Below are 72,089 nucleotides of genomic sequence, written 5' to 3'. Positions count from 1 at the left end.
TACCAGGTTGCACACCAAAAGAAGAGGTCTTTTCGAATTTCCGAATCATAGTCTCCGGACCCACGGCAGTCATCGGACCAACGCCTTTTTTCAAACCCTTCAGTGTCCGGCACTTCCACAGAGCGACGTGTGCACACTCGTCATTTTTGTAACACAGCTTTACAAGCAGAGCGAGATCCTGCATTGATACAGTCATGGCGAACGTCGCAGACGCGAAAGGAGGGAAAGCCGTGTACCCGGCGTTTTTATACCAACTTCAATGAGTCGTGCGCATGACAGGTGATTTGATTTACGTATTCTAACACATATAGCGCCATCTATTGATCAATTTTCACACTATTTTTTTCTGCTGCCATATGTTTTCCCCCTTCTCCGATAATATTCCGTTGCAATTTGTCGTCATTCTGACCAGTAGTATTATTTCTACAGCGTTTTGAAAGTTTAACTTTAATTATAATCATCTTGTCTATTGCGACCACTTCTCATCTACCTGAACTCTCGCGAAGTCTCAAAGTTTTAATCTTTCCAATTCTTCGTTTTCAGTTTTCTGGTTGCTGTCAGTCCTTTTGAATATATAAGAGCATCAGTTTTGGTTTATGTTTGAAATAATGTGGGAAAGACCGAAGGTTTTAGCAGTCCAACACCATATTGACCAAAATCATATACGAAGTTCGATCACTGTTATGACTTGTGCCCAATTGTTTTGAACGCTACCAGAAACGGAAGATGGAATAACATTTCATCTTCTTCCGTCACTGACAAATGAAAATAAATCGGCATCACAGATATATCTGGTCAGAGAGAGAGTAATCAATAGCAAAAAAAGCCTGATCAAAAAATAATAATAAATCAAACGCTACAACCATGAAATTAAACGGACTATATTATGTCGCAGCCAGGTGATGTGCGAGATATTCTGGTAGTTCAATTGGAAGCAAGCAAAACGTTCTATTATACGCATGTATGTCGTGTAAATATTTCGTCAACACTTAGGTATCAGACACCAAGGATAATTCTGTATTCGAATTTTAACTATAATTTTGAAATGTATTAGTCGTCACCTTTTCGTTTGTTTGTTTCATAAAATCAAAGACTTACAAGTCCAGCTAAGCTAGCTGAAAATATAAAAGGCCGACAACTTCTGCAATGTTGGTCGAGTGTTTTGTTTATTTGTATTCTGCTGGTGTTCATTTTCTGGACAAAATTAATCTAGTTCCGCTGAAATATATATTCCATATTATTAATTAATTAGCGCAGCATTGCATCGATTTGTATGTACATTGGGCGAAGAACACAAACGCAGTGTTGACACAGAATCTACAGAACATTAAACTGGATACATTGATGACATAAAATGTCCAAATAAAAAAGTGTGGGGTATTGACTTAGAATGGGACGACATGAAGGGAACAGCGAATGAAGAGCGACGCTATTCGCGTTGTTTTGTCCGCTATGACGGACGTTACCACTGTGAGTCCTGCAGATAATTCGATACTCTTTCCCCAAATAGATAAACGATGTTCCCACTAGAAATTTGCAACGTTGCTTAGCTCTGCAGCTTGAGTAAAGAATTTTATGACACACTCTACGACGATACCGCCTATCGCTTTGCAGGCCTTGAATCGTCACGTTTCATGGTACGGATCCTTATCATACGGGATTGACGGAGGACGTCGAAGGAGGGCAGTTCGTTGCGTATTATAGCGAAATATGGGAGATACTGTCTTACGGTCAACCTATATCGGCCACCCATGCGCCATTTCTATTCCCTCCTACTAAGTAATAAAGCTAGGGAGATATGAGAAAAATGTTGCTGAGAAACAGAGTTAAGCTAAAAGTGGGGGATAAATCATGAATTAATTTGTGTGGAAACTTTTTTAGCATCCGTGAAGTTACGCGCAGCCTCGCACTAGTTCTAGTCGCTGGGGAACATGGCATCTGGCCGTAGCAGTGTGCGCGGTAACGGCAGTGTGATAAACGATCTACGCGTAAAGAACATCCTGAAGCCAGCAGAATTTTATGAAGACTTGATTTAAACTACATACGGTTCAGTCATTGCATTACGTATGGACTGACGTGATGATACTGGCTGCGCCAGGCCAATCTGTTTCAGCGTACTTACTGTTAATATTGACTGAAATACCGGGTGGCTATATCTAAACTGCCCCCACACCACCCCCCACCCCACCACCACCACCCGTCGGAGCTTCGAGTCCTCCCTCGTGCATGGGTGTGTGTGTTGCCCCTAGCGTAAGTTAGTCTAAGTTAGATTAAGTAGTGGGTAAGCTTAGGGACCGATGACCTCAGCAGTTAGGTTCCATAAGGCCTTACCACAAATTTCCAGTATAACTAAAGTTTATAAAAGTTTATAAAGTATAAAAAAAAATTCCCTATTTAACACGTTATAACCCGGAAAATAATTACCGTACGAGGACCAGACTTACTAGCATTAATGTCAAGGACATGGGGACGAGAAATAATGCAGAATCAATTCAATTGAAACACTTTTAATGTTCTGCTACGATACGTCATACCATTACATACTGGTATCATTAATGCTAAAAAAATAAAAATAAAAAATGGAGCTCAATATGGCACCCATCAGCGTTCAGAACGGTCTGAAAACGAAGATATGCATTCTGCACAGCAGAACGAAGCATCTCCTTAGGTATGCTGGCTAGCTCTCTTAACATGCTGCGCTTCAGATCAGCATGTGTGTGAATATTCGCCGGCCGCGGTGGCTGAGCGGTTCTAGGCGCTTCAGTCCGGAACCGCGCGACTGCTGCGGTCGCAGGTTCGAATCCTACCTCGGGCATGGATGTGTGTGATGTCCTTAGGTTAGTTAGGTTTAAGTAGTTCTAAGTTCTAGGGGACTGATGACCTCAGATATTAAGTCCCATAGTGCTCAGAGCCATTTGAACCCATTTGTGAATATTCCCCTAGTAAACCCTGTCCTTCAGGTACTCCCACAGCGAGAAATCATAGGGAGTGACATCAGTGATCGTGCCGGCCAAGCATTTGGAAACGATTGGCTTATAATTCGATCTTGAAGCAGGTTAACTTCACGAGCGATGTGCGGTGGGGCCCGATCTTGCATAAAAACTATTGAATTCAATACGTCTCTCTCCTGCAGGGCGCGTATGACATGCTGGCGAAGCATATGGCAGTAACGCTGGCCAGTCACACTGCACGTCTTTGGTCCTTGAGCGCCAACCTGTTCAGAAAAGAATGGGCCAATGGTGAAAGTAGCCGAGAAGCCAAGCAATACGGTGACACGTTCACCATACAGACGAACTTCATGCACAGTGACTGGAGGTGAAGATCACCACACTCGGGAATTCTGTGTATTCAATTCAGCAGTCAGAGAAAAATGAGCTTCGGCCGTCTATAGGATGCTCCAGGGCCGGCCCTCGTGAACGTCAATCCTTGCGAGGAAGTGGAGAGCCAAGTCAACACGTCATTGTGCATCCTGTGGTGCAAGCTGCTGTACAATATGGATCTTGTATGGATACCATTTGAGAACATTCCGTACAGTGGACCAGGGGATGTTCAATTGTCGTGACATCACGCGCACTGCCTGACGATCGGGAATTGCGCGCAGCGTTGTCTGCCGTAGCAACAGCAATTTCATCAACTACATGTGGTGCAACCAGTCGTCGGCCTCTTCCCGGAGCGACGCTCAGTTCTCCGGTTAATTCGAACTACTTCATCGTGCTCCGCACGGCAGGTGGAGAGAGAGGACCCTTCCGTAATCCTCTCAGCTGGCGATATTCTGGAAGTGCAGTTGCAGCATTACTGCTGTTTTGATAATAGAGCTTCACCAATAATGCTCTGCTGCTTTTGTCCAAGCTGATGTTTACACGTCAACAAGAGCACTGCGAGTGGTCAGGTGTGTGAGAGTATGAATCACGAAGACTGTTTACGGAATCTGGTGGCCATAGTTGAAACTGGAAGGTGGCATTGTGACGCGTGGAAATCATGAACCCCATACTCTGGACGTTACTTATACCAAGTTTGGCACTCGTACGGTAATTAATTTCCGTGTTATAACGTGTTAAATAGGGAAATTTTAATTATAACCAACCGATATTTAGGAGTTAGCTTCTTTGATTTATTTTCAAGAACATACTTTGAAATTTGTTACACCAGTATTTCCATGAATTCGCCGGTATTTTAACAGAGTGTGAGGAACTGCGTGGATTTTCGGTTTATTAAACGTAGTGCAGAATTTTTATTGAAGTAAAGAAGAGTGGGTGAAACTATAGGACACTTATTCCTTGCAAAAGCTAAAGATTCTTTCGACTTTAAACTTTTCATAATGAAGAGCTTTATTAAGTACACATTCGGATGCGTATTTAGATCACAATTAGACAGTTTAGTGGTAGTCAGTTAGCTAATTTCGGGGATTTTGTGTACTTAAATCACTATTGATGAACGTTTCACCAGAGCCAGAACTAAGCTATTAGCCAGTCTAAGCGCTCAGGAACGGGAGGACCGTGCAGCCACTAGCCAGGCACTCTTTCCAGCCGTAGCCCTATTAATGAAGGGAAACGTCACACGTGTCACTGATATGATAAGTGAGTTGTGGTGGTAACCAGTACAGCTATTGCGTTTTCCCTTGCAGCTAGGTTTTTTCACGAAATTGTAGCCTACACCTACTTTCTCCGAACGCGAAAGTATTTCTTAATTTCTACTTGCATGGCGAGAAAAAACTGTCATAATAACAGAAATCATGGCTGGCACATAAAAATTTAGGTTTCGATTTTTCCCACGAGCCGTTCGAGAGTGAAACCGTCAAGTGATAGTCTGACAGAGGCTCTAGGATTCCTCTGCCACATACTTAAGTGCAAATTGCAGAGTATGCGCTAACAATGAAGCATCAGATATAGATGACAGTACACTGCATAGATGAATTGTATTTATATATTAATTGCAGTGTGTATGTGTCTTTAATAATGTCAGTAATTATGAGTAACCTATCAAACGACTTTGATAAACGAAAGGTCGGCCGCAGTGGCCGAGCGGTTCTACGCGCTTCAGTCTGGAACCGCGCAACCGCTACCGTCGCAGGTTCGAATCCTGCCTCGGCCATGGATGTGTCTGATGTCCTCAGGTTAGTTAGGTTTAAGTAGTTCTAAGTCCTAGTGACCTGATGACCTCAGATATTAAATCCCATAGTGCTCAGAAAGCCATTTGAACCATTTGATAAACGATATTTACGAGGGTAAATCAATTATTATACGCAAAGTAGTTATAAAATTATATTGTAATCAAACAGGAAACTTACTAGAACATCATTTTTCGACATAGTCACCTTGCGTTTCAACGCACTTGGTTCATCATTGTACAAGCTTCCTGATGCCCTCATAATAGAAAGTTCTCGGTTGAGCTGCGAGCCAAGAATGCACCGCTTCTTCCACTGCTTCGTCCGAGGCAAATCGACGACCCCTTAATGCCTGTTTGAGTGGACCAAACAAGTGATAGTCAGAAGGGGCAAAATCGAAATTATATGGAGGATGATCCAGAACTTCAAATTTGAGTTTCTGGAGCGTTTCAACAGTATGGGCAGCAGTATGTGGGCGGGCATTGTCGTGCAACAACGCAAAACCTTTTGGCAGCAATCCTCGGCATTTGCTTCGAATTGCAGGCTTTAGCCTGGCAGTAAGCATCTCACTGTAACATACACTGTTTATTGCTGTGCCCCTTTCCCCATAACGTTCCAGTACTGGACCTTCTGCGTCCCAAAAAACCGTAAGAATCAGTTTTCCTGCGAACGGTTGGGTCTTGAACTTCTTCTTGCACGGAAAATTTGGTTGTTTCCATTCCATACTCTGTCGTTTACTCTCCTGTTCGTGATAATGGATTCATGTTTCGTCACCAGTAATGATCCTCTCTAAGAAGTTGTTCCCTTCGTTACCATAGCGATCCAAATGTTCTTTGCAGATCTCCAAGCGCGTTTGTTTATGCAACTGTGTGAGTTGTTTTGGGACCCATCTTGCACAAACTTTATGAAACCCAGATCTGTTGTGGATGATTTCGTAGGCAGAACAGTGACTAATTTGCAGACGATGTGCCACTTCGTCAATAGTTAATAGTCTGTCTAAGAAAATCGTTTCACGTGAACGCTCAATGGTTTCTTCATTAGTGTTGGTCGTCCGGCTCCTTCATCGTGCGTAGCACTTATGCGACCATTTCGGAATTTTTCAGTCTATTCGCAGACACCCCGTTGTGGCAAAACATTGTTTCCGTACTGTACGGAGAGTCTTCGATGAATTTCGGCCCCTGATACGCCTTCCGACCACAGAAAACGGATCATTGAACGTTGCTCTTCTTTGGTGCAAATAGACAGTGGAGCAGCCATGATTAACAGCACAGCAGCGATAACGAAACTAACCTAGTAGCTTGAAAATTGCAAAGATATAACAACAAATAAACAAAGCATGCGTCATCAACGTAAAACACAGTACTACCAAAATAAACAAAAATATAACTAAATTGTGGATAATAATTGACTTACCCTCGTATGTATTTCACGGTAACTTTTTTTTTTTAAGAGTGAATGGGCATCACTAAACATGTTGTTAGGAAACAGAGTTATTTATTACTAAACTCACTTTAGTTAGTAATAACATATCAAGAAAGCAGTCAGTGGAGTGAGAGGGGCCAAGTGCAACTTCGGTCAGTTCTAGTGCGAGGGCGTGGTGAAAACTTATGACTCTCAATTTTTTATGTGAAAGTTATTAAAGCTTTTCAAACGAAATAAATGTTACTAACATTCTACATCTTTATTCTTCATGTCTACATATTTATTTCTCAACGAGAGACCAGTTTGTTGATACCGTCACTGTAGAATTTTTGACTTTCTAGACGGGACCACAAGCTCATCACTGCTTGTACCGCTTCATCATTATAAAAGTGAAGCTCTCGAACGTGTTCTTTAAAAGGAACAGATGAAAATCGTATGGGGCCAAGTCGGGACTACACGGAGGAAAAATGATAACACTGAACCTAAGGCTTTTGCTTGTTGCAGAAGTCGCAGCGCCCGTGTGGGGTCTGGAGCAGTCATTCTAAAGGAGAGGATGCTCCATGTGTGGACAAACTCTGCAAATTGGAAACTCGATCACAGCACTCTTGTTTCTCAAGCAGCGACATAGTTATGTTACGTAAAATGTATTCGCAATTGCGAATATGAACAACCATCAGCTGTATAATGGAATGACGACAATAAAACTTTTTGCTGGCCCTGGACTCCAACCCGGATTTATACATCTACATCTACATCTATACTCCGCGAGCCACCTTACGGTGTGTGGCGGAGGGTACTTATTGTACCACTATCTGATCCCCCCTTCCCTGTTCCATTCACGAATTGTGCGTGGGAAGAACGACTGCTTGTAAGTCTCCGTATTTGCTCTAATTTCTCGGATCTTTTCGTTGTGATCATTACGCGAGATATATGTGGGCGGTAGTAATATGTTGCCCATCTCTTCCCGGAATGTGCTCTCTCGTAATTTCGATAATAAACCTCTCCGTATTGCGTAACGCCTTTCTTGAAGAGTCCGCCACTGGAGCTTGTTCAGCATCTCCGTAACGCTCTCGCGCTGACTAAATGTCCCCATGATGAATCGCGCTGCTTTTCGCTGGATCATGTCTATCTCTTCTATTAATCCAACCTGGTAAGGGTCCCATACTGATGAGCAATACTCAAGAATCGGACGAACAAGCGTTTTGTAAGCTACTTCTTTCGTCAATGAGTCACATTTTCTTAGAATTCTTCCTATGAATCTCAACCTGGCGCCTGCTTTTCCCACTATTTGTTTTATGTGATCATTCCACTTCAGATCGCTCAGGATAGTAACTCCTAAGTATTTTACGGTCGTTACCGCTTCCAATGATTTACCACCTATGGCATAATCGTACTGGAATGGATTTCTGCCCCTATGTATGCGCTTTATATTACATTTATCTACGTTTAGGGAAAGCTGCCAGCTGTCGCACCATGCATTAATCCTCTGCAGGTCCTCCTGGAGTACGTACGAGTCTTCTGATGTTGCTACTTTCTTGTAGACAACCGTGTCATCTGCAAATAGCCTCACGGAGCTACCGATGTTGTCAACTAAGTCATTTATGTATATTGTAAACAATAAAGGTCCTATCACGCTTCCCTGCGGTACTCCCGAAATTACCTCTACATCTGCAGATTTTGAACCGTTAAGAATGACATGTTGTGTTCTTTCTTCTAGGAAATCCTGAATCCAATCACAAACCTGGTCCGATATTCCGTAAGCTCGTATTTTTTTCACTAAACGTAAGTGCGGAACCGTATCAAATGCCTTCCTGAAGTCCAGGAACACGGCATCTATCTGCTCGCCAGTGTCTACGGCACTGTGAATTTCTTGGGCAAATAGGGCGAGCTGAGTTTCACATGATCTCTGTTTGCGGAATCCATGTTGGTTATGATGAAGGAGATTTGTATTATCTAAGAACGTCATAATACGAGAACACAAAACATGTTCCATTATTCTACAACAGATTGACGTAAGCAAAATAGGCCTATAATTATTCGCATCTGATTTATGACCCTTCTTGAAAATGGGAACGACCTGCGCTTTCTTCCAGTCGCTAGGTACTTTACGTTCTTCCAGCGATCTACGATAAATTGCTGATAGAAAGGGGGCAAGTTCTTTAGCATAATCACTGTAGAATCTTAAGGGTATCTCGTCTGGTCCGGATGCTTTTCCGCTACTAAGTGATAGCAGTTGTTTTTCAATTCCGATATCGTTTATTTCAATATTTTCCATTTTGGCGTCCGTGCGACGGCTGAAGTCAGGGACCGTGTTACGATTTTCCGCAGTGAAACAGTTTCGGAACACTGAATTCAGTATTTCTGCCTTTCTTCGGTCGTCCTCTGTTTCGGTGCCATCGTGGTCAACGAGTGACTGAATAGGGGATTTAGATCCGCTTACCGATTTTACATATGACCAAAACTTTTTAGGGTTCTTGTTTAGATTGTTTGCCAATGTTTTATGTTCGAATTCGTTGAATGCTTCTCTCATTGCTCTCTTTACGCTCTTTTTCGCTTCGTTCAGCTTTTCCTTATCAGCTATGATTCGACTACTCTTAAACCTATGATGAAGCTTTCTTTGTTTCCGTAGTACCTTTCGTACATGATTGTTATACCACGGTGGATCTTTCCCCTCGCTTTGGACCTTAGTCGGTACGAACTTATCTAAGGCGTACTGGACGATGTTTCTGAATTTTTTCCATTTTTGTTCCACATCCTCTTCCTCAGAAATGAACGTTTGATGGTGGTCACTCAGATATTCTGCGATTTGTGCCCTATCACTCTTGTTAAGCAAATATATTTTCCTTCCTTTCTTGGCATTTCTTATTACATTTGTAGTCATTGATGCAACCACTGACTTATGATCACTGATACCCTCTTCTACATTCACGGAGTCGAAAAGTTCCGGTCTATTTGTTGCTATGAGGTCTAAAACGTTAGCTTCACGAGTTGGTTCTCTAACTATCTGCTCGAAGTAATTCTCGGACGAGGCAGTCAGGATAATGTCACAAGAGTCTCTGTCCCTGGCTCCAGTTCTGATTGTGTGACTATCCCATTCTATACCTGGTAGATTGAAGTCTCCCCCTATTACAATAGTATGATCACGAAACTTCTTCACGACGTTCTGCAGGTTCTCTCTGAGGCGCTCAACTACTACGGTTGCTGATGCAGGTGGTCTATAGAAGCATCCGACTATCATATCTGACCCACCTTTGATACTTAACTTAACCCAGATTATTTCACATTCGCATTCGCTAATAACTTCACTGGATATTATTGAATTCTTTACTGCTATAAATACTCCTCCACCATTGGCGTTTATCCTATCCTTGCGGTATATATTCCATTCTGTGTCTAGGATTTCGTTACTGTTCACTTCCGGTTTTAACCAACTTTCCGTTCCTAATACTATATGCGCACTATTTCCTTCAATAAGAGATACTAATTCAGGAACCTTGCCCTGGATACTCCTGCAGTTTACCAATATTACGTTGACTTTTCCTGTTTTTGGTCTCTGAGGACGGACGTTCTTTATCAACGATGATAATGTCCTCTCTGGTAAGCCGTCAGGTATTTTATCGTTTCGCCCAAGGGGGGGTCCCTCTAACCTAAAAAACCCCCGTGTGCACGCCACACGTACTCTGCTACCCTAGTAGCTGCTTCCGGTGTGTAGTGCACGCCTGACCTGTCTAGGGGGGCCCTACAGTTCTCCACCCAATAACGGAGGTCGATGAATTTGCAACCATTATAGTCGCAGAGTCGTCTGAGCCTCTGGTTTAGACCCTCCACACGGCTCCAAACCAGAGGACCGCGATCGACTCTGGGCACTATGCTGCAGATATTAAGCTCAGCTTGCACTCCGCGTGCGATGCTGGTTGTCTTCACCAAATCAGCCAGCCGCCGGAAGGAACCAAGGATGGCCTCAGAACCCAAGCGGCAGGCGTCATTCGTTCCGACATGTGCTACTATCTGCAGCCGGTCACACCCAGTGCGTTCAATAGCTGCCGGAAGGGCCTCCTCCACATTACGGACGAGACCCCCCGGCAAGCACACCGAGTGCACACTGGCATTCTTCCCCGACCTACCCGCTATTTTCCTAAGGGGCTCCATAACCCGCCTAACGTTGGAGCTCCCTATAACTAATAGGCCCGCCCTCTGTGACTGTCGGGACCTTGCCGGAGAATCGGCCACTGACCCAACAGGCGAGGCATCCTGTGGTGGCTCGGAAACGATGTCATCACCACTAGGAAGCACCCCGTACCTGTTGGAAAGGGGTAAGGCAGCTGCCACGCGGCCAGATCCCACCTTCGCCTTTCGGCCAGGCACGCGCGAGCCCACCACTGTCCGCCATTCACCCTGGAGTGATGGCTGACCGGTAAGATGCTCACTGCCGGAAGACGCAGCGACATCAGGGGTTCCATGCGATTCCAAGGCCACCGAAGTAGGCATAGGTCTCACCACAGTTGCCCCAACGCCACTACGAGCCGACGCCTGCGCCTCGAGCTCGATGAGCCTAACAGACAAAGCCTCCACCTGCCCCCGAAGAGTGGCCAATTCTCCTTGCGTCCGCTCACAACAACCACAGTCCCTACACATGACTATGTTTACCCTACAAGCGAACGGTGTACTCGCCTTATTAGCAGCAGGAAATCGAAGTGCTCTCTCACTGACGGTCTAACCGACACTGAGCTGTTCTAACCAAACAAACAAAAGCCTGTACGATACGAGGGTCGATAGCAACGGCGATACTGTACACTACACTGTTATTAAAATAAAAGGTTGTGTCTAGTAGGCACTCAAACACGCAAGAAATTACAAAAATAAAACAGTAACTACCCAGATAACTGAAAATAAGTTGTACCTGTTTGAAGCTCGTAAAAATGTGTAACAAGCGAACGGTGTACTCGCCTTATTAGCAGCAGGAAATCGAAGTGCTCTCTCACTGACGGTCTAACTCGCTTATCGCGAGCCATTGCTGTCTTTCTTTTTTTTATCTCATTTTGTTCTATATTGTTCGTTGAATTTGTTCGCGGCGGACATCCAATGACACCCGTTCAGGTTCTTCGTTGATCCGTTTACTCAGGTTTTTTTTTTTTTTTTTTTTTTTTTTTTTTTTTTTTTTTTTTTTTTTTTTTTTTTTTTTGTGGCGGCGTTCGTAGCGACAAACAATTCGCTGTAGAAACGGCTTACGAAGTCACCGCCACGCTTTTAATAGCGGGCCGACCGGTCCGCTGGAACAGTGAACAGAAAGATGAAAACCCAAACACTCTGAATAAATAAAAGTCGGTACTTATCTTTATTAACGAAGATACAGAAACACAGTAGTGAACTTCGTGTCTACAGAAATCTGTCTAGTTCGAGTCGGAGCGGCTAGGTCAACGTCGGCTGACGACAAACAACTCTGCTGCGATGAACACACAACTGACTAGCAAGTACACAATTCGGTGGCGAGTATACAACTGAGCGGCGAATACAGAACTGTCCTAGCGCTCGCGACTCCAGCGCTTAAGAAACCAGAAGCCAGCGGTGGCGCGCGCAGACTTGCGGCGATTTCCTGTCTCGCTGGCGCTGCTTATGCGGACGGCGTCCGGACTTTGATGCTGCCAACCTTTTGGCAGCGGGCTCGGGTGGCATTACTGGCTAGGATATAACAGTTTTTTTTTCGCAGATGGTAGCTAACACTCAGACCTAAAACGGTGAGCTACCGTGCCGGCTAGCCTTTAGGCTACCCTTGTACACGTCCATACCCTCACGGCCATATCCAAACTTCCATATGTCGTCAACCATTTGTCTACAACCTGTAGTCTTACATCCATTATGTGTATTTCCGTACAGGCAAGGCGTTTTATATGAAAGTAGGTTGCCCGGTGTCCGCAGATAAATAAGGTAAATGATTTGCATTAGCTGTGTTATTCCGATTTACAATGCAATGTTCCTTCCGACATGCATGTCCGAAGAAACTTTGCACCGTAATTTGGAATAACACAGGCACTGTATTATCGTCGTTACTTTAAACACCGCCATGTTAAACGCTATAATTCGGAGACCTCTAGCGGCCGAGGGCTTCAAATATGTTGATATGTAGAACAAAAATCTAGTTCCTACTTGTTAAGTTGAATTAATAGCCTTTAGATTTGTGTGATTTATCGAATAACCAAAATTAACGGATTCCTTTTGTTACTCAAGTTGAAAACCTCACACTAGCCGCTATTAGATTCAATTGCCACTTTTCGCACCACACACTTATCTTGCTTAAATCGTTTTGAAATGTGTTCTGATCTTCTGTTGACTTTACAAGGCAGTAAACGACAGCATCATCTATAAATAACCGAAGAGAGCTACTCAGACCGTCACATAAATCGTTTATGTAGGTGAAGAAGAGCAAAGAGCCTATAATATTTCATTGACTAGATGACTTCCCTCCCGTCACTACGAACTGTGATCTTTCTGAGACGAATTATCGAATCCAGTCGGACAACAGAGGTGGTACTACGGATACTACGTAGACACGAAATTTGATTAGATTCGCTTGTGAGGAACTGCATGAAAAGCCTTACGGACATCTAGAAATACGGAATAAGCTTGGGATCCTGTGCCTATAGCACTCTTTGCTTGATGCAGATAAAGAGCCAGTTGCGATACACAAGAGCGATATTTTCTGAATCCATGCTTCCTATGTGTCAATAGATAGTTTTCTTCGAGCTACTTCACAATGTTCAGACAGAGGCTATGTTCCAAAATCCTCTTACAAATCGATTTTAATGGTGTTGCTCCATTATTCAGCACTGTCTTGGTGTCACCTGTTTTAAAGTGTGGTATAATAGAATGTTTCGTCGACTGATGCTATCCCTTATCGTATACCGACCACTTTTTAATTCTGCTTGTATTTCGTTGCATACTAGGCCACTTAACTGCATTTTAACAAAGAACAACGTAAGTTTTAGCTGTATGCCAAATATGTTCGTTTACAGGTAGATGTAGAGGCTTATCTCACTAGGGGTAAGATAGATACTGCCTACAAGAAAATAAAACAGACCTTTGGAGAAGAGAGAGCCACTTGTATGAATATCAAGAGCTCACATGGAAACCTAGTTATAAGCAAAGAAGGGAAAGCAGAAAGGTGGAAGGAGTATATAGAGGGTCTATACAAGGGCGTTGTACTTGAGGACAATATTATGGAAATGGAAGAGGATGTAGATGTAGATGAAGATGAAATGGGAGATATGATAGTGCGTGAAGAGTTTGACAGAGCACTGAAAGACCTGAGTCGAAACAAGGCCCCGGGAGTAGATAACATTCCATTAGAACTGCTGACAGCCTTGGGACAGCCAGTCCTTACAAGACTCTACCATCTGGTGGGCAAGATGTATGAGGCAGGCGAAATACCCTCAGACTTCAAGAAGAATATAATAATTCCAATCCCAAAGAAAGCAGGTGTTGACAGATGTGAAAATTACCGAACTATCAGTTTAATAAGTCACAGCTGCAAAATACTAACGCGAATTCTTTACAGACGAATGGAAGACTACAACAACAACAACAACATCGGGGATAGGCTACAACCCTGTCTCACTCCCTTCCCAACCACTGCTTCCCTTTCATACCCCTCGACTCTTATAACTGCCATCTGCTTTCTGTGCAAATTGTAAATAGCCTTTCGCTCCCTGTATTTTACCCCTGCCACCTTCAGATTTTGAAAGAGAGTATTCCAATCAACAATGTCAAAAGCTTTCTCTAAGTCTACAAATGCTAGAAACGTAGTTTGCCTTTCCTTAATCTTTCTTCTAAGATAAGTCGTAGGGTCAGTATTGCCTCACGTGTTCCAATATTTCTACGGAATCCAAACTGATCTTCCCCGAGGTGGGCTTCTATCAGTTTTTCCATTCGTCTGTAAAGAATTCGCATTAGTATTTTGCAGCTGCTACTTATTAAACTGATAGTTCGGTAATTTTCACATCTGTCAACACCTGCTTTCTTTGGGATTGGAATTATTATATTCTTCTTGAAGTCTGAGGGTATTTCGCCTGTCTCATACATCTTGCTCACCAGATGGTAGAGTTTTGTCAGGACTGGCTCTCCCAAGGCTGTCAGTAGTTCTAATGGAATGTTGTCTACTCCGGGGGCCTTGTTTCGACTCAGATCTTTCAGAGCTCTGTCAAACACTTCACGCACTATCATATCTCCCATTTCATCTTCATCTACATCCTCTTTCACTTCCATAATATTGTCCCCAAGTACATCGCCCTTGTATAGACCCTCTATATACTCCCTCCACCTTTCTGCTTTCCCTTCTTTGCTTAGAACTGTGTTTCCATCTGAGCTCTTGATATTCATACAAGTCGTTCTCTTTTCTCCAAAGGTCTCTTTCATTTTCCTGTAGGCAGTATCTATCTTACCCCTAGTGAGATAAGCCTCTACATCCTTACATTTGTCCTCTAGCCATCCCTGCTCAGCCATTTTGCACTTCCTGTCGATCTCATTTTTGAGACGTTTGTATTCCTTTTTGCCTGCTTCATTTACTGCGTTTTTATATTTTCTCCTTTCATCAATTAAATTCAATATTTCTTCTGTTACCCAAGGGTTTCTAGTAGCCCTCGTTTTCTTACCTATTTGATCCTCCGCTGCCTTCACTATTTTGTCCCTCAAAGTTACCCATTCTTCTTCTACTGTATTTCTTTCCCCCATTCCTGTCAGTTGTTCCCTTATGCTCTCCCTGAAACTCTGTACGACCTCTGGTTCTTTCAGTTTATCCAGATCCCATCTCCTTAAATTCCAACCTTTTTGCAGTTTCTTCAGTTTTAATCTACAGTTCATAACCAACAGATTGTGGTCATAGTCCACATCTGCCCCTGGAAATGTCTTACAATTTAAAACCTGGTTCCTAAATCTCTGTCTTACCATTATATAATCTGTCTGATACCTTTTAGTATCTCCAGGGTTCTTCCATGTATACAACCTTCTTTCATCATTCTTAAACCAAGTGTCAGCTATGATTAAGTTATGCTCTGCGCAAAATTCTACCAGACGGCTTCCTCTTTCATTTCTTAGCCCCAATCCATATTCACCTACTAAGTTTCCTTCTCTCCCTTTTCCTACGCTTGAATTCCAGTCTCCCACGACTATTAAATTTTCATCTCCCTTCACTATTTGAATAATTTCTTTTATCTCCTCATACATTTCATCAATTTCTTCGTCATCTGCAGAGATAGTTGGCATATAAACTTGTACTACTGTAGTAGGCGTGGGCTTCGTGTCTATCTTTGCCACAAAAATGCGTTCACTATGCTGTTTGTAGTAGCTTACCCGTACTCCTATTTTTTTATTCATTATTAAACCTACTCCTGCATTATCCCTATTTTATTTTGTATTTATAACACTGTATTCACCTGACCAAGAGCCTTGTTCCTCCTGCCACCGAACTTCATTAATTCCCACTATATCTAACTTTAACCTATCCATTTCCCTTTTTAAATTTTCCAACCTACCTGCCCGATTAAGGGATCTGACATTCCACGCTCTGATCCGTAGAACGCCAGTTTTCTTTCTCCTGATAACAACGTCCTCCTGAGTAGCCCCGCCCGGAGATCCGAATGGGGGACTATTTCACCTCCGGAATATTTTACCCAAGTGGACGCCATCATCATTTAATCATACAGTAAAGCTGCATGCCCTCGGGAAAAATTACGGCTGTAGTTTCCCCTTGCTTTCAGCCGTTCGCAGTACCAGAACAGCAAGGCTATTTTGGTTAGTGTTACAAGGCCAGATCAGTCAATCATCCAGACTGTTGCCCCTGCAACTACTGAAAAGGCTGCTGCCCCTCTTCAGGAACCGCACGTTTGTCTGGCCTCTCAACAGATATCCCTCCGTTGTGGTTGCACCTACGGTACGGCTATCTGTATCGATGAGGCACGCAAGCCTCCCCACCAACGCCAAGGTCCGTGGTTCATGGGGGAACGTTATTCAATCTGTATTTCGAGCAAGCAGTGAAGGAAACGAAAGAAAAATTCGGAGTAGGTATCAAAATCCATGGAGAAGGAATAAAAACCTTGAGGTTCGCCGATGACATTGTAATTCTGTCAAAGACAGGAAAGGACTTGGAAGACCAGTTGAACGGAATGGATAGCGTCTTGAAAGGAGGATATAAGATGAACATCAACAAAAGCAAAACGAGGGTAATGGAATGTAGTCGAATTAAGTCGGGAGATGCAGAGGGTATTAGATTAGGAAATGAGACACTTAAAGTAGTAAAGGAGTTTTGCTATTTGGGGAGCAAAATAACAGATGATGGTCGAAGTAGAGAAGATATAAAATGTAGACTGGCAATGGCAAGGAAAGCGTTTCTGAAGAAGAAAAATTTGTTAACATCGAGTATAGATTTAAGTGTCAGTAAGTCATTTCTGAAACTATTTGCATGGAGTGTAGCCATATACGGAAGTGAAACATGGTCGATAAATAGCTTAGACAAGAAGAGAATAGAAGCTTTCGAAATGTGGTGCTACAGAAGAATGCTGAAGATTGGATGGGTAGATCACATAACTAATGAGGAGGTATTGAATAGAATTGGGGAGAAGAGAAGTTTGTGGCATAACTTGACTAGAAGAAGGGATCGATTGGTAGGACGTCTTCTGAGGCATCAAGGGATCACCAATTTAGTATTGGAGGGCAGCGTGGAGGGTAAAAATCGTAGAGGGAGACCAAGAGATGAATACACGAAGCAGTTCAGAAGGATGTAGTTTGCAGTAGGTACTGGGAGATGAAGAAGGTTGCACAGGATAGAGTAGCATGGAGAGCTGCATCAAACCAGTCTGAGGACTGAAGACCACAACAACAACAACAGGTAATATCATGTAAGGTCTCTTTCTTCAACCCATTTTAGTTTTTCATTTTTATTCCGTTATATAACAACCAAAACTTGTCTCATTATTGTCCTTTAACAGTGTTACATCTGGTCAGTATTTCATACACTTTAAAATGGCTGCACAGAGGAAACTGTGAGTAGTGAGAAATACAGAATGAAAGGATACTGTAGTCCAGCTACGATTATTGTGTTTCAGAAATTTCATTTGATATTCGTTTAAAAAACGACGTAGAATTTATCAGAAATCAATTTGCAAATTGTGTCATCTAGATTGGTTAATAATTCTACTGGCTCTACCAGCAACACTTGTCCCTCAGCCAGTGGAGCCTAACTTTAGGCTGAGACAGTTTATAAGGAATACATTCTCTCAATGCACATTCGGATTTCAAAGATTTTTTTGCGCTCTTATCAAGACATCTTAGGAATATTGAGAATGTGTCTTATCCCAGTTCGCTACAATTGTTTTATCTTCCAACTATGAGTGCGGCATTTTATCGCAACGTCTCCATGACCGATAACTGATCAGACTCTTGTCTGTCGAAGACACAACATCAGTTGAAGATAATGTTGGCATTTGTAGGCTTAGAGCTTCAAAGCGTAGTTCAGCATTTCCTTAAAGGTATTCCGCTTAGCCGGCCGGAGTAGCGGTGCGGTTCTGGGCGCTACAGTCTGGAACCGAGCGACCGCTACGGTCGCAGGTTCGAATCCTGCCTCGGGCATGGATATGTGTGATGTTCTTATGTTAGTTAGGTATAATTAGTTCAAAGTTCTAGGCGACTGATGACCTCAGAAGTTAAGTCGCATAGTGCTCAGAGCCATTTGAACCATTTTGTTCCACTTAAGCACAGTTACTTCTCGTTAACATTAGCTGTAATTAATGTAGCGCTAGCCCCTCCCGCCGGAGGTTCGAGTCCTACCTCGGGCATGGGTGTTTGTGTTGTTCTTAGCATAAGTTGGTTTAAGTAGTGTCTAAGTCTAGGGGCCGATGACATAAGCAACTTGGTCCCTTAGGAATTCACACACATATGAAAATTTTTTTGAATGTAGCGCTGAAATCTGTACTGAGATTGTTACGTACATTCTTTCATGTACCACTTCCACCTCAAATTGCTAATCTTTGTCACTTGCTTATAGAGATTTGCCGTTAGCAGCGTTTGGTAAAGCTGTAGGCTGTGTAATCACAGGAGTGACAGTGAACGCCTATTTACGCGGCCACCGTAGCGAAGGAAGTTCGTTTGACTGGCGCGGCCTGTGCCGGAAGGAAAGCGGCTGGGGTGACAGGCGAAACCGTGATCCGCCGGCCGCTGTGTTTGGTTGCTTGGCAGGCAACGATTCTCTGGCTCGGGCTACTGCTTTGAACATCTGCCGCGCCCTGTAGGGCAGGCGTAAATATTTGCCGCCGTTCACCTTCCAGTAAACATTAATCCAGACAAAGGCCCTCTGTGGCTTCCGTCTTCTTCGTACTGAGTCGACACATTCCGCGGGTTTCCTAGCGCTCGAGTGGCCCACTGCGAACAGAATCAGAAATACGGTAGCAGAGTCACCCATTAACAGTTTTCCTCTCCAACGACTTTAACAATATGTCGTAACATGGACTCAGAAATTACGGACTATGAAAGTTTACTGATATGTTACTTAAAAAATGATCAGAGAAATTTCTTGTCGAGTATGCAATTTTCAATTCTTTTAAGCGTTTCCCAGAAATAAAATCAGTAAATTTCACGACCAGTGGTTTGGTAAATTCAGCGTCAAAGCATACAGCTTACAGAATAGACACATATCTAAATAGACTGGAATGACTGACCCAACTAAATAGAAATTGTCTCCGAAAAATCATTTATGGGCATTACAGCGACTTTTTTGCAGTGGCTCACTGGTGACAAATACGGGCTCACCCCTTCAGTATTTTTCTATTCGCGGTGAGACAGCTCGTGGGCTGTAACGAACATTGAACTAAATTGTGTGACTACATAACCTTCACAGATTATGATTACTTGTAGTGAGAACCAAGATGGTTAAGTTTAGCATAGGAACTCATTCCCGGAAACGTGTCTTTTCCCTCTATACTCAAAAATAACACAATATAAGTTGTTCCCTGACTCCTGCCGTTTGTCATCTGGGTCCACTTACAAATAGGATTCGATCTGAAGACCGTCGACGTTACAAAGCTGCGACACTTCCGTACCATGTTCGAGAACACGCGATCTCTAAACACCCGGTCCTCCAACATCCGCCGCAGCTAAAACACGCTCCAGTAGCTCTTCCTCGAACGCCGCAGGTGTCTCATAAATCAAGTGTTCATGTCGAGGGAACGTGCAGGCCAAGCAGTCGGGCCACCAAAAATTACCCACTGTTGGCCAAATCGTTGGACTGCACGTGAAAAATGAGGTGGTACGCCAGCATGCTGGAACCAAGCGTTTTGACGCATATGCAGTGGCACATGTTCCAAGACGCCAAGCAGCACGCCGTCAAGGAGCCGGAAGCACTTGCAATAAGGTATGGCCCAGTCACACGTCCATTCACCATCCATGCCCAAATGTTCAGACAGCATCGTTCCTGAAATCCAGTGGGGCGCTTAGCATGGAGATTTCATCAGGCCACACGTGATTGTTGTGGGAACTGAGAATGCCATCCTTGGTGAACTTGGCTTCATCCGAAAAGGATCCGCTATAGGAAGTCAGGCTCGCCCACATAACGGTGTAAGAAGAAGTGGGCTCGTAACGCAAAATCATGTGGTTGCATCGACTGTTCCTTCTGGGATGGTATGGCTGTAGCTGCTGCTCATACTGAACACGCTAGACAGTTTGATGATCTACATTCGCCGGCCGGGGTGACCGAGCGGTTCTAGGCGCAACAGTCTGGAACCGCGCGACCGCTACGGTCGCAGGTTCGAATCCTGCCTCGGGTATGGATGTGTGTGATGTCCTTAGTTAGGTTTAAGTAGTTCTAAGCTCTATGGGACAGATGACCAGAGATGTTAAGTCCCATAGTGCTCAGATCCATTTGAACCATTTTTTTTCTTTTTTTTAATCTACATTCAGTCTACCTGCTATGTTTCTGCTACTCGTCGCCGCTTACTCTTCCACCGCAAGAAGTACACCCCTTCAGACTTGGGAGTGCGGCGCTGCCGTGGTGCACCACACTCTGCCCTGCTAGTGGTGAATGTACCTGTCTCCGATGACAGCTGCTACACCTTAGAAAAGAGCCACACAACAACGTCGCGCCGGAGTATTCCGCAAATGTGTGGTTCACCGTGGCCACCAGCAACACAATAAAAATAAAATATACGTACAGCTTGCGTTCTGTATTGCGGTCAACGTATTCTACTGTACAATAGTACAGTATGAAGAAATATCGAAAGCACAACAGCAAATACAGAACTATCTGGGAAGATCACAAACTGGCATTTAAACAAGTCTGTAGTGGGTACGGGACATCAAGTAATAAGTGAATGATGTGCCGAATATGCGGATATTTGAAAGTGTGTTGTGGTATTTGGTGTTCAGAGGAAAAACGGTACGTTTCTGGTCAAAAGTTTCTATGCTAAACTTAACTGTCTTGGCCCCCTTATAAGTCCTCAACGTCTATAAAGGGAATTTAGTTACACTCAATGTACAAGATGTAAGTAGGCTGTTTAGGTTTTTATGTTGGTAACGCCACGTACCGCTCTGTATGAAAATCACTGACTGTGCTGTGTGCAGTCTGTGGCTGGTTGGCATTGTTGGAATATTCGCTATTCTAGTGTTGGGCAGTGGGATGTGAACAGCACGTAGCGTTGTGCATTTGGAGGTGAGCCACTAGCAGTGGTGGATGTGGGGAGAGAGATAGCAGAGTTTTGAGAGCGGACGATCTGGACGTGTGTCCACCGAAAGAGTAAATTTGTTTTACTGGAACTGATATATATATTATGACTTTTGAACATTATTAAGGTAAGTACATTGTTTGTTCCCTATCAAAATCTTTCATTTTCTGACTAAGCCTATCAGTAGCTAGTGCCTTCAGTAGTTAGAATCTTTTATTTGGCTGGCAGCAGTGGCGCTCGCTATATTGCAGTAGTCCGAGTAACGAAGATTTTTGTGAGGTAAGTGATTCATGAAAGGTATAGGTTATTGTTAGTCAGGGCCATTCTTTTGTAGGGATTATTGAAAGTCAGATTGCGTTGCGCTAAAAATATTGTGTGCCAGTTTAGTGATGATCAGAATAAAAGAGAACACTGTTTGAGTACGTTGAGTTTTACTCAGCTGTTTGAAAAACAAATAATAAGAGATTTTCCAGCACTGTCATTCTTATTTTTTCTACGGGGACGTTTCAAAGTTAGTTGCAGTGGTACATGTGTTCCATGTGGTATCCACCACTATTAAAGCTCCGTAACGAGCGGCCGAGAAACGCATCGTTGGCCACACTTCTCCGTGTGCGACCCGCTGCTAACACCGCAGACCGCCTTCGTGTGCTCGCGCTTCAAACCACAGCGATTGGCCTTCCGTAACATACAGCGATTGCCCGCTCAGTACATACAGCGGACCCAGCCGGCGGCTCCGTTAACTGTGGATCCTTTTTAACACCGCTACTGACGTCTACAGGCCAGTTCCATTTGCTATGTTCTACTCCACAGCTCGAGAATGATTTGGCTGCGCTCTGGACTATCCGAATGCTATACTGGAACTTCAACTTCAACGTTCACTAGGCTTAGCACGTCAACAGACTTGTGATTTCCGCCGGAATTCTGCATTTCACTTGCACTTCCTGGACATTCGTATAACCACCATCAATTTATACACACATGAAAAAAAGTTTTGCATCACCTCGGTTCCGAGCGTTCCGGAACCTGTACGGAAAATTGGAATAGAGATCAACATAAACATCATTTCCGCCCTTTTTATTGCTCGTGAAAACCACACATTGCATATTGTACCACTATATAGCGAGACCTTCAGAGGTGATGGTCCAGATTGCTGTATACACCGGTACCTCTAACACCCAGTAGCACGTCCTCTTGCATTGATGCAAGCCTGTATTCGTCGTGGCATACTATCCAAAAATTCATCAAGGCACTGTTGGTCCAGATTGTCCCACTTCTCAACGGCGATTCGCCGCAGAGCCCTCAGAGTGGTTGGTAGGTCACGTCGGCCATAGAAAGCCCTTTTCAGTTTATCCCAGGCATGTGAATTTTCAACTTCTCGCGGCGTAATGAATAATCCATTTAATTTCGGGCATGCAGCCACGCAAATAAAATTTACTCCACTGATATTTCGGCCGCGTATCGTCCGGCCATCCTCAGAGTGAGTTACAAGACTGACGACAAGATGCCAAGCGCGGCCTCATATGCTCCACCGCGGCGGTACTGCGCATGCGGGTCACAGATGCTGGTCGGCGGCAGACACATACGCTTACACATGCGCCGCCTGTGGCGAAGGCGTATAGACATTCGATTCGCTTATCGATGTATGATCGGCGGCGATGACACGATGACGACTTCTCTGCAGTTTAATTACTCCAAGAGCCGGATTCCATGCTTTGCCCAAATTAAAACCATTATCTCTATTTATTAAATTGTTAGCTAATCTAATTTCTATAGCTTCCCTGAAGATAGATTCCCAAAAAGAAGAGGTGGATGTTAAAATCTTCACATCACTGTAATTCATGGGATGACCTGTATCAATACAATGTTCGGCCACAGCTAACTTGTCTGGCTGTAATAACCGTGTGTGTCTTCGATGCTCCACACACCTCTCATGAACGGTGCGTGTTGTTTGACCTATGTACAACTGCTCACAATTTCCACAAGGAATCTGATACATACCCGCTTTACAAAGCTGTAAATCGTCCTTCACAGAGACGGGTAAAGCTGCAATCTTCATGGGGGGCCGGAAGATCACCTTAACACAGTGTTTCGCAAGAATACGGCCTATCTTCGAGGAAAGAGCACCCACATACGGCAAAAACGCACTAGATCTGAAGGAATTACTATCTTCTTCCCCATCACATACCTGATTTTTAGGTTTTGCATCGAATGCTCTACGAATTTGTTGCGGGGAGAATCCATTCGATTTAAAAATGCTCTTGAGATATGTGAGCTCTTCTTGCAAATTGTCTTTATCGGATATACAGTGCGCCCGATGCAGTAAGGTCTTAAGGACACCTATGGTCTGTGAAGGGTGATGGCAGCTACTGGCATGAAGATATAGACTTGTGTGGGTTGGTTTCCGATATACGGCATGTCCTAATGTGCCATTACCAGCATCTGTGACCCGCATGCGTAGTACCGCCGCGGTGGAGCATATAAGGCCGCTCTTGGCTTCTTGTCGTCAGTCTTGTGACTCACTCAGAGGATGGCCGGACGATACGCGGCCGAAATATCAGTGGGGGAAATTTTATTTGCGCGGCTGCATGCCCAAAATTTAATGGATTATCCCAGACATGTTCGATAGGGTTGATGTCAGCAGAATACGCTGGCCACTCTAGTCGAGCGATGTCGTTATCCTGAAGGAAGTCATTCACAAGATGTGCACGATGGGGGCGCAAATTGTCGTCCATAAAGACGAATGCCTCGCCAATATGCTGCCGATAAGGTTGCACTATCGGTCGGAGGATGGCATTCACGTATCGAACACCACGCCTCGTGCCGGAACCCAAAACCTTTCCACCGTCTCCGGCCGCAGCACTCCAGTAATACCACGCACAATGCGCATGCGCACCAAGTAAGGGCCAACCTCCCGACCGTGTTCCATCCGCAACCGACAAATCACAAAGTGAGACCTGCTGCCTCGACTCTGCAGACTTCGATAGCCGAACCCGCGATGAACAACAGATTGGCGACAGGCCAAAGCGAAATCGATGGCAAAAATGATACGACAAGAAAGATGTACTGGCGCCAGCCTCGCGACGTATCAGAGCACAACGCTGGTGCACGCACGAGTGTTTCGGAGTACACCGTTCATTGCACATTGTTGACCATGGAGCTCCGCAGCAGACCATCCCTAAATGTTCACATGTTCACCCAACGACGCCGTCAATTACGATTGCTTTGGGCGCGGGACCATAGGGATTCGACCGTCGACCAATGGAAACGTGTCGGCTTTTTGGGCGAATCACATTTCTACTGCATCAGGAAGACATCCTTCTGCACTTGTTAAGACGTGTGGTGGTAAACGAAGACATGCCGACAGCTGGGAACCATGAGCATCCCTTCATGCGTGATGTCTCCGACATCTCTTAGGAATATAATTGTCCGTGTCTCTGAGCCAGAACCGTGGTGAAGCGGTTTGAGGAGCATTATAGTGACCTTACGTTGATATCTCGGCGACCAAATTCGCCTGATGTAAATGCTATGGAATCCATCTGGACCGCTATCAGGCACCATCATCGCATTTGCAAATCAGCGGCCCGTTATTTACGCGAATTACGTGACTTGCGCCTATACATTTAGTACCACATACCTCCACAAACCTATCAACAAACTGTCGGATCCCTGTGGTCCCGGGAGAGGTTCTAGTCCTCCCTCGGGCATGGGTGTGTGTGTGTGTGTCCTTAGGATAATTTAGGTTAAGTAGTGTGTAAGCTTAGGGACTGATGACCTTAGCACTAAAGTCCCATAACATTTCACACACATTTGAACATTTTTCGGATCCCTGATAAGCAGAATCAGTGACGTATTCCGTGTCAAAAACTGACAAACAACCTATTAAGCAGGTGAACTCATCAGTGTATGTAACTGGAGTTAATCAGTGTATGTAACTGGAGTAATTCGATTGAATTCAAGCAGAAAATTTGCACTCGTCAATTGCTACCTCGTAGCTTGTGGTTGTGGATTATTTATTGAACTCGCGAATTTCGGAGCTGAAACTGTAAGATTTGTGTCTGTCCAAGCCTCACAGGAAACAGAATCACTAAAATTTGCCTGCTGACAGAATGAAGTACATTATGTTGTTGACAGAAAATGGACATTACGTTGACTTCTCCAGTGTTCATGCTAGTGAACTGTCTCACGTGTGTTAACATATATTTTACTTCCTGTATTCCAACCAGCATATTCGTAATTCCTCTGTCATGAAAGTGAGATAATGTATGTAAATTTATTCGTTACCTCTTTTTCATTATATTAACTTTTATAACTGTTATTGCCTGCTTGTATTACCACGAACGTTGTCCTCACCTTCCATTTGTAAAAGCGAAACGAAACGGGAATGGGCTTTCTATTCGGTCTTCAAATATTCGATGAACTTCATGGATCCATAATCTCGCCTTTAACCCTTCCTATTTCATACTGCCATATCCTTGGAGTCTTTGTGCTATAAGATTCTTGGAAGAAGATGTCCTCTTCGTTGGTCTGTTTCTTCACCTAGGTGATTCAAATAAAATTGTTAGCTTTTATCGTGGCTGCGGTAAAGGTCGGTAATGCTTTGAGGTGAGAAAGATTTCTCCTAGAAAAAGGAAAAGTATGCACTGGAAGACTAGTGACCAGCTACTAACCAATTGGTGGCATATCTGTGGAGAGACCAGACAAACATGTATCTGAAAAGGAACAACAAGCTTTGCAGTTGTTGCAGGGGAAACAATCTGGATGATTCACTGATCTACCTAGTAACATTAACCAATATCACCTTGCAGTGCTGGTACTGCAAACGGCTGAAAGTACTGGCGAACTATAACCATTACTTTTCCCGATGACATGCAGCTGTATATTATATGGTTACATAACGATGGAATTTTCTTGGGTAAAATATTCTGAAGGCAAAATAGTCCTCCATTCGTATTTCCAGGTGGGGACTACTCAAGAGGATGTGGGGATAAGTGACTGATCTGGCCTTGTAACATTAAACAACACGATCGTACTAGCTTGGCGTTGCGAACGTCTGAAAACGAGGAGGAAGTACAGCCGTTATATTTTCCCAGGACATGCAGCTCTACTGTATGGCTTATTGATAATGAGATCCTGTTCAAATGTTCAAATGTCTGTGAATTTCTAAGGGACCAAACTGCTGAGGTCATCGGTCCATAGACTTACACACTACTTAAACTAACTTATGCTAAGAACAACACACAACACCCATGCCCGAGGGAGGACTCGAACCTCCGCCGGGAGGGGCTGCAAACTCCGTGACATGGCGCCTAAGACCGCGCGGCCACTCCGTGCGACTATGGCATTCTCTTGGGTAAAATATTTATGAGGTAAAATAGCCCTCCATTGAGATATCCGAGATATATCTACACAGAAGCCTGCTGTTATCATTAAAAACAATGAGAAGCAGAGAGGATATAAAATATAGACTAGCAACAGCAAGAAAACGTATTCTTGAAGGAGAAATTTGTAACATCGCATATAAATTTAAATGTTAGGAAGCTGTTTCAGAAGGTATTTTCATAATGTGTACTCCTGTACGGAAGTGAAAAGTGGACGATTAACAGTACACGCAAGAAGAGGAGACGAGCATTTGACATGTGGTGCTGCAAAATAATTCTGAAGCTTAGGTGGGTAGATCGAATAACTAATGAGAAAGTAATCGAAGCGGAGTGAAGATAAATTTATGGCACAGCTTGAATAGAAGGAGGGACCGGTTGAAAGGACACTTCCTGAGGTATCAAGGCCTAGTCACTTCGGTATGGGAAGGAAGTGTGAGGGTTGGGGAGGAGGAGGTAAAGATTGTAGTCTTGAGTATAGTAATAATGTTCCAATGGGTGCCGGTTGCGTTAGTTACGCAGAGATCTTCGAGGCTTCAATAGAACAGACTAGCGTGGAGAGTTGCATTAAACCATTCTTCAGACTGATGACCACACCATTAACATAAACTTGACATAAATAATTTAATATAGCAAAGAATGGTACATGAACTGTTATCTTTTATATTGGGATTTCCTTTGAAAGGATGTCAAGACATTTCCTGAGTTCAGAAAAATAAAAAATAAAATGAGAAATGGAAAGTTTCGGCCTATGAACCAAATTTAGTAATGCGACTTCGCTACAAAGAGTACATGACAATTTATTTACGCAGCGAACACCTATTCTATGAATGCAGTGGATTACGGTGGGCACAGTAAAAGTAAACTGCATTTGAGTGAACATGATGGATTAGACCAGTACTTGTTACATAGATCATGAATACGACACTTCATAATGTTATGGAACGTGTCAGTTTCATAAAAATTTTTTCATCTGTCATAATTCAACTTTTTTTAGAGCAATCGTATCAATTGTAAAAATTTGTACATAGATGGAACGGCAATGTATGATGAAATCGTCGTGAAGAAAACATAAGCAGCCATTCGGCTGCAAAATCGAAGGTTTGGTTCAAATGGCTCTGAGCACTATGGGACTTAACTGCTGAGGTCATCAGTCACCTAGAACTTAGAACTACTTAAACCTAACTAACCTAAGGACATCACACACATCCAAGCCCGAGGCAGGATTCGAACCTGCGACCCTTAGCGGTTGCGCGGTTCCAGACTGTAGCGCCTAGAAACGCTCGGCCACCCCGGCCGACAATCGAAGGTTTATTTAAACCTCTTAACCAAGGATTTATTCTTTATAAAAACGTCTTCATCAGAAGGATGTTAGTAACAACTGGGTTACAGGTCGCAGTGGAGTTACATTAGAAAATAGCCTTTCAGCTAGCTGTAATGTTAATTGCAGGAAAATACCTGTAGAATGTTACCAATTTATGGAGGCAAATGATGCGTTTGGCATTGTGTGATCGTATACTGACTGCAGAGTACGTGTCACCCTAATTCGTCTAAACAGAAAAACGAGTGGCCAGGGTAATTGAATTCAGACAGTATTTGAATGTAAACTCATTTAATTAACTTCAGAAAAGCAATTAAACCGCAATACGTCATGTACTACCGTTGTATAACTAACACTTGGCATACAAAAATCCAGTATATAAGAACATCAATCAAACAAAGATTCTTTGATAGGGAATATGACTAAACCGATTGTCCTACAATTCGGATAAATTGGTAACAAACAGATCCTGTACCGAGCCTGGCAATGAACTCGTCTCATAAAGACACAAAGAACCGATATCCCTATGTGGGACGCGTGTCCGTCACATGACAGCTACACCAACTTCGCGATGTGAATCACGAAAATAGTTAAATACGAACTACACGTCCGTCGTCAGTGACTAGCAAGATCATGTAGCAAGTGCGTATTTCCTGCAAGCCGCCTAGCCACATCTCACTAGCCCGCTGACCAGCGTCCAGCAATCAGCGGCTTCAACGATTAACCACTCAAAACTCAAGCCCATCGTTCCTAGTGTTGCAGGTATTGATCTGATTGGTCCGTTCAACTGTAACCCTAAGCATACTACCTATAAATTTTTTACCCTACAAATAATCAAGCAACTCGCAATTAATACTAGGTATAGAATAGCACCTCTTCAGTGAGTCTGTAAAGACTAATAAACGAAATAATTGAAACGTAGAAAATAGGAAACTGTATTATAATAAACGTAATGAACCGGCCAACTTTCACACTATAAATAGTGCAACACAGCATAAATAAATATACTACAACAAGGTTATTAAAGCAATTTCACTACTTTGATGAACTTCAAATTGATGCGGTAAAGGACTACTATAAATTTTATTATCGACATCATTAGATATAGACAGTCAATAAAAATACGCTATTCAAGAAAGTGAAACGTGAATTTTATCTAACTAGGGGCGATTACGCGTGTGTGAACTGTAGAATATTGTTTCAAGTGGAAATCCAGAAAGTACACAAAGATAAAACAGCTTATTCTTAACAATACTGGTACAATAATAGACGACTTCCCAGTCTCAAAACACTATTACTTCGATTTGCCCATTCTAGAAGGTTAAATATTTTAATTACACGTAAATAAAATTGGCTACAAGATTCGTTATGAACTTGTTCTTTGTAAATCCAAAGAATTGTTACAATTGCTGTCATATAATTCTTTTCAAATGCAGACCTGACGATCGGTAGGGATTCTGCAATGTTTAGAATTTATCGACAAATTCTACGTTCAGAGCTGAACTGTTGCATGCTCACTGTCCCCGAGACGCCGTTTCGTAGCCTGGATGTCGACACAATATTTTGTTTCTGGTGTCGCCCCATCAAGCGATCACTGAACTGTAAACATATAAACCACGCAACACAGTCGAAAACATGGGTGGAACGCAGACGTGTCAAACGATCAAAAATAACGTTTATCTACGTGACTCCAGCGTGTGCGCCAGTAGATCTCTCCTCCCCCCAACGTCGGCACGCGCACGAGGAATTTTCGCTCTCATACACGACACGGCTTGCTCTTCGAATTTTCTCGGTGTTTCGTAATTCGAACGTTAAGTAGGAGTCTCCAATTTTATGACGTGGGGGAATCGCAATACTTGCAATAAATTCAGTACAACTCATCCCATATAGAGGGGTATTGTTTTATTATGAGTGTTAAATAACACCTGTAGAGGATAAAAGGAAGAGACAAGTGACAGTAAGATAAGGTCCCTAGAAAAATACTTGCAAATGAAAGTACTTCAATGATATCATATTGGCGAGGTAATCATAGCGATTAGTTTTGCTTCACTTTATGTCATCAGTAACGTTACTTTCATAGTGATGGTACATGACGCAGCCATCCGTATCTTCTTGTATAGCGGCTACTTTCTCCATATAGCTACCTACTTGAGAGATACTGCGATCTCAGATATAATCGTCATCTTAAGTCATAGTTTTAATTTGAAAAATAGTATCTTATAACTCCACATTGCTAATTCTTTGTCTGTGTGAACTTCTGTCGAAAATGTCTGATGGACTTATAACTGCCGGCCGGAGTGGCCGAGCGGTTCTAGACGCTACAGTCCGGAACCGCGCGACCGCTACGGTCGCAGGTTCGAATCCTGCCTCGAGCATGGATGTGTGTGCTGTCCTTAGGTTAGTTAGGTTTAAGTAGTTCTAAGTTCTAGGGGACTGATGACCTCAGAAGTTAAGTCCCATAGTGCTCAGAGCCATTTGAAACATATTTTTTTTTTTTTACTTATAACTCGCGCAAACAACGTTGACACAAGGCGCGGTGGCTGATGAGAGCGACTGTAAATGGGAAATGCCTTTACGGTCGCTCCCGTCAGCTACCGCGTTAAGTGTCAACTTCCTAAATCTTAATGGATCCTAGAAATGGTTTTGAGTATATATCAGAACAATACTCTACACATTTACTGAAGACCACATTCACACATCATTCACACCACTAAAAGCGTATACAAAACTTGTAAGTAGGCTGTTTAGGTTTTTATGTTGGTAACGCCACGTAGCGATCTGTCTGAAAATCACTGACTGTGCTGAGCGCAGTCTGTGGCTGGTTGGCATTGTTGGAATATTCGCTTGTGTAGTGTTGGACAGTTGGATGTGAACAGCCAGCAGTGGTGGATGTGGAGAGAGAGATGCCAGAGTTTAGAGAGGCTGCTATAAGCGGATGATCTGGAGGTGTGTCCGCTAGAAAAAGGAAATTTGTAAAGATGGATGTCACATATATATATATATATATATATATATATATATATATATATATATATATATATGTGTGTGTGTGTGTGTGTGTGTGTGTGTGTGTGTGTGTGTGTGTGTGTATGACATCCATCTTTACAATATATATATATATATATATATATATATATATATGATGATTTTTGAACATTATTAAGGTAAATACATTGTTTTTTCTCTATAAAAATCTTTCATTTGCTAACTATGCCTTCAGTAGTTAGAATCTTTTATTTAGTTGACAGTATTGGGGCTCGCTGTATTGCAGTAGTTCGAGTAACGAAGATTTTTGTGAGGTAAGTGATTCATGAAAGGTATAGGTTATTGTTATTCAGGGCCATTCTTTTGTAGGGAGTTTTGAAAGTCAGATTGCGTTGCGCTAAAAAATATTGTATGTGAGTTTAATGACGATCAGAATAAGTAAAGAGAAAACTGTTTGAGTACGTTGAGTTTTGCTCAGTTGTTTGAAAAACAAATAACGTAAGAGGTTCCCCAGCACAGTCATTTTTAAATTTTTCCAAGGGGACGTTACAACTGTACAAACATAAATAAACAAAAAAGCCTTCAAGAAATAAACAGAACAATTCACAAAAACATTCTCTTGACCTGTTTCTTCAGTGTCTCTGTGCACTATTGGAATCTGGTGGTCCAATATCTTAACTACATTATAGTTCTTTCTGTTTAGTCCTGTCCGCTACTGTCCTCCAGCAGATGAAGATTAGAAGTATGTACTCTCCGCTGCAGACCATCTGTCACTGCGCACGCATGAGTCATTCTACAGATACACAGGCTCTAGACAGGAGCGAAATAAGGCCCCACGCCTCAAGGCGACCCCTGTGGTGACCGCGTGTCATTGACTGGCGTGACGTAGGCCAATTCCTGCAAGGGCCCCCATAACAAAGTCTAGGAGATTAGGTCTGCAGTCCCATACACATTCTTCCTTCTCTGATGGATGTCTACCAGCACTTGCACCTCAGCAGCCAAGAAAACAGCTCGTTGGACTTTTTTGATATGCATTTGGTAATAACGTAACCCTCATTCACGTTTACGCATTTACCACACCCACATAGGAAAGACACAGTTTGCCACACTAATCCCCTGCCTATATGTCAGTGTTTATAAACTCGCACCGGATTCGCGCTACGTTGCATATGCACTGCAACAACGTCCTCAAACAGAAACGTTTTGATAGCCCATTATACAATCCTTGGAACAGTATTCAAGAATTACACGCATTAGCATCTAGCATGCTATTTTCGGTACAGATGTACTGCACTTTTCCAGAACTTTTCCAACAAATCTGACCGAGCGAGGTGGCGCAGTGGTTAGACACTGGACTTGCATTCGGGAGGACGACGGTTCAATCCCGTGTCCGGCCATCCTGATTTAGGTTTTCCGTGATTTCCCTAAATCACTCCAGGTAAATGCCGGGATGGTTCCTCTGAAAGGGCACGGCCGACCTCCTTCCCCATCCTTCCCTAATCCGTAGAGACCGATGACCACGCTGTCTGGTCTCCTTCCCCAAACAACCAACTAACCAACAAATCTGTCTTCCATTCATATTTTCTGTTTCTGGTTTTACAAATGGGCCTCATTTAAGTTGGCTTCTTAAGGGTACCACTAAATATTTAAACGATGAAACAAACTCCGTAAATCTGCAGATCGTTCTGTAACAGGATACTGCGTACTTCTTTCTCTTTGTTGTGGAAATCACCAAGCACTTAGGCAGATTTTGTAAATTACAGTTGTCGTTTCGATACAGTGTGTGAAGCAGGGGAAAAAAATTAAAAATTTTGCAATGAATGAAGTATCGTGACAACATCGTACTTTGAACAATTTGACGTAACTGGAATAAGGTGCACTTAATAAAATTCTCGGCTATCCGACCGGCTCACGTAGTAATTCTTCCACGATATTTCGGCAGACAGACATGTTATCCTCTTCAGGTTGTTCCTGGTGACATTGTGGAGGGTAGGACGTGACCCTGCTGGACACCCGAGAATTCTATAAATTAGAAATAAGCGGGAAAAACATCAGATCGCATAACTTGCACTTTGTCATGAAATGTGATATTAGTGAAGCAACGCTAGATGTTTTTAGTGCACAGAGAACAGTTATTGTTCGCGATCTTCAAGCACTTAACCTTCTGCTGTCTGTACAAGAGACGGTTTTCCAAGAAACAAAACACGAAAATTCACAGAGCTGGCAGCCCGCCAGAGCTGTTGCCAAAAACTACCACAGGACTCGCGCGCAGATGTCGACCACTTCACAGGCTGAGCGCAGCTACACTGCGGGAATTTCAGCTCCACCAATGCTTGCGTTTCTCTTTGCAGAAACTGATCACTGTATGATGCCATTACATAAAAGTCAGTTCCTTAGCCCCGAGAGAGTATCGTTTCTTAATTGTAACTTTCTGTTATGGAATATTGAAATGAGCTCTTGTACAATTGGGAAAATCGTTTCTTAAGTGTAAGTTTTCGTTATGGAGGACTGAAATGTGCGCTTTTACAGCTGGGAAACTATCCCCGTGGAATAGGACCAAGAGTTCCACCTAATCCACACTGTCATCCGACACGTGGATCATGCTCAACAATGTCATATTAGTGAAAAGGTTTAGAATATAACACGATATTGACACTTCTACCGTCAACTTTCGAGAGACTGCTCAGAAAAATGGTTCAAATGGCTCTGAGCACTATGGGACGTAACATCTGAGGTCATCAGTCCCCTAGAACTTAGGACTACTTAAACCTAACTAACCTAAGGACATCACACACATCCATACCCGAGGCAGGATTCGAACCTGCGACTGTAATGGTGGCGCGGTGCCAGACTGAAGCGGCTAGCACCGCTCGGCCACAGCGGCCGGCACTGCTCAGAAAAATGCTGCTGCTAAGATTTTAGGGATAGTCAATGAAGTTGTTTGGAAGGTACTTGAAAACAGACAACTAAGTGTTGTCTGTGGGAATGAAGTGGTGTCCTTTCTCTCTCAGGAGTGCCACAGAGTCGGTACTGTGTCCTCTGTTGTTTTCCTTGTATATTAATGATGTCCTCCTACAAATATGATTCCTGTGACGACACGAAGACGTCAATATCGCGGTCATTCACATAAATGATGATCTATTTTAATTGAATCAACTGTGGATTCTTGGTGAAACATTCTAAATTAACTAAGGAAACACTATTTTTTGCCTTATTTCACAAATTTTAGTATGGTTACTGCGTCAAAGAGAATAAGTAACATTTAGAAGACAAAGGATTTCTCTCTACTTTTCTATGTCCTTCAGATAATAAACAGTTGCTTGTTGAAAGCAAAATACAAACAGCCATCTCAAAAACTGGGGTCTATACGATCATACGCTGAGAGTGTCAGTCTTGCTGTGAGGTTAGTCTGCACCAGGTATAAAGAACATCACAGACGTTGGAGATTGAAGAAGCCTGATTCAGCCTTTGAGGAATATTGCCTTAACAAAAATCACGAGTACATAATAGATATAGAAGTCTTACACACAGAAGAAAAGTGGGCGAAATTCAGCCAGTTACAAATTCTAGAAATTAAAAAACAGATGTGTACGTCGCTACATGTGTCATTAATGAGCAAACCCAGTTCAATTATTCACCTCTTTTAGATGATATGACATCTCCTAGATAGAAGTAAAACTTTGGGCCTCAGTCCACGAGTAGATAAAAACTTCTAGGCAGATGCATAACTTTATTCCTAGGTATGTTTAGTCATATTAGTGTAATTGCTGAATGGTGTAATTCCGTATGTAATTTGTCAAAAAAAAAGGTCATTGAAGTAATTTTATGTTAAGCCAAGGATCGATACATTAAGAAGTTGAGATGTTTATCTCTGCCTGATCATCATGTTTATCTTTGCTTTATTATCTTTGGAATCAGTTATGAACTTTAAAATGGGCTTTTTATAGTCCGAAACCTAAGCCGTGCAGTAACCATAGTAAAATTTGTGAAGCAAGGCAAAAAATAGCGTTTGTTTAGTTAGTGATATATTTTCATTGGGAAGATGGGTACAAAACCTGATTTCCAAGTAATTTTAGTACCTCATCAGAAATTAATAAGTTATGAATTGCGCGAACAACTGGTCCTGTTCTTCACTGCAGTATTATACGTTATGGAAAAATACTGAAGAACTTTGCATGATCATTTCAGTTGTGCAGAAAATGATATCGCCACGTGCAGGAAGATTTCCGCTTGTCCCTATGCCGTCACCAAATTTTGGAACGTATTTCCACGAGATGTGAAACGCAAACTTATGCCATCGCTCATTCTACACAACCCTCATTATTGTGATGCAACCCAAAACGGCGAGAGTGCTGAGAATATTAGACGGTTGGGACTGACCATGAGTGCTTGTGTGCGTTACACCTGCAACATCCGTCCATTTGCTCGCATTCAGTCTCCCTTTTACAGACAAGTACTTCGCAAGCCACCATACGGTGCATGGCGGTGGGTATCTTGTACAACTACTAGCTATTTCATTTTCAGTGGCGTCACCTAAAAAGGACTTGCAATACGGTGGCCGAACTCCCCCGAATGGGGCCTCCCGGCCAACAATGCCATACGACCATTTCATTTTTTTCCACTCGCAAGTAGAGTGAGAGAAAAACGGCTGTCTATAAGACTCCGTATGAGCCCTAGTTTCTTGCGTATTATCTTTCTGGTCCTTCCGCGAAAATGTACGATGGCGGCAGTAGAATTGCACTGCAGTCGAAGCAAGATGCCGGTCCTCTAAATTTCCGCAATAGTGCCTTGCGAAAAGAGCGACGTTTTCCCTCCAGGAATTCCCAGTTGAGTTCACGAAGAATCTCCATAACACTTGCACTTTGATTGAATTTTCCAGTAACGAATTAGCACTACGCCCGTAAACTTCTTCAAAGTCATCCTTTAATCTGACCTGGTGGGGTTCTCAAACACTCGAGAAGTACTCAAGAATGGATCGCACTAGCTTCCTATTCACCGTTTCCTTAATAGATTGTAAGGAGTGTGTCAGAACTCTCCATTACATAAAAAATATATCCAACTTAACGCTATTCTTTGCATTGTCTGTCTGCGAGAGTGGAGTAGTAGTATTAGTTGAGAGCTCGTAGAGAGAAGACGTGTCACGCTACCCTCACGTCGCTGATAGCAGATCTTACCACACTCAAGGCCTGATTTCATTCATTTAGCCAGATGAGATTTAGATGGCTTAACTACACTTGAAGATGGAATTCAAGGTAAAATTCGCAAGCATAGTGAAAAAGCAATTGCAGTGTTAGGCTCGTGATTGTTAGTCCGAGTTTGCAATAATCCCATGTTTTGATATTTTGCTTGTCAGCGAAAGAAGCCTCCTTATCCTTCGAATAATAATAATTATACCGGTCGATATGGCCGAGCGGTTCTAGGCGCTTCAGTCTGGAACCGCGCGACCGCTACGGTCGCAGGTTCGAATCCTGCCTCGGGCATGGATGTGTGCGATGTCCTTAGGTTAGTTATGTTTAAGTAGTTCTAAGTTCTAGGGAATTGATGACCTCAGATGTTAAGTCCCATGGTGCTCAGAGCCATTGAACCATTTTTTTGAATAATAATTATTCTCCACATCTAAATAATATGCTGTGGTTACTAAATGTTAATGTAACTTTGAAATGGAAATAATTTGTTAATCTGGCACTCAGTCATTATTTACACATATGTCATTGTCATTATTAATACTTGTTCATCATGTTTCTGAAGTTTTAAATAGACTTAATTAATGAAATCCCTTCTCAAAAGTTATTTAGTAGTTAACAGGACCCAAGTAAACTCCTTTTTATTAAATTCATTCTTAGTAACAATAAGATTTAGCTGCTGTTGCTGCATGCTGCTGCGCATTGCTGTAAACCACATGGAAAAAGGCAGTTATCTAAACAGGTGAGAGTAAAACTTCGGGCCAAAACAGTAAATTCCGTTGCACATGTGAGATTCTGTATCACTCGTAAATTCTTGTTCAAAAAGCAGTTAGATATCTTATTATACAACACGCACATAGTGTTATACAGGTCAAATTCCGTTTAGTGATATCTCAGGTTGCTTATTGAGTCCAGTTTCACGGACGAACAAAGGCAATATTGCCTGTAGCTACGTTACATATTTGTTGCATATACGTTACAAGATGAGCTACATTTTCCGAAAACCCTCCCAATGAAACGAAATGGAGCATTCGTCTTCCGTAGTACCAGTCTGTCGTGCTCATTCCATTTCATATCGCTTTGCGACGTTACGCCTAGATATTTAATCGATGTAACTGTTTCAAGCAGGACATTACTAATGCTGTATTTAATCGTTACAAGGTTGTTAGGTTGTTTTTCCTACTCATTCGCGTTAACTTAAATTTTTCTGCATCTAGAGCAAGTTGTCGTTCATCACACCAACTATAAATTCTATCTAAGTCAACTTGTACGCAACTACAGTCACTCAACGACGACACGTTCCCATACGCCACAAACAGCCGTAAATCAACAAACAGCCGTAAATAGCTGCTTACCTCGTACGTTCATATGTCCAGTTAGTTGGTTGCAACCAGACAAGTTACCTGATTACCACAGGCTACGTTTACTTCATTGGCTCCTCAGTGTACGATCACCCCAGTAGCTTGCAGCAGACATAAAGTACCCGCCATCCCATCATTATCCAAACATAAGGCCTAGCTGTACCCATCCATATAACAAGAACATTCGCAAACTCTATCTCTGTACCGTCTGCCTATGGAACAAGCTACCCTGCAATATGCCCGCAGTTAAATGCTCTGTTGCTTTTAGTACGAAGCTGAAGTAATCCATTCTCTCTGCCCCATAATCTTTCCCCAGAAACTGATGTACATAGCTAGTTTTCCCTCTGTCTATCAGTAAAGCAAATGCTCTCATCTTCTCCCATTTACTCTTCTTACTCTTTTCATTTCTCAGTCAGTCCCGTCACTTTCTTTTCCCCTCTTTTCATTAATTGCGCTTTACCATGTTCTTTTTTCTCTCCCTCTTCCACCGCTTTGTTTACCAGTCATCACAGTTTGAAACTAGCTTCTTGTAACTTTTCTCTATTGTTATACCCATGGACGAATGTAAACCCTGTTTATCTTTTCTCTTTCTGCACTGTAGTAAGTACTAAATTCCATTTGTTTTATGTTGTGTACTAGATGTAACTTACAACATGCTTATGGTAACGAATATTATGCAAAAGAAAATGTACAATGCCTGGTTAGATGTAATAGAGGACCTGATGGCATTAAACTTCCCAGGATAAATAAATCAATAAGTAGAATTATTAAACACAGTCTGTGTATCGGGAACTCCACACTGTCTCCTACCCTTCACTTGCTGGCAAAACTTCGGTAATGAAAGTTTCTTCTGCAGCCAATCTTCCCCCTCATATTTTTGGCTTTACAATTTTATACTACTACCAGGATTCGAAAAACTACGCAGTAGAGTGAATGTGGCTACTGGTGAAAGAATATGCTTAACGACTACTTTACATTGCTTGAACGTTGTTCATATTTCGACGCTTTGTGCTTGGAAATTCATTTAGAACCCAACAGAGTGAACAAGTGGGTGTTACGAGGGGAATTCAGCAAGAAATTCAACACATTGTTTCCTGAAAGCACGTTGGTTTTGTTCGGATTCCAATATACCATATTATTCTCCAGTCTTTTGACTACGAAATTCCATTTTTGAACACGATGTGCGTTCATTGCGACGGCCTTACGCCACCTTACTGGGAGGGCCTGCATGCCTACATGGTACCAGTGTACTGAACGAAGTTGGAGCCAACTTCGTGTTGCATCAATAACCTCCTTATCATCCACGTACTGCTTCCCTCGGAGTGCGTCCCTCATTGGGACAAATAGAAGGAACTCGGAAGGTGCGAGATCCAGGCTGTAAGGTAGATGAGGAAGAACAGTCCAATGAAGTTTTGTGATTTCCTCTCGAGCGTGCAGACTTGTCTGAAGCCTAGCGTTGTCATGGAGAAGGAGAAGTTGGTTTGTATTTTTATAGTGACAAACAAGCTGAAGTATTTTCTTCAATTTCCTGAATGTATCACAATACCATCGTTACACCATCAGGAAGTACAAGAAACAGGACAACCTCTACACAGTCCCAGAAGACCGTCGCCATGACTTTACTGGCTGACTGGCTGAGGGTGCGGCTTTGAACTTATTCTTCGGTGGAGAGGTGGTATGGTGCCACTCCATGGATTGGAGTCTTATTTTCGGTTCGAGACGATGAACGCGTGTTTCATTGCCTGTGACAATGTTCGACAAAAAATTGTCGCGATCAGCCTCTTAACGTGGAAGCAGTTCCACACAGATGGCCCTTCGTTGCTCATTATGGTCTCCTGTTTGGCGGCGAGGATCCAGCGGGCACACACCTTTGAATATCCCAAGTGGCGCACAGGTGTGTCAGCACTACCTACAGAGACGTCCAGTTGTGTAGCGAAGTATTTGACTGTGATCCGTCGATCACGTCGAAGAAGAGTGTCTGCATGTTCCAACATTGCAGGAGTTACAGCTGTGTGCAGCCAGTTGGCACGTGGGAGATCGGACAAGTTTGCGCAGCATTGTTGAGATGATGACAGACGCCTCGCCCAATAACTCACCGTGTTTGTCTTCAGTGCCAGGTCTCCATAGACATTCTACAAGCGCCCATGAATATCTGTGATGCTCTGATTTTCCGCCAAAAGAAATTCAATGACAGCTCTCTGCTTGGAACGTACCTCCGTCATTGTCGCCGTTTTGAAGGCTACGAATAGCGGCGCCATCAATCAGAACTTAATTAAACTATAGAGGCCGAAGGGGGAATATTCCACGACATCCCACAACAAATTCTGCTTATTTTCAACTGTAATTGGTCCAGAAAAATGTGTTGCTCTACTTGCTGGGCGCCCTCGTACTTAAGAGCTAAAGAAATAGTATAAAGCTGTAGGTGAGTTCAACAATGAAGCAAATGCAGCGAAAACAGCAACAAACCTTTGTGATGTCAACAGAAAGAAACCATTGGGGAAAGTAATGAAGAAAATACTTCTGCCGTTTGAAAGAGAACAACTTCGTCGCAAGCAAATTGCTGCACTCGACATCTAGTGAATAACTTCCGATGATTTTTATTCTTTATGGCGCAACTCATCCCAAGAACAATGAGATTGTTACCTTGTAAGACGTCCATGACTAAGGAATTTATTGCTAGCGCACTCGAGCAGATGTAATTTCGATGGATTGCTCACGCGCTGCCTGCGATATGTAAGCTATAAGAGAATCTCAGACCAGAGAGCAGTGTTGGCTGCAGTAAGAGCAGTGTCAGTAGGAGTAAGTAGTAGCTAGCAGTCTGCTGTATGGAGTTGGCTGGACCGGTCGTGGGGAGCGATGTAATATAAGGTAAAAGCAGCCGCACGCATATGTAGTTTGTTACAACAAAATTTGTACTATTGTTATATCAAGTCCCATGTAAATGTTTCAAAAAATCTTTTAATAATAATCTATTTTATAAAATTAAATGAAAAATTTCTTATAGGAGCAGATATATACGCGTTATCCGGCGACTTCATTGAGGTAAGAATTTTCAATTTATTCAGAATGATCTTTCAGGGCCATGACGCAGCACTGTTGATGTCCAAATTTACCAGTTTAGATTCACAGTCAGTTAATTATTGAAAGGTTATATATGAGTCACATTTTTTTATTTGGAGGTCAGTCACGTTATTATTGTGAGGTTACGGAATTTTGTCTGTTGGGAGGTTACACTAAAAAAATGTTATACTTATTTTTTCTGATGGGAGGTTACAACCTTAATGTTTTTGTTAAAACAATCATGTATCATAAACTCCAATAAATTAATAAATCTAGCCAATCTAGGTTAACCGCAAGCTAGAAACGAGAGTTCAGGTAATTTCAGTGATTACCATATACAATTACTATATTTGCGTGTTACTTCGTCCAGTCACATTAATGTTCCCACCTTTTAAAAGCCCAAATAACCACATTTTGAGGCGCAGACCGCTGAGAGACATGCGATAAGAGGGGCAATGAGAGTCTGGAAGATACCAAAAGGGATATGCAGCCATGCGAAATGAAGTGAGGTGGCCCACTGCTCTAGATTTCTCTGTTGAGGATCCATGGCACGAATAGCCCGATCAAAGTTGTCCCACAGATTCGCGATTGGGTTTAAATCCGGGGAGTTTGGTAGCCAGGAGAGTACGGTGCCCTTCGAACCACGCAGGTACAATGCGATCTGTGTGACACGTTGGATTGTCGTGCTGGTAGATGCCATGTGCTAAGGAGAAACAAAGTGTGTTTAGGGTCGGACCTACTCTACAAGGTTAGATGCATATTTGTGTCGATTCATTGTGGCTTCCAGAATGACCTAGGGAATGCCACGAAAACATTCCTCGGTCCATAACGCTCCCTCCTCCGGCCTGGACCATTCCAATTGTTGCTTTCAGTCCAATGGAGCCTAAAACCTGATACATCTGAAAAGGCTATCTGCTGCCACTCACTGAACGTCTACTTGCGGTATTGGAGTGCAAATTCCACCCATCGTCCCCGATGAATAGTAGTCAGTATGGCTACATGCACCAGTCCATACGTAGCAACGTTCGCCGAACTGTCGTTGGGGAGACACTGTTAGTAGCCTCTTGGTTCAACTGGGTGATCAATAGCTCAACAGTTGCACGTCTATTCGCCCACACACATCTCCGTCATTCAACCCTGCCATCTACGGGCCGTAGTGCATCACAGCTGCCTCGACGCCAGTTTTGGATGGCGCCATTTTGCCATGCGCGTTATGCTTTAAAAATGGCGACACGCGAACTGTTTACAAAATTTCGGAAACACTTCTACCCTTGTCCCAAAAGCCAGTGATCATTCCACTTTGGGCATCAGCTAAATCGCTCCATTTCCACAATACAACAATGAATGCAATGTTTTCCCCGTCCACCTCCACTGCTATTGCTGCCACTTCCCGTCTGTGAGCGGTTAATGCACGGCGATGTCGAACGTAGGCGGTAGACAAATAAATGTGACTGGAGCGTGTAAATTCTTCTTCTGGAGTTTGTAATGTCCCCACAGCAAATACCCTCTACCATGCACCAATTAATCATTTTCAATCAAACCATCCACATTCATTCACTTTGGTAAAGTTATCTGATCTGATTTTCTCGTAATATATGCGGCGACAGCTCGTCGACGCCAAAGCATTCTCTAGTGCACCTATTCTTTAAAATATCAGAGATGCATATATGCATTCTCCATGGTGGTGAGAGTGGTAACTAGGACAGCTTCTGGAGTATCTGTTGAGGGATTGCCGTGTGTCTGAGAGATACATATTCATATTCTACTTTTCTTCTCGCTAAAGCGAGCCAATTAACATTTGTGCCGCTAGCGGTTTGTTTTGAAGAGAAAGAGATTGTAAAAGGAAAATAATTAAGGCGTGGAATCACCGGAGATCTGGACATGTAATGGAGATGGATTTAATACACGATTTCCTCCATAAATAAGGTTTGTGACTTTTTTTGTTCTGGAGTGAATGAACGAATGAATTTTTTCTGAATCATTTGTTGATCACGTTGGCCCTGTAATTAGTGGGGAAGTTTCAGCTGTGTCGAAGAGAGCCTGCAATCACTGAGTCTGTGTTCAATCGTCCAAAAAGGCTTCGTACACATCTAGAATTCGCAATCTTTCGTAAAAGGAACAAATTGCCCAAATGATTGATTCTCCCTGCTGACTGCAGTGTTTAACAGTAACAATAAATGTAAAGATCTCTTACAGCAAGCCAGCCGCTGATTACCAAGACGAAGGACTCCACCAAAGATTCTATTTGGCTGATTCTTTTTATCACTATATCACGTAATGAAATCTTATATTAAAAACTATACATAGATAAAGGAGAGAAAGAGAGAAAGCGAATGAAAATAGAGATAATACTAATATTCCTCCATTAGTCCATTAGTCTAATTTTTCGTCTGTCTTATCACGGATCAGCCAAGAACTGGGAGGGCCTTACTTTACTGTATAGACTTATGTGTGAAGGTGAAGGGATCTTAAAGACTTCAGATACACGTCTATACAGACAAGACATTACACAGAGATAGCGGCTAGCTGCATTGATCATCTATTCTTAGATTAAAGAGACGGCAACTTATTATCCGAACATTAAAATGTTAAAAGTTCTGGGTAAGTGTAGTTGGGAGTTCATTCTGAGCAGAAGTCAGTCGCGCAGAGAAGTAGCCTGCGTTTGGCCATTAAGAGAGACCATAGGCCTTTCCAAAGGACAAGCACCAGCACGGGAAGGAGGAGCGCAGGTAGAAGTTAGGAACAGTGTATGACGCGCAGCCTGAACGCTACCAAGGCGGCATCATCTGCTTCGGACCCTAAAAGACTGAAAGCAATTGTTTCGTGTTTCTAGTGTGCGGTGCTCCACTGCTGCCAAAGAAACACGTCGCGATCCGCTTTCATTTTTAAGAAGACGGGGCCTGTATGTGGATAGGACATATGGTGAGAATCCGGATCAGCTTGTTTCTGAACTCCAGCGCTAAAAAACGAAATGGTTAGTTAATTATCTTTAAACAGATTACAGAAGGGAGACTGTTGCATTAATAGAATGAACTGGGCTGGTTGGCATTTGGAAGAATCACTGTCATTGATGCCAAAATCAGGTATAAGTAAAAATTCTGCTTGCTGATGGGAGCGCTCTGTGGCTCTTACTTCTGTTTGAAACTTACAAGGAGAGGCTTCAGCCATGGGAGGAAATTCATTTCCGGGCTCTGAAGGCGAGCAGCCTTTGATGCAAGCAGAATGACTTTGAATTTTTAACTGTCACAGTCATCACTTGCAGGTAATGGTAACGCTAAATATGGTGAGCCACCACAGCATTCGGAAACCAGATGATAGGACATAAAGGAGTTTTCAAATTGACAGAGGGGCTTTTATGTTTCTAATTCAAGTGCATTTTGTAGCAATCTCGATTCAACTTGTGGCCAGTAAAGACAGTAAAATGCATCTATGATTCCTTTGTAGTTGTCTCTTTCTATCTCTGATTAACATTCGGCAATCACTGTGCTACCTCTGAGAACTTAATCATTCCTCCCAGATGCTGTGTTGAATTTAATGTATTCCCATCGACCTCACTGCCCAACATTTGTCAAGGTGTAGGTATTTTAACTCCATCGTAACTTGTACTAACTTTTAATGACTGTAACAAGTTCGTATCCTTGTGCACTTGTATCTAACCTGAAGTCCACGGCAAATTGTATAAATAGGGTCTTATAGTGACCATTGTTTCATTCAGTAGTTTGATAAAACTACCTATTTTATCATCTTATGAGTTACTGCACCAATGTTTCACGTATGTTAGGAACTTCTCTATTTAATAAATTCAATTCATTAAGTTGTCCATTGTGCAACAGCTGTAGTTAAATTCACGTGATTCAATGGCGAGCGAGCTGATTATCGGTACAGCTATTTCAGATATCCACAGGGGTTTGTCAATGGCTCAGCAGCAACTTCACGTAGAAAACTGACAACGTCTACCATGATTTGGTAGTCAGAACTTTTCCTTTCAGTTAAAATTTTGCTTTCTCCGTAACAATCAGCACTGTACAGAAAGAATCATTGTCGCAACCTAAATAATCATTGTACTAACGAAGTTAGAGAGATATTATTAACTTGTTGGCTCGTAGGAAGGAAGACATAGGTTGTAACAGTCCGTCGTTGTCCAGTTTTAAGATAGTACTCTTGGAGTGGTGTGTCTATGTATATTTTGTATTTTTTCATGGTGTTGTGTACGTAGGTTAATCGAATTAGGTTGAGATCTTCTATGTTGTATCAAAGTATTAGGAATATGCAAGGTTAGTTTTATTAGAGTATGCTGAAAGTAGTATATGCGCGAGCGAGAAGTCTAACAAAGGTAAGCTAAATTGGGAGAGAATGGTCTGTTAATTCAGAAACAGTAGATAATGGATTGAACATAGAGATACAATAGGAAAGTATTCAGCAAGTTGATTTTAACGCAAGGTAAAGAGAAAGCTCACAGTGTAGAATAGGTATAGAAGAGGAATAAATTAACATCCATCATAATTCAATCGTCACTAACATTTCGTTTAAAACCACAAAAGGAAGTTGTGGAAGAGACCTGGAGACCCCGGAACGTTCAAGACTGATTATATATAGGTTAGACAGAGATTTAGGAACCAGATTTTAAATTGTAAGATATTTCTTGGGGCAGATGTAGACACTGACCACAATTTATTGTTTGTGGATTATAAATTAAAACTGAAGAAATTTCAAAAAGATAGAAAATTAAGGAGATGGGAGCTGATCAAGTTGAAAGAACCAGTGGTTGTTGAGATTTTCAGAGAGAATATTAGGCAACGGTGGACTCGAGCTGCGGGAAGTAAAACAGTAGAAGACGAATGGAGAGCTTTAAGAGATGAAATAGTGAAGGCAGCGGATGATCAAATAGATAAAAAGACAAGGCCTAGCAGAAATCCTTGGATAACACAAGGAATGCTGAATTTAATTGATGAAAGGAGAAAATATAAAAACGTAGAAATGTAGCGGGGGAAGGGGAATACAATCGTTTAAGAAATGAGATTGACAGAAAGTGCAAAATTGCTGAGCAGGAATTGCTAGAGTACAAATGTAGGATTTAGAAACAAATTTCATTAGGGGATAGATAGATAACGCCAACAGGAAAATTCAAGAGGTCTTTGGGGAAAGAGAAGCAGCTGTATGAATATCAAGAGTTCAGATGGTAAACCAGTCCTAAGCAAAGAAGGGAAAGCCGAACGGTGGAAGGAGTACATAGAGTGTCTTATACAAGGGAGATGAACTTGAATGCAGTATTACATAGACATAGATGTAGACAAAGATGAGATGGGAATATGGTACTGCGAGAAGAATTTGACAATCTCTGAAAGACTTAAGTAGGAACGAGACCCCAGAGATTGACGATATTTCGTCAGAACTACTGATAGCCTTGGGAGAGCAAGCCGTGACAAAACTCTTTCATCTTGTGTGCAAGATGTATGAGACAGGCGAAATGCTCTCAAGAAGAATGTAATAATTCCAATTCCAAAGAAAGCAGTTGCTGACAGGTGTCAAAAATACAGATCTATTAGTTTAATAAATCATGGTTACAAAATACTAACACGAATTCTTTACAGAAGAGTGAAAAAACTGGTAGAAGCCGACCTAGGAACGTAAGAATATGCGAAGCAATAGTGACCCTGCGACTTATCTTAGAAGATAGGTTGGAAAGGCAAACTTACGTTTGCAGCGTTGTAGACTTAGAGAAATCTTTTGAGATTGTTGACTAAAATACTCTCTCTCAAATTCTGAGGGTAGGGGTAAAATACAGAGAGTGAAAGTTGTACAGAAACCAGACGGCAGTTATGAGTCAAGGAGCAGTGATTGAGAAGGTAGTGAGACAGGGCTGTAGCTCGTCCCCTACGTTATTCAATCTGTACATTGAACAAGCAGTAAAGGAAACAAAAGAATAATTAGGAGCAGGAATGAAAGTTCAGGAGGAAGAAATAAAAACTTTCAGGTTTGCCGACGACATTGTAATTCTCTCAGAGAGAGCAAAGGACTTGGAAGAGCAGTTGAACGGAATTGACAGTGTCTTGAAAGAGACAGTAAAACCAAAACAAATGTAATGGAATGTAGTTGATTTAAATCAGTTCCGGCTAAGGGAATTACATTAGCAAACGAGACGCTTAAAGTAGTAACCGAGTTTTTTCTGAGCTTATTTTTCTGGAGTGTAGCCATGTATGGAAGTGAAACACGGACGACAAACAGTTTAGATAAAAAGAGAACAGAAGTTTTAGAAATGTGGTGTTACTGAAGAATGCTGAAGATTAGATGGGTCGTCTCGCAACTCATGAGGAAATACTGAATAGCACTGGGGAAGCAAGAGACTTGACTAGAAGAAGGGATCGGTTGATATGACACATTCTAAGACATGAAGAGATCATCGATTTAGTGTTGGAGGGAATTTTGGGGGGTAAAAATCGTAGAGAAAGACCAAGAGATAAATACTGTAAAGAGATCCAGAAGGATGTAGGTTGCAGTAGCTATTCCGAGATGAAGAGGCTAGCACACGATAGAGTAGCATGGAGAGCTGCTTCAAACCAGTCTTCGGACTGAGGACTACAACAGCAACAACACGGATGTTACGTGTCCGGTCACCACCATCCAAAGAGAGGAGGCTTTCTTTCCCAGATTTGTTACGATATTTTGTGATATTTATCGTCTTATGACTGCTGGTAAAAGCGATCCAGAAGACTGAGTGAAGCGCTGTTGCAATACGTTAATGCACGACCGCCTGCTGCCAACGGCCGCGCGGGATTAGCCGAGCGATCTAGGGGCGCTGCAGTCATGGACTGTGCGGCTTGTACCGGCGGAGGTTCGAGTCCTCCCTCGGGCATGACTGTGTGTGTTTGTTCTTAGGATAATTTAGGTTAAATAGTGTGTAAGCTTAGGGACTGATGAACTTAGCAGTTAAGTCCCATAAGATTATACACACATTTGAATATTTTTTTGCTGCCAACGTAGCGAAAGCAATAATTCAGGATTTTGGTGATGATGCTTCAACTTCCATATTCTCCCGATCTTGAAGCATCGGTTTTCCACATCTTCCATTCTCTGTCTAATAGTCTTTGAAATAAAGGCTTTGATAATGAAGATTTTTGTTGTACCTGGCTCTAGGAGTACTGCAAGTCAAAAACTAGCAGATTTCATGAAATGTAAAATCGGGAACAGCCTTAACACGGAGAAAATAAAACATTATTGGTTAATTTCTGCATGACTACATATACATCGATATTCTGTAAAGCAACCTGGAGTGTATGGCAGAGCATACTTTCCATAACACCAAGTATTATGATTTCATTCCGTTCCATTCGCGTATGAAGCGCTGAGATGACTTAAATGCCTCTGTGTGCTCTGCAATTACTCTCATTTTGTATTCGGATCCCAATGGTAAACACATTTAAGGGATTGTAGCATATTCCTCGATTCCGCACTTTAACGCCGTTTCTTGAAACGCTGTACTAGGCTTCCAAAGGACATTTGCTTCTACCATCGATCATATGGCAGTTAAGCTTTTTCAGCATTTTCGTGACGTTGTCTCGTGCGACACACAAACCTGTGGCCATTTGTCCTGCTCTTCTCTGTATATATTCGCATTTGGAGTGGATCCCACGCAGCTTACACATATTCTAGAATGGCTCACACGTTTTGTAAGCAGTATCCTTTGCACACAGTATCTTTTCAATGAACCGAAGTCCCCTTGTGTTATCTACGACTGAACCTATGTAATCATTCAATTTCATAACCCCCAAATTTTTACAGCCAGGTATGTTTAAGAGTTGCCTGATTTCAGTTATTATTCATTGTATATTAATCATAGGACACTATTTTTCGTGTTTTTTTGAAATGCATTGTTTTATATTTCAAAACACGCAAAGCAAATTGCCAGTCTTTTTTCCACTTTGTAACTTTATCAAAATCTGAATGCATATTTCTAAAAAATAGTCCTGTCCTCGGTGTTCCTGGAATTCATATAATTCTTTGTATATGTAGTAGCATTTACTTTGGTCAGTTAATGAGAACGATTTGAGAACGCTGCGCTGAAATATTGCGATTTCGACAGAATACAGTTTATGCTCTTGCTGTACACAGCCCCATTAACAAACTTACGGTTATGTTCGATGAACTCAAGACATTGTCCCACCCATGAGATTCTACCGTCAGAAACGTCGATGAGATCAGAATGTGCAATGACAATTTTAACCGAGGCAGTGGCTACGCTCTTCCTTAGAGGTGTGTGGAAACGGGCGCTTGATACTGAAAAGTAACAGAGAAATAAGCTGCGTCATTCACCATGTAACGAAATAAATGTCCCTACCCATGTTATTTCACCAAAGAAGTCGACATAAACTCTGGTTGCATATTTAGGTTCCTTGACTTCCAGACGTGTTCATGACATTATTCGGCCAACTGAATGAAGTATCAACGGGCCTACAAAAAGCTCCTGACGACAACAACACAGGAAGTCATCGAAAGCTTCACACTGAATAAAAACCTGACCCAGCAAGAACTCAGTGGTCCACTTATTCAAGAAAATTGCATCATTTGCAGAAAGTCAGTTGTTATTAATATTATATGCCAGGCAATTATTATAAAACATGAACAGAAAATGTTCCTATACACTTCTCGGGAGCACACCTTAAATTACTTCTACAGCTGTCGAAGACTTTCCACCGAAGATAACATTCTGCGTCTTCTCAACCACAAAATTCTCTATCCACTCACAGACTTCGTTTTAAACTCTACATGATCGTGCTTTCCCTTAGTAACCGTTGATGCTGAGCTACGTCAAATGTTTTCGGAAGTCAAGAAATAATGAATCCACGTTAATGCTTTGATCTGTGGCTGTCAGGTTGTCATGTGAGAAAAGTGTAAGCTGAGTTTCGCATGACCATGCTGAGCAGCATGGCGGAGATAATTCTGTTCCAGATGCCTCAATATTTTCGAATTCAGAAGGTGCTCTAAGATTTTACAACGTACGGATATCAATAATATTGACAGTGATTTTTTGGATCACTTTGGTTAAGCTTTTAATACACACTGGCAGTGTCTCTATCGGACCCTGGGGTCCGTTCCATTTGAACGATGAAACTAATATCTGTAAAACTAATCTTAACAATGTTGCAAGAATTAAGCTTGGACACGACTCCTGGCTCTCACTTTGTAAAGGAACATTGGAAAACGGATTTCCCCAGTTTCAGTTTCTGTACCGTCCATTAATGCCTGAGCACTAACTTTGGCGTCACAGGCAGTTCTTGCTTACGACCAGAATTTCTTTGAGTTTTATAAAAGATCTTTCGAAAATATTCTGCAGAAGCATTCGCTAAAGGCTTCAAACGCCGCCCATCTTACAGCCAAACTCGTTTCATTCAGCATTTCTCTGTCTTTAGCCCAATGCTTTGTTTTCTTCATATTGTGCAGTGGTCATCCTTCCTTTAAAACACTTATTCTTGCTTCGCATTCCCAATTTACCGAACTGAAAACTTCCTCTAAGCCCACAGAAATAGCTTTATTGATAATGGTATCTACTTGCATCATCCACCTTTCAGTTTTGAAATTCCTATCACCCTGAATAAGTCAAACGAATCTGTAGTAAGTGTGTATACATTCTACAGCATAATGAAAGACTTGAATCAATGTCTTGTTTCTGGAGCACATGTTTTATTGTATGATTATTAAACGTTTACGCAAAATCCGATTTGTAATGAAGTAAATAATAGCTGAAGAACATTAGGTAGAGGTTTCTTTTTTGATTTTTCCCCAAAATATAAGAATCCTAGGTAAAGTGGAAACTCAGACTGATTACTTCGTTCTGTAATTTCATTTTCGACTTGGAAGGGATCTAATACACTACACACTCTTCGAAGGGCTGCTGTTACCTATACTCGATTAAAATACAATATTTGGTCTACATTAATTTTAATGATTTCCGTGAAGTCTGGTAGGTCTCGGGGATACAGCTGATGAGTTCACGGTTTTTAATTTGTTGATGACTCTCCAATTACAGCGTCGCCCCAGTCCTTGGCAGAAATTCTGTAAACGGTTGTGAAAGTTCCCTTCATCTTTCATCTAATCTATCGAAACACCGCCGTCTCCTGGCTCCTCCCATTCTAAATGTCTCGAATGGCTTTGTTCAGAAAATGTGGCATTGTTTCCGAAATGTTGTCAGTTTTATTATTAACTACCTGAATTTCTGAGTCAAGTCTTGAATTACACGAACAACTGAAGAAAGCCTGAATGCTGGTACAATTTTGTCATTGTATTTAGTTACTATGCTATCTTCCACCTCATCTGATGAACTGTGACGTCTGTCCAATATAACTTTTTGTTCTATCTTATTCGTGTGCTTGTTACTTTCAGTTCCATGTGTTACCACATTTTCAACGAGCCTTCTCACATCCTCTATGAGACATTTCTGAATATTATTTATAGCAGCATATATTATCATATTCGTGTTATCCTTTCCTTGAAACATTTACCATCCTGTTAATAACTGCCTTGTTCTATTTGAGATTTTCTTTTTCTTCTTGCTAGCCTTGTTTCCTTTTGGTTTTGAGTCTATTTACACACTAGATCTTATTAATCTATGATCATTAGAAATTCATAAGTCATCACATACTGTGCAACATCTTATTGTTTGATGAAACATAATTTCATTTTTAATTTCATTTGGCACTTGTCAAGACCATTTCCTACTTGCTTTCTTCATAAATAAAATGTGATGAACGAACGTGACCTGTTCTCAACAAATTCTGCTAATATGTAATGTCAGTCAGTTCCACTGTCATGTTCAAAATTCGCCACTGAAGAACTGTTCTATAGTGTTTGCCCTACTTTTGCATTAAGATCTTCAGTTATAAGTGCTAGTCTGATTTCTGCTATTTGTCGGTTATTGTAATTCTGTACCTGTTTATCAGACTATGATTTCCTTGTTGAATAGTCTTGAATGATTTACAAACATTACCTTAAGTTCACTTTTCAAACGAGTCTAGCGATTCTTTCTGACATTCCTTCTATATCACTAATAATAGTGACATAGGTGAATCCTGTCTTTTGCGACTGCAATATAAGTGCTGTTAAGACCAGACGCTGTTCGCTTTACTTTAAAGCATCATCAGTAGTCACAGGAACATTAAGGTTTCACTTACAATTTTGTTTGTTAGGATTATGAACAGTTCACATGATTTAACTTACTGCTATAAACAGTTTCAAGTTACTGTGATCATTCACGGTTTCTTTTTCTTTATTACGTCATTATTAACGTTCTTCGTCACATATGTGCTAGACTACTGCACATAGCAATTTTTTTTGTTTTGGTATTGCAGTAAGCGCTCGTTTTTTGTTTTGTTTTGCTGGTAGTGGGATCGTCTTTTGTTGTATGTGGGATAATATGTCCTCGTTTGTATGTGTGTATGGGTTTGTAAGGGGACTTAATGTCCTAACTTCTCTTTGTGTAAGTTATTACATCCCTATGGAACAATCTGCACATTGCAATGTGTACATTGCCTAGTTTATGTGATATTTTGTGGTATCTATGTGAGTTGTTCTTTATTTACTATAAGTTTCATTAGTTTAACTAAAGTTTGGTTGCTGAGGACCGGCTGGTCATTTATTACATTTTTTTCTAATATTACGTTTTAGATCGGAAAGTTCTCTTGCAGTGTTGGGAGATATTTCTTGTTGCTGAATCTAACTAGCTTTAAGTCTGTTTCTGTTGTCGTACGGTGGTGGTTTTCTTGTCGGAGATGTTCTGCAATTGTTGAATTGCTAGTACTATATTTCCACGCTCTTTTATGTTTTTTTATGTCTTACTTCAAACGTTCTGTTGGTTTGCCCTAAATACAAAGCATCACAACTATTACTCTTGAATTGTCAAATGGCAGAGTTTTGATATATGTCAGTGTCATCCTCCTTCTTTAGACATTTCTGTATTGAGCTATTGCTCTGGGAGGTTATTTTTGTTACTTGCTTCTGAAGGATGTTCTCAATTCTCTGTGCCAGTTTGTTTCGGTTTATGAGTGTGTATCAGCTTGTCTGCCTAGTTTCAGTGTTGTGCCGACAATTTTTTTTTCTTGTGGTTTTTAGTTCCTGGTCGAACTTCTGATGTCCATACTATATCCATTTGACGTTAATTCTTAGCTCCATCAACCTATACTCAAATTCTGAACTTTATTTATTGTCCCCAGATAAGTAGTAGACAGAATTACATTTCTAAGATACATGTCATTGTTTATCAAAGATAGGAAAGTGAGGGCGTAGAAGCAGGTAGAAGTGTCTTATAGCCTAAAGCTGCTTCCTGAGTTTCACCAGTGTTTGTTATACCTGGAATCTAAGTACATATGGCGTATTTATACGACAAATCGAAACTGTGGTTTAAGTGAAGCAATGCACAAAAGTTAGAATATGGTACATTTAGACACTACTACTACTACTACTACTGCTACTACTAGGGGCTGGGATATGGATCCAAAACTCTCAGCATGCGAAGTACACATTCTCTTGTACAGATTTCTGTATATTATTTTAGTAAATTATGAAAATTAAAGACTTTCTTATCAGTAAAAAGTTTAAATACTTGTTCATAAAACCGCTTTGTCTGTCTTCGACCCTACTTCATCGTATTCCATCTTTCTCAATTGCAATTTCTGACATGTTACCAAAGTTAGTTTTCAAATTAATATATTGTTCTTACGCCAAAATGCTTTCTCCATGTCGTCACTGCCGCCGTCTGTTGATTAAACAATCCGCCCGCGGTGGCCGTGCGGTTCTAGGCGCTGCAGTCCGGAACCGCGGTACTGCTACGGTCGCAGGTTCGAATCCTGTGTGTGTGATGTCCTTAGGTTAGTTAGGCTTAAGTAGTTCTAAGTTCTAGGGGACTGATGACCTAAGAGCCGTTTGAACCATTTTTTTGTTGATTAAACATTCTCGTAATTCCCGATGACTCACCTATTTTTATTTTTTTTAGTTGAGTAAAATTCTTTGTTATTCTATACCATAATATTCAGCTCGCTGACATTTATAGCCGGATGTATAGTAGTCGGACGGTCGGTTGTAAAGAGCTAGGCTGAAATACTGTTTGGATCTTTATTTCACAATGTAAAGGTCTTTTTTTTTTTTACGTACAGAGCGAACGCCTGCCCCTGCCCTACCATTGGAATACTGGTCTGTCAGGCTCTGAAGAGTGTGGCAAGATATGTGAACAGCGCTAAACCTCCACAGAGCTGTCGTTACAGCAGTCTCAATCCGAGCCCGGGTCCTCATAAATGTCAAAGCCTGGGTCAGTACGACCTGTCTTCATGCTGACCACGCGCCGGCAGAGTCCTCAATTCAATATTGTCACTTACCAGTCAATAAGCCTGAGTGACTCGCTACGCATTCAAGTATAGTTTAATAGGCCGCTGCCTCAGCACGCTGCCTACAGTCCATTCATGTCTTCTCCCCAGAAAGCGATGTATCAAGATGACTCCATCATGGGTGTCAAGAGCTGTACAACGTAAACTTTTGAATTCGGCACTGGAATCTACCTAATTTGTTCCCTTCATCTTCAATAAAATGCAATCGATGCCTCCCTTCCTCCCCTTTCTCTCCCCTCCCCATATTTTTAATAAACGAACCATGTGAAATTTATCACAAACGTCCTCACCCTTAAACAACTCAGTCTAATGGTCATCGAGTGCTAGCCTCTGCTTTCTTCACCGTTGAATGTGAGTATTCCAGATCGAGGCCCGTCTGTGAGGTTTCTCACACTCTTGCCGATGACGAATTTTCTATTTTAATGTCTCAAATCCAAGTTCATTTATTTATAAGAAATAAAGCACTATGACTAGCTCTCACCTTTCTACGTCGTGGAAACATCCAGTACCACTGCAATTGGCCGGCCGTTGTGGCCGTGCGGTTCTAGGCGCTTCAGTCTGGAACCGCGTGACCGCTACGGTCGCAGGTTCGAATCCTGCCTCGGGCATGGATGTGTGTGATGTCCTTAGGTTAGTTAGGTTTAAGTAGTTCTAAGTTCTAGGGGACTGATGACCACAAATGTTAAGTCCCATAGTGCTCAGAGCCATTTGAACCATTTTTGAACCACTGTAATTTGCTCAACACAAATTGTAACTTAATTTCATGTGATCAAGCAGAAATCACCTGAAATTTGTCAAGTATTGTATTACTGCAGCATCGATAATAACGCTACGAAGAGCTAATATAGTTTCCTATAACTAATGGATTCATTTGTTTAATTGTTTTGTTTAAGTCATTGTTTTTATTATTTCAGTCGTGTGCGGGATACGATTACACATGCCGCCAAGTTCATTGCTCTTCCGCCAGCATTCTTCCATTCCTGTGGTCATCTCTGATCTTTCATTTTCTGAGGTTGTACTTTTGTTTCTCCTTGAAGACATCTTGCAACGTCGTAAACTTCTGAATTCGGAACTTGGATATACCTTATTTGTTCCCTTCATCTTCATCTTCATCATCGTCTTCTGTAGTAGAGAACTCATCATTCACCGTGTGTTCTTCCCTGTGCCACATTTTCCCAGACACCCGTGAGATTATTTCACATACTCAAAATTCTGGTTGATTGTATTTCAGAAAATGAAAAATGATTACGTTATAGTCTTAAATATGTAAATTTAAATTATAGTTTCTGCACTTATAAACTCAGCAAGCTGATGCGCTCTCTTCAGACATAATTGTTCCATTTCTGCATAAGTAAGCAAGGCAGCTGATGTCAAGTGATAAGGTTCAGGTAACTGTTCAACCTGTTACTTTTGTAACAAGATATTTGGTATGCTTTGATTTTTCCCTTTACCTTGTTTTTCTTTTTTACTTTTCATTTTCTCTTTTCTGTATTTTTTTGTTCCAATGAGGACCCGTAAGAGTCGAAACCAGTGAACTGTTGCACGTCCATCCCATCCGATCAAGACACTAGTGGATAAAAAAATATTTCTGTCTACGTCATAGCCTGGTATTTTTGGTTTCCTTATGTCGAAGCAGTATGTGAAAGGAAATCTTTATAATTAAGTTCAAAGTGTCGTTTTCGCAACATATTTCATTCTGCAGTTATAGAAAACATTGCTCGTCGAGGAGAGGACTACAGCACTGCGTGTCCAGGGTCAGCTGTCGCGGACAATGACTTGTTTCCTGTGCTTGCTGGCGGTCCTGCTCTCTGAAACCGCGCTCTAAGTGACCGCTAATTATCGCCAGCGACAAAAAACTGCCCTGCTGTGCAGTTGGAAAACTATTCACTGACCTGCAAAATCCCACAATGGAAAAGTATTCTTTGACGTGCCAAATGTCAAACTGGAGCACCAACGTATTGTAAATAATGTCTCGATGCCTTCTGCATATTCCATTGCTCTCTGGTAAGGATGTACAAGCCAACGAGACAACTCCTGAAACATTTCTAGAATTATCATTAATAAATGAAGGACTGCAATATAGCGCAAAATTGTGAGAACGAGTTAATCTGGCTGATGTAGACAGCTTCATAGACAGAATGGTTCACGACGAATTTCAACGCCGATAATTGCAGAATTACTTCTCAACCATTACACCATCTCTTTACCAGCTTGTTACAAAGCGAGTGCGAGTACTGCTATCTGACGCCTATGCAATGAAGTTACGGAGCAAGGTAACACTAGAGGAACGTATCTTTGAAACAGCGAGCGTGACCGCAGACGTGGAAGAACATCACACGAGACATGGACCAGCTGCACCATGTATATATTCAATTTCGCAATCAAGGATTTTCAGTCAAAGAAAACGAATGAAGCAAGCGACGCATGATTATCACAGCATTCCACATATCCACCGTCATCACTCTGAAGATCGTTACGTGTAAGTAAACAGTTTAATTCCTTTACCCACATTATGTGCGACTGACGTGGCATCCAGAAAATTGCCATACAAGGTATAATAAAACAGTGAAACAGGAAAGTTACTGGACCTAGAACCACTCCTGAAAAGTTGGTAAAGAACAGAGCAAATGTTTTTAGTTCTTATTGTAACAGGGCATTAAAAATTAAGAAGACTGAATCCACAGTCTCCAAAACTTCAGATACCATAGACCTTATATTGTCTGTGATTTTTCCGTTATGTTTTTGTCTGAAAACATCTGATACTCTCGTCTTTCTTGCATCACTTGTCCCTTCGTGCCTTATCTTTCTGCATGGATAGCAGAAAGTGATGCTGTTATGCAGTTTCTAGTAATGACATTTTACTTAAACATGAATTAACGTAGTGTAACGTTATTAATATTTTCTGCCCTAAGTGCGTTTTTAGATCTATCTTAAAGGACTGTGATTTGAAGTGAAACGACGTTGGTGTAACTAATACGGTGGTGCTACTGATCGGCAGCGATTGCTGCAGCCATAAATGCATATTGCGTGATCAATAAAAGAACCTGCGGTTTTTGCAGAAATCGGTTTTCGAATTCCGATTTAAAGGAACGCTGCTCATCTGTGCTAAAACTAGCTTTGAAATACTTAAATTTCTCTCCATAGCCATTCATCACTCTATTACTAACGAGCCAACAATTAAAGATTGTTCTGATCCATAAATTCGTTCCCGTCATGAGATAATTCCGTCTTCTCTCTTTTTGCTAATCATATGGAGCAAATAACATTTAATCATTTACACAAGAGCAAGGAAGAACTTTGTAATAACTTTTTTTCATGAAACTAAGTCCTAGAACACTGAAATAATCATAAATGAATTATATCCACGAAAAGCAATAGAAGAAGGATTGTTCTAATTATGGAGGAGTTGGTATCTAGGTCTATAAGAAGTCTACATGTACCATATCAAAACAGGAACAGAAGTTATATACAGGATACTGGAGAAGAAAGAGGTTCTGGGGATGAAGGTCACTCCTGAATCCGAAGACTGCTTACCGGGAAACAAAATGTAGAAAATGTTGAAATACACCCGTTGTAAAGCTAGTAAAGGCCTGTGAAACTGTGCCACTGAATTATTCGAAATCTTAAACAAAGTAAATCTCATGCCAGTATACAACCTATATAACATAACCACACAAAACCTTGTATACTTAACAAAGGTATGAAATGTGTTAATGTGACATATCATCAGTTGGAAACGTGTATTGTTTGCATTTAGTGCCTACAGAAGAACCAAAGGACACAAGAAACTAGAAGAAAAATGAAAACCTCTGATAATGCTTAGTATGAATAGCCGACATGTTTTGTTATAAACACAGTTGTAAGAAGACGGATTTATTCTTAGCTAAACTAAAATTATCAAAATTGATAGGGCCTAAAATAATTAATGCACAACACCTGAAGATGTATCATTAGATGCGACTGACTGAGCACTATGCATTTATTTTTTTATTTTAGCTTCCAGCCGTAGTTGATTAATATTTATCAACAAAACGTAATCAGAGCTAATTACACATTTCCCAGATAAGCATACTAATCAGCTTGGGATACTTATACTACGTAGTCATATTATAGCGTTTATTTTGTGTAGATATCTGTATTTCCCGTGGTGTTACGTGTACTTAAAGTCAGAAAATCATTTTTTCGTAAACAAATAATAATGAGACGTCGAATATTCTGATAGATATCAGCAAGTAGAGCAAGCGATTCCCGTTAAAAAGGTACCAAACATGTAATGGCAAGTGCAATGGTTGAGAAGATACAAACTAGAAACTGACTGAAAGCTCTTGAATATTTACTTCGTGATTAGTGAAAAACTAATCAAGTAAAGAATGTGGAGTTAGAGTCGACGGATCAATCATGCTCAGTCATAAATATGTCGTAGTTTTAGTTTTGGTGTGTGTGTTATATCTTAACTACTATTTTAAGTTAAGCATTTTGTGCTCGAACCATCCGTTTACTGTCTTGATGGGGGATGGTGATAATATAATACCCATGCGTGGGAGCGTGCGACACATGTTCCGCTAGTGCGGTGAGACTCTTGTACTGACACTGCAGGGAGAGGCTCGTTTCGTCAGTTATGTCTGACTCTAGTTTATGTAATAGTCTGGACGGCATGTTTGTTCACGCTTCGGTGGCAGAAAATATATAAATTCAGTGAGTTGCGATGCCAAACTTTGATCCTGACGATCTTTCTTGAAGAACTTTGCATCTGTGTCAAGATTCGTTTTGACCTCTGCAGTTTTAGGTGACCAGTTGATGCACATATAAAAGCATCGGTTTCGCATTGACAGGCTCTGACTTTTTCGTCGATCGGTCCGCTCGAACGCCGTGCTTAGATACACATACAAACTTTCAGACTTTGATTATTACTGCGTTCCGTGCCACCAGTTCTATTGATTGCTATATTCTGACAGTGAATAAACGGAACTACTCGTTTAAAGAGAAAATTTTTCAGCGTCGGCCACAATTATTGACATTTTCCGCCCACTTTTCTAGAATTTTTACTGAACTTTTCCCAAGACTGGAAAATAATGCAACGATTTGTGGTCACTCCTTAGACAGAGCTAAAAAGATTTCGAGGACACGAGACCACAGTCTCATTCTAGGTCACACGTAAAGCGGGGACAGGACGCAAGCTTTGTATCAGAAGACAAAAAAGCAGGGAAGACTGGAATGGTCTTCCATTGGTAGCGGTAGGAAGTCATGGACGGGCGCAGCCCCAAGTTCAGCATCACTTGTGGTTGACAACATCTAGATTTATTTCGTGAAAACATTTAAAATCTTCCTTTACAATGGAATGAAGCGAAAATCCAGTTAACAACCATTAATCACATAGCTCCAGAAAGGTTTAAAAACTTGTTTGGTAATTTATCCCTGTTTTAAAAAGAAAAAAATTACAAGAAGATCAACATCAATAAGCACAGAGTCCCAGAAGGCTTAGAATTTACTTTAAAATCCCCTCTTAAAAATTTACAAGACCAAAACGAATAATGACCAAGCGCCAGAAGTCTTAGAAATTGCCTTAAAATTTTTAAGTATTACAGCAAGGTCAAGATCAATACAGAGCACCAGAAGGCTTAGAAATATTTCCTTTTGAAAAAATTAAAAATAACAGTTTAAGAAAAACAGATCAAGATATTTCACAATTCTTCCGAAACAATTTAAATGCCCCACTTCAAAACAACTAGGCCACGGTGGGGCTACCAGGAATACAACAAATGTAGGAACAGTGACAGTAAACAGGCCTGTAGGGGCTCAAACGTTTGGTAAATTGGCAACAATTCCAAACATCTATATTCATTTCTGTGGTGAACTAAACTTGCGATAGAGTTTAAGATGGTGAAATTTAGTAACTGTCTGATGGTTTCAAACCTTCCTATCTGCACAGTTTTGAGGCTTTTAACGAGGAACGGAAAATTAGCACTTCGCCGTCCTCACGTCTCGTACAAATTTATTCGCTTGGCGTCGGCAGCGCTAAGTCGGATTAGTCGGCTTATCCCCGGTCGCTTGTCACGTTACCATTGATGACAAGCTTCAAACACTTCGGCCTCTACGCCCTAGAATTTTCCGGAAATCCTCTATGTTGCCGTATCGTTCCACAAACTCGAATTTTCTTCTCAAGTAACTTCTCTGCAAGTTCTACACTGTTATAATAATTGTCCATGCAGAGGTGATTCCACTTTCCATCAGAAGGTGTCAATAGTTCCATCACTGTTTTTGCTGAAGGCTGTCCAGCGCCGGAATATATCTTTAATAAGGAAATGTATCCCGTACTCTAATCACACAGCATCCGAATGAGTATGCCGTATTTCGTAATTTGTATTGATTGTAAACTTTAAAATTTAACCGTCCACGCCACTGTATCATTCCTTCATCAATTGAAATGTTTTGACTTAGAGTAAAAGTTTCTTTAAACTTTTCGGAAAAATAATGAATTACGAATTCCACTTTGACAAGCCAGGCCGGCCGGTGTGGCCGTGCGGTTCTAGGGGCTTCAGTCTGGAACCGCGTGACCGCTACGGTCACAGGTTCGAATCCTGCCTCGGGCATGGATGTGTGTGATGTCCTTAGGTTAGTTAGGTTTAAGTAGTTCTAAGTTCTAGGGAACTGATGACCTCAGATGTTAAGTCCCATAGTGCTCAGAGCCATTTGAACCATTTTTGAACAAGCCGGTCGGCACTGTCTGACTTATTGTTGCTGTCGGAAAAATGCAAAAATGATAATATTTGACTGAATCGGTTGCGAAACATCGTTTTGCGAATTATCGGTGCGTCTTTCAACGGATTCGTTGACTAATAATCATCGATCCTTGCTATTTTTACAGTTCCCATAAGGATAGCAATCCCAAGCCATTTTCTAAGTTGGGGTCCCTTAACGCCAACAAATTGGGCGTTTTTTAAATCCAGTTTCCTTCTACTGCAATTTTGACTGTAATACTTGTTAGTTTTGTTGCTAATATATTCAAATAGATCGTTCCCAATATGTAATTCTACGATATCCTCGACGCTCTGTGTATCTTTGGGAAATATGTTTGGACCCGGGTATTCTTCAAATTTATTATTGGTCATCGGTAAATCAAGGTCTGACCACTACGCACTGTCTTCTTCTTCAGATTCAGCCGTATCAGTTGGCAACCGTAGCGTTCGCCGAATTCTTCTTGGATGTATTTCACTATCTTCCTACGATTCTGCTTCACTTTCATTTTTTGATATCAAATGTCTTCTTCCCAATCGGCCAAGTCGTCCAGAACGTCAGACAAGACGTCCGCGCATTCATCGTAAATAATACTATTGTCTCTTTCGTCCGCCATGATGAAAGGGCAGAAGTATTTATAAAAACAGAACACTTGTTGACGTGTGTAACTTACTGTTACCTAAACAAAACACCAACAGAGTGCAAACGTTACTAAACTGCTGTCGCCGGCCACTGCACGATACTATGCTCACAACTCCACTGTGGTGTCGCTGGCCACTGAGCGATACTATGCAGACGACACCACTGTGGCTCATGACATTACCGTGGTGTCGCCGGACGGCATAGTGTTAAGAAGACCCCCGGGACAGAGCGTCGCAGTAAGCACAAGAACTTAAGTGACCGACGATCCGCAATCGCATCGAGGCAGGGAAGAGCGGTCCCAGTGAGGTCCTAGTGCCGGCCTCCGCCTACACTCGCGTCCGCTTTCTCTCCCGTCGTCAAGTCGGCCGGCTGGTGAGGCACACCGGAACAGTTTATTGGCCGGTCAGGCTACAATGAGCTCAGTCGGCGTACAATATGGCTAACTAGCACAGCCTGCAAAACTGACAACCTGATATAGAAAATTGTTCAAATGGCTCTGAGCACTATGGGACTTAACATCTGAGGTCATCAGTCCCCTAGAACTTAGAACTACTTAAACCTAACTAACCTAAGGACATCACACACATCCATGCCCGAGGCAGAATTCGAACCTACGTCCGTAGTGGTCGCGCGGTTCCGGACTGGAGCGCCTAGAACCGCTCGGCCACCCCGGCCGGCAACCTCATATAGACAATAAGCATTTAAAGCACGTGAATAATTCATCACTTGTTTCTTCTGTAACTCTGTTCCCTTTTCTTTTCTTTTTAATGACAAACACGTGAATAAGATGATAATACTTAAACCCAAGAAATAATCAAAGATAACTGCAATAAAGCTGACATTTGACCCCAGAACTCTGAAGATATCTATATATACGAACAAACATTTAAACAAGAGGGTAATATTTAAACACAAGATTAATCCAAGGTAATTACAACAAGTTGCTTCCAGAAATCCAGTACTCGGACAGCATTAAGATTGACAATCATTCAAAAATTTAGCTAGATACAAATACTGCACCTTTACAGTATAGGGTATTCATAAACTGGCCGCTGTATCCGCTGCATGACAGACGTCTCCCTGTGCAGCTAGGGCTAACGGACACTCCATTGGATGGCCAATGAAATTCTAAAACACGATTAAAAAAAGAGAGTTTAACAACACGGCACAATAATTGCCCTGTCTATCCCAGAAGAACTTCTATTAGTTGGCCTCCTTCACAGATCTTCCGAAAAAACAATACCAGAAGCAATTCAAACGATAATAAAACCAGTTACTGTGCAGCAACAGGAGCGACTTGCAAGTAATCAGGCGCATACAGAACTCAGAAGCGGCCAAAAGATCCAGTGCACCCCGTCCGCTGAGCCGACCGAGTGACCAACCAATGGTCGTTCCCGATAAAATCACGAAAAAGGTCGCAAGTGAATCGGCAACTGACAGCGTGTTACACAGAGGTCACTTCAACAGACGGCAGCACAATAGTCGGTGGCGGTAACACACTTCCGATGGAAAACCATCAGCCATCAGCCTCTCGCGGAACGGAGCCTTTGGTCACTTCCCACATAATCGGCCAGCCGTCGTCCCAACCACTTCAGCTGGGAGCCGCAACTTCCTCCCAGCGCTGTCCAAACGAGACTCGCACTCCGTGAAAATTCGGACCACCAGCCGCGGCGCTGAGGCAGCGCCAACGGGCAACCAGAAGAGAAACCAAGCACAGGAAGAAGCCCGGAAGAGAAATCGATACGAACCGACACGACTCAGAGACCTTAAAAATAGATCTTCACAGGCTAGAACTTATGAAAATTCTCAATTCATTGCTTTGTTCTTGAAAAATAAAAATAAATACAAAATCAACACGTAAGATCAATTGTAGAGACAATTTGTACTTAGGGATTAGAGTGTTCAACACCAGCGAAAAGAAATACTAGAAGCATTGTAAATGGACTGCCTTAAACCAGATGTCAAATTCCGAAAATGACTGGTCAACAAGAGCTCTAATGTATGTTCAAACACGAAGAAAGAAAGGTGGAAAACCACAAGGAAAAAATAACGGAAGTTACCATGCTGATTGGTTGAAATGGCTCTGAGCGCTATGGGACTTAACAGTTATGGTCATCAGTCCCCTAGAACTTAGAAGTACTTAAAACTAACTAACCTAAGGACATCATACAACACCCAGTCATCACGAGGCAGAGAAAATCCCTGACCCCGCCGGGAATCGAACCCGGGAACCCAGGCGCGGAAACGAGAACGCTACCGCACGACCACGAGCTGCGGACTTTACCATGCTGAGAAGAGGTGTAAAAGATAACGATTGTAATGACAGGGAGTGGTGGGGACTGACGTGTGGGCAGCACTAAACAACTTAGGCTTCTATACTATGAGCCAGGATATACATTTCTGTATAATATGACGTGTTACTGTTTTGTAGTAAACTACCCATGGAGAAGTAAACATACTACTATTACTACTACTACTACTACTACTACTGTGCTACTGCTACTACCTATGCTCCCACTAGTGCCGTTTACTCAGGAGCATTCTTAGCGTTCAGGACGCTGCGCTGTGTGTTTGCGTACGTGTGCGTGTGTGTGTGTGTCTGTGTGTGTGTATGTGTGCGTGTGTGTGTGTGTGTGTGTGCGTGTGTGTGTGTGTGTGTGTGTGTCTTTTACCTTGATTGCATAGTGTGTGTATGAAGCGAAAACGAGGACCCAATTCAGCACGTAACAAAACTGATGTGGGTAAACTACTCCACGTAAGCTGCCTTGCCATTTGGCGTACATTCCTGTCCTGTCAAAGGTGCAACGGCACTTCTGGTAAAAACCATGATATGCACCTTTCTTTTCTTTTATAAAGTGTGTGGAGTGCTTACATGGGAATGAGTTAGAGCCAAGTCTGAAGTTACTCGTAGGCTGAGACGTTGTGATGCTTTCGCATTTGCGAAAACTTTGTGATAGCGATTCGTCCTCTGAGTCAAACTGATCAAACAAAATTCATCACCGCCTATACACATGAACTTATGGGACCTAGATTGTAGAGGAGTAAGGAATGAAAAAATAAGTCTAATGCAGTTGAAGAAACTTTGCTGTGAATTAAAAACAAAACATCAATAAAAAAACATAGTAGATTTAAGTGCAAATCTTCATTCAAAGATTTACATTTTCTGCCAGTCTACCTGTAAAATTAAAATAGAATGCCGGATAACATTTAATAATGCGCTGGTCTACACTTCCAGTGTTACATGCGTTTACTTTCGTACATGCTTGCCGAGCCCAGTGTCTTAACCTCTGTGACATGTCTCAGTATTTACGCGTGACTACGGACAGAGAGAGAGAGCCCTTGATCATTTACCAGTACTATTAGGGATGGGGTAAACTATTACTTACATGTAATAGTAAATAGGTGACGACGTTCAGCTCATCAGGTAACAGATTCCAGAAAACCTATTAACTGAGTAGCAGGTTCCACATAATGAAGTACACTGAAAATAGCGAAGTACTTTGCATTATTGCAGAACTTTTTCTGTGGACTGATAAATTTATTGTTGCATACATTAGCTCCAGGTATTTACTCAGGTTATGCACAGATTTTCCGAAGCACAGTGTTTGAGCAAAAGTATCATAGTATGCAATTTTCTTACTTTCGTCACTTAAAAAAATATATTTTTACAAATACGGAGGTTTCCATCAGTTATTCTTTGTTGACAACTCCACATAGCTACAGTCAAAACTGAATACATAATTTCTACACTTCAAACAGGCTCTTGGACGGTACCAACAAGGATGCAGAGCCGTGTCGACTCCAGTATGTTGCCAGCTGCGCTAGGTTTCTCGGTTGAGGGTCCATGGTGCGAACAGCTGAATCGAAGTGGTTCCACAGATTCTCGATAGGGTTTCAATTCGGGGAGTCTGGTGGCGTGGAGAGTACGGTAAACTCACTCTTGTGCTCTTGAAACAACACATGTACACTTCGAGCTCTGTGACACATTGCATTGTCATCCTGGTATATGTCATGGTGCTAATGAAAAACAGACTGCATTTAGTGGTGTAAGTGGTATCCAAGGATAGACGCACACTTGTGGTGATCCATTGTGCGTTGCAGAACGACAAGATCACCCAGAGAATGCCACGAAAACATTCCCCAGACCATGAAGCTCTCTCCTCAGGTGTGGACCCCTTTGCTTTCAGACATTTCACGCCCTACACGCCAACCGCCATCTGTCTGATCGAGCATAAAACGTGATTCATCGGGAATCGCCAGCTACTGTCATTCAGTGGACGTCCATTTCTGGTAATGGCGTCGCCGATGAACAGCACTCAGCACAGGTGCAAAAGCAGGCGCCTGCTGCGGCTGCCAACATACAGCAACATTTGCTGAACGGAAGTTGAGGAGACACTGTTGGCAGCCTCTTGCTTAATGTGGACGGTCAGTTACTCAACAGTTGCACGTCTGTTCGCCTATATACATTTCCGCAGACGTCGTTCACTGCTGTCGTTTATGGCCCGTGGTGCATCATGTAGGTCAGATAACTCGCTACTTCTACGACAACGACTGCACTGTTGTCGATACCCCACACTCGTCGACACTCTGTATATATCCTCTACTGTTAGTGCTACACTTACATATCGCACAGTGATCCGTGCTGCAAAAGTTGATTATTCAAGTTTCTGGCAGATGGTAACATTAATGTGTTTGGGCAGTACAGAACTGTACAGGACTGCGGTCAAGAAGGCATAAAACACGTTTAGTCATAAATTGTCATGGCTTCTGTTTTGGAACGGGGGCGCTGCCTTGTACAGTGGAACGACTCTGCTCTCGGGAAACCCACCATGTTAACCGATACCGAAAGGACGACTGCATTCCAGCCATGAGTAAATGCCCTGCCCTGGGAAAAGCCACGTAAGGGAACAAAGACGTTGCAGGCGTTACCTGGGCGGACCTGCCACTGCGTGACGGACGCGGCGCAGAACGGCTGCGATGTAATGTAACACGTTGGCGCTCAAGTAACACCGAGAGTGCACCTAGGCTGCTTATTATTGTGGCCAGGCACAAATACTGTTTATCTGTTTAAAACTACTGAAATTTTAACAGCAAGAAGAAAAGCATTGTAATAAAAGCTGAATATTATGTAAATGAAAGGTGGAGGGGGAGAAAGGAATGGGATGGAAAGGAACTAATTGTATGGGGACTTTATGCTGAATCAGGAGGGTTGAGTGAAAATGTGTGCCAGACCAGGACTCGAACCCACAATCTACTGCTTATAGGCCCTTGTGTTAACCACTACGCCACACTGACACAGTGTTCGTTGCAAATGCGTGGATTATCTCGGAACGCCTTTCGGCCGATTCGCATTCCCACATAGCATCACAGTCCCCGTCCATATCCTTCACACTCGCTAATTTTTCCCAATGGAGATCGAATGTAATGCGCATCCTTACATGTCCGAAAGAATACCCTCTCCCAAGGTGGCTTCCACCAGCTCCCCCTCCCTGATGATGCCCTTATCCCCTCCATCTACCCCTCCTATCAACTTTGATCCTCCTCTTCCACTACCTGTGTTTTTCCTTAGGGCACCCTCTCTCCCTTCTCTCCCTCCTCATCCCCTCTCCTCCCCACGGGCTTCCCCTACTCCCCCATACCTTCTTTCCTCCCCCAGCTCCTCTACCACTGGCATCTCTACTCTCCCTCCTCCCCTTCCATTTTCCCCTTTTGGCAGGGCCCCGGACTCGCACACGTCACGTGAACATTAGCGCGCCGGAGGTCACCGCCATTGGTTTTGCGTGTGTGCCGTCGTGTTTGTGCTTCAGTGTTTTTCGCCGCCCACGCTCCATCGTTCACGTGTGTCATCTCAATTATCAGTGTTCGTGTACAGTGCTGACAGTTTTTTTTTTTGTTTTTCTTCGCGCGTGAACGGCTTCGTGTTTTTCCAATACTGTGTCTACAGCTTTTTGTCCACCGTTATGTTATGTTACCTCTGCGTCTTCATTGTTTTCCTTTCTTTGCACTGCCTGTGGCTGAAGAGCGGCGTAAAGTTGCCTTTGCCAGCCCACCTTGTGTAAGGTGTAAAATGACAACAAAATATCCGAAAGAATAGACACCCAGCATTCATATAACTGATTCGCCTCGATGAACAATGAATCCACAACCTTCAATGCAGATGCGTATTACGTTCGAACTCCAGCGGGAATTTTAAAATTAGCGTGCATGGAAGACGCGGATGAGGAGTGTGGGTAGGTGGTGGTAGGTGGGAATTTGAATAGGTCGGGGAGCGTGCCGAGATAGTCAGCACATTTCCAATGAACACTGAACCGGAGTGGCGCAGTAAGTACCGCAATTTTCTAGCAGGTAGGGGACCCCGAGTTCGAGTCCCAGTGCGGTACACATTTTCACTCTTCGCCGTTGATTCCGCATATAGTCCCAGTGCAGCTCTACATCTACATCTACATCCATACTCCGCAAGCCACCTGACTGTGTGTGGCGGAGGGTACCTTGAGTACCTCTATCGGTTTTCCCTTCTATTCCAGTCTCGTATTGTTCGCGGAAAGAAGGATTCTCGGTATGCCTCTGTGTGGGCTCTAATCTCTCTGATTTTATCCTCATGGTCTCTTCGCGAGATATACTTAGGAGGGAGCAATATACCGCTTGACCCCTTGGTGAAGGTATGTTCTCGAAACTTCAACAAAAGCCCGTACCGAGCTACTGAGCGTCTCTCCTGCAGAGTCTTCCACTGGAGTTTACCAACCATCTCCGTAACGCTTTCGCGATTACTAAATGATCCTGTAACGAAGCGAGCTACTCTCCGTTGGATCTTCTCTATCTCTTCTATCAACCCTATCTGGTACAGACCCCACACTGCTGAACAGTATTCAAGCAGTGGGCGAACAAGTGTACTGTAACTTACTTCCTTTGTTTTCGGATTGCATTTCCTTAGGATTCTTCCAATGAATCTCAGTCTGGCACCTGCTTTACTGAGGATCCACTTTATATGATCATTCCATTTTAAATCACTCCTAATACGTACTCCCAGATAATTTACGGAATTAACTGCTTGCAGTTGCTGACCTGCTATATTGTATCTAAATGATAAGGGATCTTTCTTTCTATGTATTCGCAGCACATTACACTTTTCTACATTCAATTGCCATTCCCTGCACCATGCGTCAATCCGCTGCAGATCCTCCTGCATTTCAGTACACTTTTCCATTGTTACAACCTCTCGATATACTACAGCATCATCCGCAAGAAGCCTCAGTGAACTTCCGATGTCATCCACAAGGTCATTCATGTATATTGTGAATAGCAACGATCCTACGACACTCCCCTGCGGCACACCTAAAATCACTCTTACCTCGGAAGACTTCCCTCCACTGAGAATGGCATGCTGCGTTCTGTTATCTAGGAACTCTTGAATCCAATCACACAATTGGTCTGATAGTCCACATGCTCTTACTTTGTTCATTAAACGGCTGTGGGGAACTGCATCGAACGCCTTGCGGAAGTCAAGAAACACGGCATCTACCTGGGAACCCGTGTCTACGGCCGTCTGAGTCTCGTGGACGGATAGCGCGAGCTGGGTTTCACACGATCGTCTTTTTCGAAACCCATGCTGATATCATTAATTCCTTTCCTTTCTCCCTCCCCCTCCCCTCTTTTTTCGGCCGTGTCCGAGAGAACAGACAGCACGCATTCGTGCAAAAGCGATGGTTCTCGTTTTCTGTTGATGAATTCTGGCGTGGAACGTAATGTTTGTCTAATAGGTAGGCCTCAGTATCAGTGTTGCAGTAACAGGTGGTTAAACATGCCCAGTAGGGTGGCGCGTGGAGAGAGGACGCCCCCTTTAAAGCCGCGCCGTCCCTGACCACGGGGGCGGCCTCAAACAAAGCTCGGCCGCCGCGCCTGGCCGCGCCTCGCCGTTCCGCTCCCGCGCCCCCGCCCAGAGCGCGCACGCGTGAAACGCACTGCTGACGCTGGCGCACTCGACCGTACGCGCCAGGATCCACCTGCTGCACGTCTCTCGCTCGTATCGCGACACGCCACACCTGCGCACCCCATACTCCACGTGCTCACTGGCAAAACCACACTCACCCCAACATACAGACTGTGTGCCACTTAGACAATGTCCGTCGTACATCCTACACAGCGGCGCCAAACAACTGGTATTCAACTACAGAGATACGTAAACAAGCAGAATACAGCGCTGCGGTTGGCAACGCCTGTGTGAAACAATAAGTGGCTGGCACAGTTGTAAGTTCGGTTACTGCTGCTACAATGGTAGGTCATCAAGATTTATGTGGGTTTGAACGTGGTGTTACAGTCGGCGCACGAGCGATGGGACACAGCATCTCCGAGGTAGCGATGAAGTGATTTTCCGGTACGACCAATTCACGACTTAGATTAGATTACATTAGATTAGATTAGTACTTGAAACTTACTGGCAGATTAAAACTATGTGCCCGACCGAGACTCGAACTCGGGACCTTTGCCTTTCGCGGGCAAGTGCTCTACCATCTGAGCTACCGAAGCACGACTAACGCCCGGTACTCACAGCTTTACTTCTGACAGTATCTCGTCTCCTACCTTCCAAACTTTACAGAAGCTCTCCTGCGAACCTTGCAGAACTAGCACTCCTGAAAGGAAGGATAGTGCAGAGACATGGCTTAGCCACAGCCTGGGGTATGTTTCCAGAATGGTAGAGCACTTGCTCGCGGAAGGCAAAGGTCCCGAGTTCGAGTCTCGGTCGGGCACACAGTTTTAATCTGCCAGTAAGTTTCATATCAGCGCACACTCCGCTGCAGAGTGAAAATCTCATTCTGGAGATTAGTACTTGTTTCATAGATCGTGAATACGACACTTCGTAATGATGTCGAACGTGTCAGGTTAATAAAAGGTGTCTACACAAGAAATTACATTAGACAAAATATTACATGACACTCAATATTTTTAATTTTTTTTTTTTTTTTTTTTTGGTGGGGGTGTTGGGAAATTACCCACATACTATATCCAAAAATTCATCTAATGAGTAGAAGGAGCTGCCATTAAGAAATTCTTTTAATTTCCTTTTAAATGCTATATGGCTGTCAGACTTTTGATGCTATTAGGTAAGTGACCAAAGACTTTTGTGGCAGTATAATTTACCCCCTTCTGAGCCAAAGTTAGATTTAACCTTGAGTAGTGAAGATCATCCTTTCTCCTAGTGCTGTAGCCATGTATACTGCTGTTACTTTTGTATTCGTTCGGATTGTTAATAACAAATTTCATAAGTGAATATATATATTGTGAGGCTACAGTGCATATTTCTAGTTCTTTAAATAAGTGTCTGCATGATGATCTTGGATGAGCTCCAGCAATTATTCAAGTTTTCCAGGAATAAATAAAAGTTTCCTGAAGGGGACCTATATAATGATACAATTATAAAAGAGCCCTCCTTCAGTTTAAGATGACAGGCACATGCTTCTGTATGTTGCTCTAGACAAAACTTTTTTGTATCTAAGCTTTCTACACAGTGATAACTTCTGACATATATGGCAACTTCTCCTCTCACCTTATTCTCTCTACTCATATGTGCAGCTAGTTTATAACCACTGATATTTACCTTTTCCATATCAGACACAATGTGATGCTCAGACAGGCATAATGTATCTATTACATTATCAGATTCAATGTCATCTAAACAAACCAGGAGCTCATCTACTTTATTCTTCAATCCCGGAATATTTTTGTGAAAAATGTTAGCATTATTTTTTACTTCACTTTTGTGAGAATCTACTTTTTTCTTTAATCCATCAATATTTTGGTTAAATATGGTAACATTATTATTTACTTTCCTGTACCGTGAATAGCAGGAATCCGGTAAAACATCAAATCTCCGACATCGCTGCGGCCGGAAAAAGATCCTGCAAGAACGGGACCAACGACGACCGAAGAGAATCGTTCAGTGTGACAGAAGTGCAACCGTGCCGCCAATGCTGGGCTGTCAACAAGTTCAGCATGTGAACCGTCCAACGAAACATCATCCATATGGGCTTTCGGAGCCGAAAGCCCACTCGCCTTCCCTTGACGACTGCACGACACAAATCTTTACGCCTCGCCTGCGTCCGTCAGCATCGACATTGGACTGCTGATGACTGGAAACATGTTCCCTGGTCGGACGAGTCTCGTTTCAAATTCTATCGAGCGGATGGTGGTGTTCGGTTGTGGACACAACCATGGATTTAAAATCCATGGATCCTGTTTGTCAGCAGGGGACGGTTGAAGCTGGTGGAGTATCTGATGCTATGGGACGTATGCAGTTGGAGTGATATGGGAACACTGATACGTCTAGATACGACTCTGACAGGTGACACGTACGTAAACATCATGTCTGATCACCTGCAACCATTCATGTCCGTTGTGCATTCCGACAGACTTGGGCAACTACTGCAGGACAAGGCGACTCTCCACCCGTCCAGAGTTGCTACAGAGTGGCTCCAGGAACACTCTTCTGAGTTTAAACCCTTCCACTGGTCGCCAAACTCTCCAGACATGAACATTATTGAGCATATCTGCGATGCCTTGCAACGTGCTGTTCACCCCCTCGCGCTCTTACGGATTTATGGACAGCCCTGCAGGATTCATGGTTTCAACACCCTCTAGCACTGCTTCAGATATTAATCGATCCCATGTCACGTCGTGGTGCGGCATTTCTGCCCGCTCGTGGGGCTATAAACGATATTAGTCAGGTGTACCCGTTTCTTTGGCTCTTCACTGTATATTAGCGAAAATAGGATGGAAAGGTTCTGGCTGAAGTGGAAATGTGAGGGCGTCTAGGGTAAGAGCGGGGGAAAGGGCGGCGT

The sequence above is a fragment of the Schistocerca serialis genome, chromosome 1, assembly GCF_023864345.2.
Source record: "Schistocerca serialis cubense isolate TAMUIC-IGC-003099 chromosome 1, iqSchSeri2.2, whole genome shotgun sequence".
NCBI classification, from domain to species: Eukaryota; Metazoa; Arthropoda; class Insecta; order Orthoptera; family Acrididae; genus Schistocerca; species Schistocerca serialis.
The sequence above is the reverse complement of the archived record's forward strand: the minus strand, read 5'-3'. Positions refer to the sequence as shown.